This window comes from Mustela lutreola, chromosome 3 (assembly GCF_030435805.1).
Source record: "Mustela lutreola isolate mMusLut2 chromosome 3, mMusLut2.pri, whole genome shotgun sequence".
Classification (NCBI taxonomy): Eukaryota; Metazoa; Chordata; class Mammalia; order Carnivora; family Mustelidae; genus Mustela; species Mustela lutreola.
Genome location: NC_081292.1, coordinates 40,457,244 through 40,529,332, shown reverse-complemented (window position 1 = coordinate 40,529,332; position 72,089 = coordinate 40,457,244).

Genomic DNA, 72,089 nt, shown 5'->3' with positions numbered 1-72,089 from the left:
CTTTTGGTCTAGGTTGCAATTATGACGTGCATTTGGGAGATACTGGCTGAAGGCTAGGGTAGGCGTGGGGATAAAGGGACCCCCATCCTGTGGCTCTGGGATATTACATAGATGAATAGTCTTAATATACAGACTGAACATAGAGTTTGACACTGGCTTTATTAGCATTCCACCTAGGGTCATTACAGACAGGGAAGAACTGTCTTTGAGGCCTCCAACAACCTTCTCCTAAACCAAAATGAGGTCATATGTCCATTCTCCAAGCATTCAGTGACAAATGGATTCAATTCCTTTTTTTTTTTTAAGATTTTTTATTTATTTATTTGACAGAGAGAAATCACAAGTAGTCAGAGAGGCAGGCAGAGAGAGAGAGAGGGAAGCAGGCTTCCTGCTGAGCAGAGAGCCCGATGCGGGACTCGATCCCAGGACCCTGAGATCACGACCCGAGCCGAAGGCAGCGGCTTAACCCACTGAGCCACCCAGGTGCCCTGGATTCAATTCCTTTAATGGCCAAAATTAATTGGTTCTCACCTCTAAATCTGGAAATGGAGTAACTTCCCCCTAAATTATGTGAAAACTGGGATGTCACTGTGAAGAAAAGAGAGAATGGATGCTGAATAAGAAGTCAACAATGTCGACTAGAGATATTGGCTATTTTCCATATTAAGTTCTGTATCGATTCCCTTTATCTGCTTAGATGACACATTGATGTAACTAATGAATAAGAAATAATTAACTGCGAAGCTCCATTTTATTGCCTTTTTGGATCATGGAGGATTCAGACAGCTTTGTTTGATCTATGGGGACCACATCTGAAAGGTATTGCAGTCCTTTGGGTTAGTTCCCCTCCCACTGGAGCAGTTCGATAATGAAATAACAACCAGGCCTAAATGCTTGTCTGAACTTAAGCACCCTTCCTGAAGAAGTGGCCAACACTACATTCCCATGTCACAAAGTACTCAGGCTTCTGCATGCAAACTCCTCACTCCTAGGATTTCAAAGGGCAGGCCATTCCTTAAATGGGGATGCAACTGGGTGGGACACAGGCACATGGCTCACATTTTCCTTCTCACGATATTTTTTCCACTGGCTCAAGTAGCAGCTGCTTTTTGGAGGGCCATGTTCACTTACGATGACATAGACTGTTTCTGAGCTATGAAGTGGTCATCTTCAGATAGGCCAGTGTGATATCACCTCTTTGGAATCAGACTTCTGCTGCCCTGACTGCCCTTGTGAGTCTAAAACAGGACCTGGAATTGAAGATCTATTCATTTAAACATGTAGACTTAGCAGTTTCTTCCAACCAAAAGCAGAAAGGAACCAAGAGTGTTATCACTGATCCCTTGGCATTGGCTGGTCCAGAGTTGCCCTTATTCAGCTAATTCATTCCTTCTGTTCACACCATGTAAAGTTTCAGAGCCTTCCCTCCCTTACCTCAGCCACAGGCAAGGGTCCTATACAGGTTCAAGTCTGTCCTATGGAAGATTCCTGCTTTTTTCACAGCCCTAGTCTGACTGCCTTCGTCTACTACCTCAGTCAACTCCAACCGTCCTTTCTCTATTCTGGAGGGAAAAAAGAGAAGTATTTCAATGCTACTCTTCAGGATTGCTGACTTGCACATGAACAAGTCCTACCTCCAGCTCTGCTATTTCAATCTGAAATTCTGTTCAGAGTCCTTGGGTTAGTACAACTGAAAATACTACATAGAGCAGCTATAAATGTCACCTCCATCAATTATTAACTGTATGAACTTAAGCACATTTTTTTTTACCTCTCATTGTGTAGTCAGTGTGTATTTATCAAGGGCCAACTAGATGGCAGACATTGTGCTAAGCCCTAAGATAGTTCCTTCATCTATAAAAAGGAACTAATAGTAAAACACATCTTATAGACTTATTGTAAGGATTAAATGAGATACAATGTCAAGTGCTTAACACAATGTCAGATGCATAGGAGACTTTCATAAATAGTCACTATCATAGCTCTTATCATTAATGGGAAAACATCTGGTCTCATCTGATAGTATTGTATACTATCTTTCTGAGGAGCTTAGGAATTCCTCGACCTCTTCTGTATTAATTCCAATTTGTCATGATTCCTGGATATCCTACAGCTCCTGGGCTGCTACTTAAAATGGATTTTGGTGAAGTCCCAACTGTGTCCTCACATACAGGGCTTGGCTCAGGCTAGTGTGCAAGGTTCTGTTCCTGATCAGAGAGAGTCACAAGGTATAGGGCTCAGTCCCAGGCTCAAATCCCAAGTGTTGCATCCTTGGTCTGCCCTGTGTGTGAGTATGCTGAACCTGTGTAAGGGGCACACATTCCTTCAGCTGTAAATGTTGTATGCCTATTATAAACCATGAGGTCTGGTAACACCAGCAGCAGCTTATCAGATTTCAAATGCACCACATTCTTCTAGACTTCCAGATGCTCCTTCTCTCTCTCTCTCTCTCTCTCTCTCTCTCTCTCTCTCTCTTTCTCCTTCTCTCTCCCTCTCTGCCACCCATTCTACCTTCCCATTCTAAAGTGCCTTATATTTCTTACTGCAATCTAACAATTTGAAATTAAGCTGAATAAAACTTCAGGAGGGAAAAAACCAGCTGGGAGTTTATATTTAAGGGGAAAGGGGAATGGACACTTACCAAATGTCCTGCTGCATCATGTGGTTCCTACAGACCATTCATGGCACACCAGCAACCCGAATGAAGGTGGCTCGATCCTCTCCAACTTAGAGGAAAGAAGTGGATGAGAGGAGCTGTCTTAATGCCATCACAAATTTACAACTCAGTTGAAGTTCCTTGAAGAAAAAGTGCCAGTCCAGAAGATGTATGTTGTTAACCAAAAAAATAAATAAATAAAAATGTTTAAAAGGCCTGTTAGCTAGAAACCACATATGGTCTCTTGACTGCACATGGAAAATTCCTTCTCCTGAGAAAAATCTGGGCAAAAAATAGCACTGGCTGAAGCATCACTACTGGTCCTTTCTTCCTTATCTTTTCCTTTGTAGGATGGGAATGAAAACACCTTTTGTACCACAAAGGTACAAAACAAAACACTTTTTGTACCACAAAAGTCCTCCTAATACCATCTTCCCTACTAACCCATTATGGGGTTTGAAAGACTTCATTTGTGCTTCTTAGGGAAATTCTCAAGAGATTTGGGTTAAATCAGCATAACTGTCAGAAAAAGGAATATCACAGAGAAGTCACCCCACTAGGAAGTTATTTTGTCCCATTAAATGATTGCTACTCATTGTCATAGGCCAACGAGTGATTACATTGGACACAGGGCAAGAAGCTTTGGTGGGGGCAGCCAGTCAGGAGCCTGAGCATCCCCTGAGTGTGATATGACTAAGCAGTGTCAACAGCTAGGCGTTGGGAGGAGCATTGTAAGATTCTGGGAAAAGAAGAAAAGGAATGGGGAGTTGTGATAAACAGATGGAAGAATGTGATTCACAGAATTCCATTGGATTTTCTGATTCTTTTTTTTAAGATTTTATTTATTTATCAGAGAGAGAGAGAGAGAGAGAGAGAGCGAGCACAGGCAGACAGAATGTCAGGCAGAGGCAGAGGGAGAAGCAGGCTCCCTGCTGAGCAAGGAGCCCGATGCAGGACTCGATCCCAGGACGCTAGAATCATGACCTGAGCCGAAGGCAGCTGCTTAACCAACTGAGCCACCCAGGTGTCCCAGATTTTCTGATTCTTAAGACACACAGGGAAAACGTAAGCCACCCAGCTTGTGGTACTTCTGTTATAATAGCCCTAGCAAACTAATACAGATTTCAGTACCTGAGATGGGGTGGCTTACAGCAATAGAAATTTATTGTCTCACAGTTCTGGAGAATAAAAGTGTGAAATCAAGGTGTCAGTCATGCTCCCTCTGACACCTGCTGGGGATACGCTTTTCTCTTCTTAGTCTCTCCAGGGGACCATCAATTCTTGGTAATTCTTGCAGCTGCTTTACTCCAGGCTCTGCCTCTTTTGTCACATGGTGTTCTCTCTGTGTGCCTGTGTCCAGATGCCCTTCTTCTTAGGAGGACAACAGGCATCTTGGAATAGGGCCCACCCTAATCACCTCATTTTAACTTGATTATATCTTCAGAGACTCTAATTCCAAACAAGATCACATTCACAAGTACTATGGGGTAGGACCTCAACATATTTTTTGGTGTGTGTTGCACAGAGGTGGAGGTGGCAAAATTAAAGTCTCAATAACCCCCTCCTGCCCCCCGCAGTAGACTCTGTCCTAGGTCTTCTAGTTGGTTAGGGTTAGTATGTGGCCACTGAGAGTGAACTTGATCGAACTGTGAAAGACTAACTTGGGAGGGAAAATGGCACAGCAGGCAATGAAAGAGGATGCTGGGAGAGGAAGATCTCCAGCTCCTGGGCAAGTTCCCTTCTGCATTTACTCTACAGCTTTCCAAGCTCTCAAGAGAGCCTGGGGAGCTCTAAGAGAAGTCAGGGCCCTTCGGCTCTTAGTGAAACGGATGTGAAGTTGTGAAAAAGTGATGCAAGGTGCAAGTGGTTTCATAGGATGCTGAACGCTTCCTTCCCGGCAGGCAGTCTGATCTCTTGAACTCAAAACACTGAATTTCCCAAGACACTGGAGAGACATAATCACAACTTTCAGACGTACAAATCATTCTGGCAATGGAGTTTCCAAAAAGCAAAGGATCCAGGATTCTTTCTTGCTGAAGCAAACCCAAACGATGACACAGAGGAGCACCAGGATGTTGTGTGTCTGTCATGCTAGAGAGTTACGTTTGTACCTCTTCTGATCCAAGTGTTCTCAGGTGCAATCACAGTTCCGAGCTTGATTATTTCCTCTCCGCAAGCAGGGGGGCTATTCAGAGGCACTTTCAGCATCTGGCAACATGGATTTCATGACCACAAAGTAAAAATGAAATAATGCACATACCAAAACATAAACACATTGTAAAGTGCATTCAGCCTCAGATTCCAAACCCAGCGACCCTGTATGATTTAGCAAAGGGGAAGCCAGACTCCACTCCCTGGGGGGAGAAATAAGACCTCCAACCTGACAGCTGCTATCATTCCAAAACAAGTCATTGTTTATAAATGAATATTTTTTGTGATAAATTATTGAATTACATGAAAACTCTATGATTGCCTGCTGCTGCCAGATTTGGTTTTGGTTTCAAAAGCCAGCATGGAATGTACTACAGACAGAGAGACAGAGCAAAATTAAAAACTGCTGGCCTTTTCTCACAAAATTCTCCTCTGAACTCCATCTCCCACTAACTTACAATGCTGGTTCTGGCTTTGAAAACCCCGGAGTCCCTTCAGAACATTTAGAATGTAAATGGTTTTAGGTTAGAGACATTTTGACCTATTTTGAGGAAAATGTAGGTATGATGCTTGTGAGTTACTTTATGATAATTAGCATCTCAAAATCTAAAAGCAAAGTGGGGAGGCATGACTTTTGATGATCACCTAATCCCCAAAACAGCTCTGAGTGATCATTACTATACCCATTTTACAGATTGGGAAACTGATGCATGTGGAAGTTTCATGATTTGCCTAATGTCACACAGCAGTAAAGTGAGAATTCAGGCACCAGGTGTGTGATTCCAGAATTTATGCTCTTTCCTTAGGAGCATGCTGGTTTCCAGGACAGCATCCACAGCTTCTTAAAGGACTGTAATTAGTATAGGACTCAAAGAAAAGTATGATGCTATCTTGCAACCTGTCACATTGACTCTTTACGTATTACATCTCAAGTAGGCCTATATTAGAAAAAATAACATTGAAATGGAAAAAATTACTATCTTCCTTGATTCATCTTTTCCTTCAGAGATAGACCTTACCAATCTTCTTTGCTATCCTAAGTTCTTAAGGAAATGCAATTGGTTCCTGTGGAACTAGCAGGAATAAGAGACAACAGCACTGGCTTCTGATCCCACTTTCACTCCTCATTCAGCATGGACCTCTCAATCTCAGCCCCTTGCCCTGCCTATCTCATGGGTTGTTATATTGCTCAAATGATATAATGTCAGGGAAATCATTCTGTAGCTCTTAAAGCTATGGACTATAGAATTAACTATTATGCTCCAGACTCTTCTCTGATAGTTCAGTGAGAAAGAGGTAGATTTTTTTAGAACACTAGTCCAGTGTTAGCCAGTGGTCTGCTGAGCAGGATTTCTGGGGGGGGAAAAAACCTGATTTTTAGCGTTTGCTGGTTTCCATACCATAAATACTCCCACCAAGGCCAATTTCAAGCTGTCAGTATGACATACTGACCATAGAAGTGAGGAGAGATGCTCTCATAAGTTGGTACAAGTCAGATCCACCATACCACTAGTTCTGATTAAATTTCAAAAGAGCAGCATCTTTAATAAAAACACCATACCTGGAGTCAAATCAAAATTCCCAAAGTATACCCCCTCTCTCCATGTGTTCTCTTAATGATGGCAAGACTATGCCTCCAAGCTAGGACAGAAAGCCAGATCCCCATGAACCCTTGCACAGAGCCCTGTCAAATGAATCTTGCCACTTGCTGCTTTGACCCCAATCTGAGGAGTTAGTGTGTGCCTCATATAGAACTCATATATTGCCTAGGGGGGGAAATGTGCTCTAAGGAATTGTTATTGCTGCACGCAGACACTGGGTGCCAAGAATAAGAACTCATTCCACCCATTCTTTCCCTGCTCACAGTATAACAGTTAGCCTTAGGTCTGGTTACACATCACACACACAGTGGCTTATGCAACATTATTTCTCTCTCATGGAAAAGAAGACTGGAAATACATCAACCAGAGCTAATCCACACCAAGGGCCCAGGCTTTTTCCAGTTACCCTCTCCTCTGTCCTCATGGTCCAAGGTGTCTGCTAGAGCTCCAGCCATGACATATGAGTTCCAGTCAGCAGGATGCAAAAAGGATAGAAAAGAAAAGCCACTCTCTGACTTCTAAGGAGAGCTCCTAGAACTCCATGCAATATTGTGCTTATATCTTATTGGCTAGAAACTAATCATATGAGCACACTTATCTACAAAAAGGGGCTTGAAAATACCGCACTTCATCTTGGAGAAAATATGCCTAACTAAATATCACATTCTTTTATTAAGGAGGAGGACAATAGATGCAGGGATGCACAGCTACTAGTTTCTGGTACGTGTTTCCTCTTATCTGTAAAGTGACTAATCAGAGAGTAGAGAAAGAAAAGGAAATAAATATTCTTGTTTTTTCTAACTACAGCTCAATGGTCTCTTCTCCCCATTCATCCCCTATAAGTAAGATGAGAAGTTAGCATCTATAGGTAATTTAAATTGCTATATCCGGGGCGCCTGGGTGGCTCAGTGGGTTAAGCCGCTGCCTTCGGCTCAGGTCATGATCTCGGCGTCCTGGGATCGAGTCCCGCATCGGGCTCTCTGCTCAGCAGGGAGCCTGCTTCCCTTCCTCTCTCTCTGCCTGCCTCTCCATCTACTTGTGATTTCTCTCTGTCAAATAAAGAAATAAAATCTTTAAATTGCTATATCCATTGAGGACCAAACAAAAGGGAGCTCTATCTACTTCTGGGATGAGCACACCTCATTAATGTTCTGGTCATTGTTCAAAAGAGAGTGACAATCACTTATGGTCATTACATCTATTATGTTGGAAGTAGATGGAAGTTCTTGTCTCTCTAGATGCATTTGCCCAAATACAATAATATTAATTACCTACTTTGATAAAAGTGAGATATGAATCTAACTAATGCTGGAAAAATGGATGGGTGGGGAGATCCTCCTCTTTTTTTTTTATAATTTTTTATTTTTTATAAACCTATATTTTTATCGCCAGGGGTACAGGTCTGTGAATCACCAGGTTTACACACTTCACAGCACTCACCTCCTCTTTTTTAATATTCTTCAGCTAGACTCTGTGGCTATTGGAGATCTGTATATTATATGAGTTCCATTCAGAAAGCTTTGTTTGGGCATGCAAATGTCTGCCTGTAGCCCTATGCCTACATCCTCCACCTCTTGTTCCCACTGGAGATGGTAAGTAGCTAGTTGGATTATCAGGAAAATTTGCCCTGACTCCTCTAAAGAAGACGTCTCATGTAGCCAAACAAGGCTCTTCATCTCTAGTCTTTCAAAAATAGCAGGGGAGTAGAACCAGAGAGACACATTAATCTACGGAGAAGCTTTCTAGTGACAAATGCAAAAGCCACACAAACATGCAAAGGCATGCATGAGAACATAGGCAGCCATCCTGCTAAGGCTGAAAGAATTTGAAGATTGTCCAACCACATCCAGAGATGAGATGCAAACTACCAGCCTACTCCTATCCCATTTTGGACCAGAATAAAAATAAGTACTACTGGACATTTCATTTTCAATTTTACTGTAATCATATTTAATGCATTGGTCCATGACCAGGCAGACATAGCAACTCCTTCTACCTCCATTCATCCCTAAAAAGCTGAAATCTTTGACCTTCTTGGTTTTAGCTATCTTTTAACATACAGCTAATATATTGGATGAACCCAGGTCTGCAGTTGGTTTAGTCATTACATAATTCCTAGCTTTTGGCCCTAGAGGCATTCTTTCATTCCTTCATTTGTTCATTTACTCAGAAAATATTGAACACCTGCTCAGTGCAGTACCATGCCAACAGTGAGGACCTATCAATAAGCAACTTATTTCCAGTCTGCCCTCATGATGTTGCAGTCTGAGGGAAAAAGATGACCATTGAACAAAGTGTCCTGAGGAGGCTGGGGAAGGAGAGAGGAGTTATTATGGGCCACCTCAGAAGTCTGAGGTTTTTATCCTGAAGGCTGTGGGAAGCTATGGAAGAGTATTGTGGAAGGAAGTTAGATGGTCAAATTTACGATCTAGAAAGATTATCTGTCAACAGCCAGAGAAAGGATGTGGAGAGGTTCAAGAGTGGCTGCTAGGAGGCCTGGTGCGAGGATCATAGCTGTCCAGGTGAGAGGTGGAGAGGTCTTCAATAGGCACAGTGTCCAGAAATAGAAAGAAGTGGATCGATTTATGGTGGCATTGACTATCGAGTCAAGTGCAGAGGTCTGAATGCCCATGTATTCTAACTCTCAGAAACACTGGCAAAGCCTAGCCCAGCGCCAGTAAAACTTGCATAGAAGTACTGCACCTCTTCAATACACTCTTTGCAGCCAAACAGAATCCAGGAACTCAAGGAGCCCCATGGGAATTCATGATCGATTCTTCAACAAGGAATGTTTTCAGTGGAAGTTGGAAACACGAGAATATAGTGCCATTAGATGAGCCTATCATCAGTGCAAAACCCTGAGCTCTCAGATGCTACCCACAATGCATCCGCCCCTAGATACACAACTCCCAGTAAACCTATAAACTAAAGAGAGGGAGCTATTCTTAAAAAAAAAAAAAACAAAAAAACAAATGCTGTTTTGGGGAGCACCTGGCTGGCTCAGTCGGCTAAGCATCTCACTCTTGATTTCAGCTCAGGTTATGGTCTCAGGGTCACGAAATCAAGCCCCATATCAGACTCTATGCTGGGCGTGGAGCTTGCTTACGATTCTTTCCCTCTCCCTCTGCCCCTCCCTACCCCTGCATGAGCACGCGTACGCACACTTTCTCTCTCTCTCTAAAAAAATTTTTTTAATGTTAAAAAGATACTATTTTTGGTTGCATCCAGATCACTCTCTGCAGCCTGACAGGGTTACAGGTACTGAGGTGATGTCAAACTCGCAATATTTACCTTTCCTCAAGCCTAGCGTGGGCCACTTAAGTGACTGTAGCTCAGGGAAAGCCCACCTGGGATGACCTGCCTGTCAGACCCTCTGGGTGGAGCATTAGAATCCTTTTAATGTTTTTCCTGCAAATAATTTGGACATATCAACTCTTGGTAATGTTTGAAGTTTAAGAAAAACCTGCAAGGTTTCCCTGAGAGGGACAGTAGGCCTCACAGGAGCAAGCTGGATTCATGTTGGAGGCGTAAGGTGTGCATGAAATGGTGTTTTTACATGAATCTGCTAATATGGGGCAGCAGTTAACTTCTCAGTCATGCATGGAATTAAGCAGAGAAGTGGATTTTAGCTTTTAGCGTGGCCTGATCAATAGATAACCTCACCACCCTGGAAAAGGGTTTTCCCTTGCATTCTATACAGAGAGCATCTTTGGACCAGGAAGTACATACAGCTCAGGTTAATATTAAAGAAAGAAAATATTGATGACCTCCACCAGTCCAACCACACACACACACACACACAGAAAGAAAAAAAAAAAAAAGCAATACAAACTACATGACAAACACCAACTGAAGGCACAGGCTGTCCAAATATGTGCTCCCACTTCCAATTTTCCACATAGGCTGGCTAAAGCCAGGTCCTGGAATGTTAATTGGGACCTGATCGCAACTAATGGACCAGAAATTATGAAATGCCTCATGTTACCAGTCATTTAAACCAGATAGTTAAGAGTCCAGTTATGGTTAGGTTCAAACTGAGGTTTAAATCTAATATATTTATTGCAAGTAACACTGAACACTCGAGGACCCTTATTTTAAATCTAAACGACCCCATGGATCGTATCCATTTCCTGCATCTTTGAACCATGCAGCAGCTGAATCTGTCATCTTTCTTTCTCATTTGGGAGTATTCAAAGTGACATCCCCTAACTATGTCACTCTACCTGGGAGAAAATGGGGAGTTGGTTGCCATGCACTGTTTTGCATTAGAAGAATTTAGTCTGAGCCTCTAATGCAAAGCTGGTGACCCCGCTGCCTGGGTTATAACCAGGGTGGTATATCAGTGTCATAATTATTCTTTTTTTTTTTTAAAGTTTTGGCCTATTTGCTTCATAAAAAAATATTTTTTACTTTCCTTGGCTATCATTATGCTACTTCTTTTTTTAAGAAATATCTACGGGGAATGTGTACCATACATGGAAATACAAACATGAACCAGAACTAAAAAGGGCCAATGTCCCCTGATGTCAAGATTTCTGTAAAGAAAAATACACAAAGGTAGCCACGCCTCACTCTGGCTTTCTAGTAACCCCAGAAAAAAATTCCAGATATGCGTTTTAATTCTTTAGCCTGAGTGACAAAAAGGTTAAAATGTTTCCCAAAGTCCACTTAAGAATAATTTCGACCTTGGGAACATGTATTTTGTTGGCCCCAAAGCCTATTAAGATTAATGGCAAGAGGGGCTCGTTATTCTGCCAGAAAAATCTACTCTCAAATCTAAGAGAGGAGTTTTATTCTGTCCATTGCAAAGAGAGGGGACCCAGAGCGCCTGACAAATACCCACTAGGAATGGGACACATTTCAGACACGTGGCGGAGATCCAGAGCTGGGAGACTCACTTAGGGTGCATTGTGCAGCTCAAGTAAGGGGTCTTTTAAAGGATTTCTTACATCAATAGGTCCTTCTGCTCTCGATCATGAAGTTCACCACCCTGGCCACATTGCCAGGCTTTATGATGCCCAGAATGATATTCAGAAGCTAGAGGATATAAACAGGATATAAACAGTTCATGTGCCTACTTGATCTTGTCACTCCTCAGCAACAGGGGCTACTGTTTCCTCTTGAAGTACTCAGTCACTGCAGGGACCCTCTCTGCATCTGCTGCCTCTGCTTTGGCCACTGCTGACCAACTGACTCTTCCAATATGCCTTGAACTGAAACTGACTTAATACAGGATCCCTACAATTTGTCCACTCCCCATGCAGTACCAGGTAGCCCTGTGGGATGGCACCCTCTGGCTGGTTGCCTCACAGCCTGCTGGACAATCATGGTTGGCCAAAATTTGTCTAAGTCATCATCCCCGGCCATCCAGTACAGAAGTCTGTTGCTAGGAGACAGGAATTCCCAGACTCAGAGATGGCTAGACAAGAACTCTGGCTTTGATTACCAGCTTATGGAATTGATGGGAGGCAAATAGACAGGAAGCCTAAGGTTTTAAGCAATTCGGTTCAACCAAGAAACCCAAGCTTGCCTGACAACAGCCTGTAATTACTCAGCTCCTAAGGCAATTCCCAGGCCCCCCAAATTTGCACCAAAAAGTAATGGGCTCCAAAGAGGTACAGATCCAGAAAGGGCATACGCACCAGTATCCATCTTAGATGAACCAAGGAGGACAATGGACAAGGAGGATCCTCCCAGAAAACCTAGCCAGCATTTGCCAGATCAGCCGACCAAGTGACTCACTGCAGGGCCAAGCAGGTGGTAATCTAAGCAATAAACCAGCGACTCCTAGGTATTGCCTTCTCATTGTCTACTTCTTCCAATACAAGTTTTTCTTGTGGTTTTTAAAATTTTGTATTGGGGCGCCTGGGTGGCTCAGTGGGTTAAGCCGCTGCCTTCAGCTCAGGTCATGATCTCAGGGTCCTGGGATCGAGTCCCGCATCGGGCTCTCTGCTCGGCAGGGAGCCTGCTTCCCTCTCTCTCTCTCTCTCTGGCTACCTCTCCGTCTACTTGTGATTTCTCTCTGTCAAATTAATAAATAAAATCTTTAAAAAGAATAATAAAAATAAAATAAAATTTTGTATTTACTCCACCACCATTTTATATTTAACCTGTTGCATTAGAGAGGAGTTTAGGCTTAGCTGTTGCAAGAAAACCTAAAAATTCAGTGGCTCAAAGAAGACAGAAGTTCATTTCCCTTTCATACAGCAGTCTAGAGCAGCATCACCCCATAGAAACATAATGCAGGTCACATTTGTCATTTAAAATTCTCTAGCGGCCATGAAGAAGAAAAGAAACAGGTGAAGTTAATTTTAAAAATATACTTCATTTAACCTAATTTCGTTTAACCTAAGCTATCTAAATTTCAACACGTAGTCAACATAAGACATTATTGAGATATTTTACGTTCTTTTTCTTTTGTACTTATTTATATCCCATCTCAGTTCAGCCTCACTATAACTCAAGTGTTCAGTAGCCACATGTGGCTAGTGGCTACCATGCTGGGCAGTGCAGAGGTAGAGGTACAATGGCATCGAGAGCAAGTAGACAAACCTGCTCTACAAAGTTAGCCAGTGACCTAGAGTTCTTCTATTTCATTATTCCACCATCCCTAGGGTGGAGTTTCTGCACTTCAGCACTACTGCTATTTGAGACCGTGTAAGTCTTTGTTGTGGAGGGCTGTCACATGCACTGTATTCCTACCCACAACCACTGTGTTCCTGTCCCCTACCCACTGGGTGCTAGTAGCACCACCTCTCCTCCATCCATTTTATGACAATCAAAAATACCACCAAATGCTGAAGGTTAGGAGCACCAGTCACCCCAGCAGTGGTTCTCAAACTTAAGTATGTATCATTATACACATATACGTCACACACATATACACATATAAACACTCCTGTGTTTATATAGCAGCATTATTTCCAATAGCTAAATTATGGAAGCAGTCCAAGTGTCCATGGATAGATGAATATGGTATCTAGTTAGCTAGCTCTAATGGAATATTATTCAGCCATAAAAAAGAATGAAATCTTGCCATTTGCAACAACAAGGATGGAGCTAGAGACTATAATCCTAAGTGAAATAAGTCAGAGTAAGACAAATACCATATGATTTCACTCATGTGTGGAATTTAAGTAACAAAGCAAATGAGCAAAGGAAAAAAAAAAAAAAAGAAGAAGAAGAGCGACAAGCTAAGAAACAGACTCTTAACTACAGAGAACAAACTGATGGTTACCAGAGGGGAGGTGGGATGGGGTAGGGGGAAGGAAATGGGTGAAACTGGCATGGGGATTTAGGAGAGCTTGTTAAAACAGAGTTCTTGATCCCTGCCCTAGTAACTCCTTGATGCTTTCAGACAGGTGGTTGTTTGTTTGTTTGTTTTTAAATCTTATCTAACTTTTCAAGTTTTTCTTGGTAGCAATTTCATTCTGCTACAGGCTCTTTCATTATAGCAGACTAAGACAGAAGTTTCTGTTACCTTTCCTTACTAGAATGCAAAATTCTTGCTCTGCTGTAAGTGTGAATGAATTTGGCAATGTTAGGAGATAATTTTAGGAGCAGGGTCTTGTCTCCAGCCATATTCACTGCTTCCCCATCTCACAAATAATTCCAGGTTATTTAAAAACCACTTTATTCCTTCCCCAGCTAAATTAGCATCCTCAAATTATCTTTATAAAACTAGTAACTTTTTATAAACTAGGGATTTCTGTGCCTCAGTCCCATAGTTTCTGAATTTGTAGGTCTGAGTGGGACCCCAAAACATACATTTCTCATGCTCTTCCAGAAGACGCTGATGCTCTTTGAGAATGCTCTCTAGGTGGTGATGCTCCTGTGCATGACTCCTGCCCACCACATGGCATTCTTGCTATCAGGAAGGGAGACTGAGAGGAAATAGAGGGCAAATAATATATTTGAAGCATGTAGTGGGGAAGTTGCACCTGTGACTTTTGGCCACATTCCACTGTTGAGAATTGGGACACATGGCCACACAGAGTGCAAAGAAAGCTGTGAAAGATAGCATCTTGCTGGGGAGCCATGATCCCCATCAAAACTTGGGAGTAGAGAGAATACTAGGAGACTGGATGGTAGAGTCTATTTGCAGGCTCTTCCACAAGAGTGGACAATATTGTTTAGTCATAAATTACCAGACTAGGAAGAGTTCATCCAAAAACTGACCTAGAAGAAAGTACATCAGCAGATCCCAGATCTGGACCTCAAGATGAGACTTGAGGTCTTTCCTTTTGTGGAAGAGATGGGTGTGGCTCACATAGGCAGGAACTTTTGAAGGTGTAGGTATGGAAAGAAAGGGGGAACCAAAGGAGTGGATTTGCCAGTGTATCATCTCCTCAATATCTATTACTCTCTCTTATTCTTAAGAAGAAAATAAATTTCCCAACTTTGTGCTTTGAGAAGCTTTAACTCTACCCCCAGCTTCAGAAGTTAGCCCTGACTCATCTAAGCCAATAAGGAATCAGATTTCCCCAGTCGCAGTAATAGGTAGGTTCAGGGATGGGCCTATTAACCTAACCAGAGGGAGTTCATAACTATTGTTTGATGTTTGGGGCAGGAGAAGCTATTTTTCCCCCTGAATGTGAAGAAGGAAACAATAGCCCTGGGGCAGCAAGCAGTCAAGTGACACAAGAAAAGTTATCCTAAGGATGAAGCCAAATGTGATGGAGAGTCATGGGAAAATAGTGCTTGCAATCCTGATAACATTCTGAACTTCTGGATCAAACCATGCCTGGTGTCCCACATTTGGAATTTTCACATAAACGAGCCAATACATTTATTATACTGTTTAAATCATTTGGTGTAAGTTCTCTGTCAACTGTAACCAAAAGCACTTCCAGTAAGGTTTAACCTGAATGTGTTTCTTCCTTGGCACCTAAAAGCACCGAATAAAGGCAAAGGCAAGTTTATCTTCTAAGCATCTACGATAAGCCCTCACTATGTGAGTCCTTGGCATGCATTAGCTCACGTAAGTCTCACAGTAACCATGGAGGTAACCACAATTCAGGAAATTGAGAGTCAAAAAGATTAGCTAACCTTCCCAATGTCACTCTGAGAATAAGTGGCTGACCTGAGCACTGAGCTCAGCCGACTCCAAGTCCAATGCTCTTTCCACAACCTTGGCCTCATATATTATTTTTTGAACCATGTATATAAATAACAAAGGTTTATATGTTTACTCAAACTCCACGTGGAAAACCATTCTGACTTTTGAAAATCTGATTCAATGATCAAAAACATATGTCGAATATTAGTTAGAAGGTGGTGTAGACTGTAGTAGAGTTTTATAGGCATCTTGGGCAGGTCCATCAGAGTAATTGGGATGTGGAATGTGGAAGTCATTTTTATGGGAAAGTTGGGACATGGCCTCCTGTAGGCAGCCTCAGGCAAAAGAGCGAGTATATCAAGAAAAAAATCACATTGAGCCTGGTGATAAGGTTCATGAGAATGTTAATTAAAAGAAATCTCATATTTCAAGGCTGTATGGGTGATACACTTTCAAGCAACAATATATGACTAGTACACAACAGAAATATAAGGTTTTACCCCAAGATGTCAGTGTTCTTTTGAAAATGGTATGTATAGTTTACAAACCATCTGTGGAATTCCTCTCTTGCTCACCTCCCTTCTCACAGTGCCTGCTTATGCTTCTCTTCAAATTCTCCAGCTGGGCCACAAGAGAGAAGAAAGATGCCTGTCTTAACATTTTGTTTGAGGATGATAAGATTTGGCTAACTGTGCTATTTTAGTCAACTCTAAAGTCTCCTATTTGTATGTTATTCAAAATCCTCTCGTGGTAATTAGAAATAAGAGTTGTTCATTTTTATATCCACAGTAACCAATACTAGGTTTGTGCCTGAAAATTATCCATTGGATTGAATACCTGACCGATCCCCTAAAACGAAGAAACAAAGCACATCATGCTCTTACCCTCACTCCACACTTTCCCCTGCTTAGGTTCCATTTTCCTTCCAAAGGTTTTTGCTAAAGATGTCCTTAAAGCTCCCAAATTTGGCTTAAGGAACTATACCTTCCCCAATGTTAGGCCAGCGATAAAAGTGGTTTAGAACTTGACTTGGTCCAGAAGCCTATTTAGAAGAGACGGCTTTTACCACCTAAACAGGCACACAATTATGTCTATAAACAAATGCTAAAATCTTAATGAAAGAGGCTTGATGGGATCCCTTCGCATCAGGTGCTGAGCTATAAAGCAGATTTAATGCCCTAACCATCTCATTTGTGTTCTTTAATTTGTCTCTTATGAAGTAAGATGGACTCAAATTTTTGTTCTTGCATCCAGACCTCAACACACTCTCTGTTAGTTCCCTCCACTGTAGAATGATGTTATTTCCCCACTCTGGGCGTATGGCAGGGATTATTTTAAAAATTTGGATGCTTACTAGACCCAGGGCCTCTTCATGGATACTCAGCTAAAGCACATTTTCCAGCCTCCCTTGCATCGTGGGGACAACGTATCCCATACAGGCAACTAAGGTCAAGGAGTCCCTGACACACTCTTCCTCCATTGGGTGGCTAGACAGATGCAGAGGACTCTGAGGCCTGAAGGGACAGAGGAGCCACTGGAAAGAAAGGGCCTGGGTTTCTGAACAACAGTGTGTGGTAGAGCACCCTACCCTTCCAACTCCAACTGATCCACATTGACCTGGGAAATAACTAAGAACTGAATCATTAGATTAAGTCACTGACATATGGGGGCTGCTTGTTTTAGCATGACTTTCATTGAGGAATTCATCGCTTTTTTAAGAGAACAGGTCAGTGCTTGGAAGGCCAAAACAATACAATACTGACCAAGGAATTCCACAGCCCAAGTAGCCTGAGCCATGCCACTTCACCTTTGAGTTCATCCTGCCTTGCCTTAGTTTTGCCTCCCTACCCCAACTACAAGCACCTGGGAAACCAAGACCTTGTCTACCTTCTACTCTAGAGTACCTACTGCAACTGATGCCATTGTCAGTCGTTAATCATGGAGGCTACTGATAAAATGCCTGGAGAACCTGCTTAAATTTGGTTAGAAAGGAGCTGAGATGGAGGAAGGAAAATAACATTTATATAAGCTACCTTATGCCTGGTGCCTTATAAGTTGAAGCTCAGAAGTCCCTGGATATTGTCACCTAGGGAGGACCACTGTAAACCTCCCATTCCACACTCTGGAGAAGTCCAGAGCCTTCTCTGCAAAATGTCCTGCAATTTCCAGGGAAGCTAACACTGCCCCTGGTCATCCACAGCTCTGAATTCCTGCCCCTGCTGCTTGCTGATTGATGGATTATCTTTCTATCTCACACATCTTGTGTATGGTCCACTTCACATTAATAGATGCATGAAGTTCGACCCCGCCCTCAGTTTCTACCAAAAAAAAAAAAAAAAAAAAAAAAAATTACTCTTTTTTTTTAAAAAAAAATAAAAGGGGGGGTGTTATTTATTTATTTGACAGAGAGAGCACGAGCAGGCAGAAGGGTAAGTGGAGAGGGATGAGCAGACTCCCCACTGAGCAGAGACACCCCCCCCCCCGCAAAGCAGGACTTGATCCCAGAGCCCTAAGAGCATGACCTCAGTCAAACCAACTGAGCCACTCAGGTACCCTCCAAAATCACACTCTTAGAAGATGTCAGTCTGAGTGATAGATTTCATCAAAGATTTAGCCACAGGTGAGATGGTTTCATCCTCTCAATTCACTACTTAATTTGAACATGATCATTCCAGTTCTTCAGGGTTCTTTGGCCTTAATCATCAAGCATTTGTCGGTGCTCCACAACCCCAGCCTCAGATCGTCTCAGTAACCTTCTGCGCTCATTCTGACTTCATCCCTCCTCCTCATCTCCTTCCTTCCAAGCCACCCAGTCTAACCCCCAATACAGATCCTTTTTAGTCCTTTATGAAAAGGGTCCAGCTTACTTCAGATACTACCATCTGCGGCTCTAGGAATACCCCTCCTCATATTAATCTAAACTCTGCTGACCTAAAGAGATTTTCCTTCAGTGAAAGACATCTTTCCTAGAAGGTCACTATGGCTTTAATTATTTTCTTCCTCCATTATATATGTAAATGCATATAACAAAAACCTTAGCCTTCACACTCCTAAATCCAATGGTCAGTTCTCGGATCTCATTCTGCTTGACTTTTCAATAGCATTTAACACTAACAGATTACTCCTTCCTCCTTGAACACTTTCCTCATTTTTGACTTTCAGAATACCACACTCACTCGGTTTTTCCCCCTACCTCCCTAGCTTATCAGACTCCTTTGCTGGCATTCCCTACCATCTCAACCTCTAAATGTTTGTCCTTGGATCTAATGTCTCTATTTTTATATCTGTGATTATCAACATTAGACTGGATGTTGTTCTCATCCAGTCTCATGGCTTTAAATAGCATCTTTTTGCAGGCATTTCCCAAACTTATGTCTCCATTCCAGACCTCTTTTGAGTTTTGAGGAAAACTCTTTGGAGTTTTCCAAACTTATATATCCAACTGCCATTGGATATCTCTACTTGGCATCTTAAATTTATGATGTCCAAAAACAAAATCCTGATTCCCACTGCAGGTACCAAACTGACTTCTTTCGAAATCTTTCCCATCTTAGTAAACAGCAACCCCATTCTTCCTGTTATCCACAATTCACCTTTGAGTCCTCTCTTTCCTTACTACCCCACATCTAAGCCACTAGAAAGTCAGCTCTACCTTAAAAATATATACAGAATCCAACTACTATTTGCCACTTTCACTGCTACCTCTCTGATTCAAGCCACCAGTGTCTCTCATCTAACTTGTCTCCCTGGTCCTCCCCCAGCATCCCTCCAATCTATTCTGAACTCACTGGCCAGAGTAACCCTGTTAAAATGCATATCACTCCTTTATCCAAAACCCTCCCCATCTTAATCAGAATAAAGGTCCTCATAATGACACATAAAACCCTACATGATCTGGACCCTGTCACCTTTCAGACCTCACTGATTACTACTCCCATCACCCTCTGCCCCAGGGACAAGAACAATGCCCACCACAAAGAAGGTACTCTAAATATCTGAATGTACATCAATAATGTCCCTATAAAGGATGATTATCCCATTCTGTAGATGAGGAAACTGAGGGTCAGAGAAGTATCCAATTTGTTCAGTTAGTAGGCAAAGCTGGCATTCAAACTCAGTTTCAGTGCAAATATAAGTGCCATATAATTTCTAAAACAATATTGTCTTCCAAAGGGATCCAGAGTTTTGTAACCACAAGAGATTGCTGACACACTTCTAAGAGCTATGGAACCCACAGACGTTTATTGAGCATTTGTAACTGTCTGGTAATCTGCATATATTATATCATTTACTTACTTAGTTGACAAATATTTAGAATCTACTATGTGACAGGCAGTGTACCAGCCATTAAGAATTCAAAGATAACAAAAACAGACAAGGTCTTAACCTTCCTAGACAGGTGCTGCAAACCAAAAAAATCAATAAGAAAATTTACCTGTAATAACTGCAATTAGGGAAAGTATACAGAGGTCAACTTGGTCTAGAAACTAGAAAAGGCTTCTAGGGAGTTAGGGACGTTAAACTGAGATCCAAAAGGTGAATAGGTGTTAAGTTGGAAAAGGAGGGAGAGAAGGGCACATTTTAGACACAGGGAGCAGCATCTGCAAAGGCTGTATGGTAAGAAAGTACATGGCGAGGAGGGACAGAAAGAAGGCCAGTATGGCTGGAGCCAAGAGCATAAGAAATCCATGCTCAACGGGAAGCTGGAGAGAGAAGTAGAGACTGACCTCACAAGGCTTTTTAGCCCAGTTAAGATAAAGAAGTTCTTATCCCAGAGCAACGGAGAGCCAACAATGAGTTTTGATCTCAATCAAGACTCAATCAATTTCCTTGATCATCAGTTGTTTGCCAAACATTAATAATTCTTTCCTTGCTAGACCCATTTCCTGGGAAAGAAAAAGGAATCTTTTGAGAGTTAAATGACATGCCCAAAGTCACATAACTGGCAAGTGGCCACACCAGTATTTGAAACCAGATTAGCCCAACATTAAAGCCCATGCCCTCTCATCCAGTGAAGGAGAAATGAACAGAAATGCTGAAGACTCCTGGAGCAACATGAGGGCAAAATAATCCCAACCCCACTGGGATAACCTGCAAGAACTTCCGTGCTCCATCCTTCTCCCCACTCCTGCCTGGAAAAAACGGGCCTATTCCTCATCCCTGAGGCCCTGCAGGGTTGCTCTGCTGGGTCATCTGGGGGCCATGCCAAAGATCAGGTGTCAAGAGAAATTTCCAGTCATTGATAGGATTGAAGAGACTGATAAGTGGATCATCACAGTATCTCAACAGGTCATCTAGTCTCTAGGAACAAGGTAGCACAAATTTATATTTCACTTGGCTTTTTTTTTTTTTTTTTTAAACAACAACAACTGGAAGGAACAGTGGATTTGAAGCAGGAAGATGTGGTTTCAAGTCAGCTCTGCCATTTGAAACCTGAGCTTCAATTTACGATAACTAAGGAAGCCATTAGATGATTGCTAGAACATTAAAATAGATAATGTATGTGCAAGTACTGTAAATAACACTTAAGACACAAGACCATTCTTATGGATAGATATCCAGCTTTCATAGTATTACAGGACACATCTATCACTGTTATTTGTTTCAGGAACGCGATTATTTTCTTGGTTTCCCTTGCTGGTTCCTCCTCCAGCAAGCTGACCCTTGAATGTTAGGGTCTGCAGAGTTTCTATCTTGATCACCTCTTCTTCTGTTCTCTGTGGAGGATCTTATCTGGTCTCATGACTTAAGCACCAACTATCTCAATATTTCTCACAGGAGATCCAGAGCCATTTCCCAACTAGGTATCTCTCATGATATCCTGCAGGTGTCTCAAACTTGATTCAAAATGGAACTTGCTGTCTTTCCTCCATCCCTTCAACATCATGTATACCATCTTGATGAATAACACCATAAACCATTTTGTCTGTCTCTCTGCCTCTCCCTCTCTTTCTCTCTCTCTTATCCTTACTGTTTGAGTCATAATAATATAAGGAGCATTTATGGAGAACGTACTAGCTGTTGGCCACTGTGTTAAGCATTTCATATGCATTTTATGATTTAAGCATTAAAACAGCTCTATGAGGTTGTAATGCATTAGAGTCTGATTTCATAGAGGGGGGAAATGAAGTTTAGAGTGATCTTAAGTCACCTACTCACAGGGCCCAGGGTTGTGTTACTCTACAGGGTAGCTGTGCACCACTATGTTGTAAAGGCTTCCTGTTTCCTCAGCTCCCACATCCAACTGGTCACCAAAACTATCTAAATTGTACCTCAAAAATAAATATTTCTCATTATTCCAGCCCTTCCTTTCTATTCTTATTGCCAATTAGTCTTGACATTCAGTGCCTCTTACTGAGATTTATTAATTTTTTCTCAACACTTATTTGTAATACACCATATACCAAGCATCATTTTAAAACTTTCCAACCTCCATGTGCACTTGCATATTTTGTTCTCCCATGTGAAATGCTCATCCACCAAGAAGTAAGTCCACTCATCCTTCCAGACTCAAATGGCACCTCCTCTTAAGGAAATTCATTCCTTTTGTTTTTAGTACTTGATCTTATTACAGTATGATAACAAACAATCTTCTCTTCTGCACAACTTCCTACCCTGCCATCCACCATGCCTCAGATGGGGATGCTACCCCCTCCAGTGCCGACCCTACCTTGTGCCTCATTTCATCCTTTTTGCAACTGTAATGGGTTCACGATCCATATTTTCTGGGTGAGGCTGTAAGGTTTATATGATTTGTCCAGAGCCTCAAAGGAGGTTGTTGGGATTCACAGTGTTCTGAAATTACAATTTGAGCAGTGGCTCAGTAGTTTAAGTAAAGTAAGGAAAAGGTTAAACATTTGCCTTGCTTTCCATGGACAAAATCAGAATTAAGTCTCGTATACGTAATTTGAGAAAATAGTTAGAGCCATTGTTCAGGGGAGTTTTCTTTTAACCTTCCCTACATAATCGCAGCATGCTGCCTGGTAGCCAGAACACATACAGGATGGGACTCCCCCACCTTCCTGGGGCTTCTGTTCCTTAGGAGAGTGGGAGACATCGATATGGAATTCGTGCTCACAAATATTCCACAAACATTAAGTGATGTCATTTCATAGTTGGTCAACTTTTCTGGCTTGCTTTTCTCCCCTTTGGTTGTTGTTTTTTGTTTTGTTTTGTTTTTACTCTTGTTTTATCTCTAGTTTTTCAATAATAATAGCAGTACTTAGTGTTCAACTGCCTCTGTTCTGAGGTTTCTAAAATCAATTTGTGGACATCTCCTTTGTGAACATCAGGAATAAAATTACTAGATCTGAAGACTGAACAGGAGGTAAACATCTTTGAACATAGGTTCTTACATAATGATGCCCTTATGATGCCAGCTAGAATTTTAAATGTGGGATTGCAGTATTGAGGATAAGAGGCCTTGCTTTTGAAAGACACGACTGGGTCACAATACATATTCCCACCAACAAGATACAAGATTTGCCTTATCTTTGCCACCAATTGGTGTTGACAGACTTTTTGTTGTTGTTGTTGTTAACCTACTGAGTAAAAAACATAGTGAATGGTTTGCATTTGCGTGTCTATGGCTCTAGAAAGTTGAGCTTCTTTTCCTATATGTTTGGACATTTTCAGTTTGTGAATCTATTTCCCGTTTTTAAGATTTTTTGGACTTTATTCTTCTTACCAATTTGAGGATGTTCTTTATACTTAGAGCTTATAATCTACACCCCCATTCCGCCCCATGGAAATAATAAAATGTACATCAACAGGGCAGTGGTCAGATGAATTATGACACTACCATACTATGGAATATAATATTACTAAAAAGGAAGGGCTTGATCTGTTTGTGCTGACCCACAGGACTATCTGGGATTTGTTATTAGTGAAGAGGTGAAAACTGTAGGGAATATATTTAGTATGATAACATTTTACAAAAATTAGCAAATAAATTCTACTATATGCATTAATGTACATGTATATATATGCATATACATATCTATACATCATGTATATATACATTATATTTATTACAAATTATTATATACAGATGCATTTATTATATACATTTATTTTATAGATACATTTGTAAGAACACATAGAAAGTCGTGGAAGGGTACACACCAAACTAATGTCTTCAGGAAAGAGGCAAAGAGAGTAGACACATTTTCCTTATAAGCCACTGAATTCCATGATGTGCTTTAATGAGCACGTATTTGTGATTTTTTTAATCTAATAAAGAGAATGAAGAAAGAACACTGACAATCCTTACCCAAACCCCTTTAAATAAAGGTGTACAGTCCCAGATAGTTTTTTTAAGTGCTAGAAATTAGGAAATGTTTAGGTCGTTTTACCTTACCTTACCTTCCAAATATAGTTCAATTCCCTTAAATTATAGTTTAGAGGACCCTCTAGTTTTCTTGTTCTGGGTTATCAATGACTGCTAACCAAATTCCTCTCCTCCATACAAAACCTGAGGGCATATTAATTAACCTGAAAATCAGGAGATGAGCAAGCCAAAGGAGGAGGAAAAGAGCAGTCTTCAGTAGGTGTGTCCTGTCACAGCCAAGCTGTCCTCTCTCTTCTAAGAGCAGCCAACTCAGAGGCTGTAGGACATTCTCCAGAGCCACAGGAAAGTTCCCCAGGTGAAAATCTCAATTGCCCAACGGTCCACTGATTATAAAAGTTCTACCCTGAGAACTTTTCATTCCCCCCACTCTTAAAAACAGAAAATTCCTGTAGGAAAGGCTGTTTACTACTGATTAGTAATTTGCACCTCACTGAGAATCAGTTTATCTGTTCCTTTCTCTGGAATGAAGTAGGCTGTTATAAGAGGGGACGGCGCGGGAGGCATCTACAAATGAGGGAGGGCATAAGGACAGACTGGGGGAAGAAGGTAGAAGCCAGGGATGCAGAAACTTCACCCAAATTCCTCCTTTGCCTGAGGTTAAGCAGTTCTCTTTGGCACTAGCCTATTATGGCCTCGGTGGTAAAGCAGGATACTATAGAATAGAACATCTCAAGGGACTCAACTATGCTGATAACTAATAGGCTTTGGTCCTGAGTGAATGAGTCACCAAAGACCATACTGACCTTCCATGCACTTTTTTATCCACCTGTTAGTTAACACTATCCTACATGCTTCATGGAAAGAAAAAAGGGATTTAAAAATAAATAAATAAATATAATCCAGGCTAAGCCAAATGACTAAATATGTCTCAGGGAGATGAGAATGATAATTCTTACCTCTCAGAACTCCTCTGAGGAGGACTAAGTGAGATAATGCATGCCCAGCATGGTGCCTGGTCCTCAGTAGAAGTTACCATCATTCTCACTGACGGGGGTTGGAGGTGGGGGGTGGTGTCCAGGCAGTCGCAGGAAAGGTCAATGCTCAGGACAACCGCCCTCCTTCTAGATTAAGGCCAAAGTATTTTTGGATGCACAATCCATGTCAATTTGCGTAATCTCTTGCCTATTCTGTGCTTATTCTGGGGATAAATAGATGACTTCAGCCGTCAGCACTGTCACTCCAATCCTCCCCGAGAGTGCCAAGAACATGTATCAAAGAAAGAAAGAACAAAAGAAAGAATTAAAGAAGGAGAGAAAGGAGAGGAGAAGGGAGGAAAAGAAGAGTAAAACTAGTTTGTCGGATACGCTACTACACAAGCTAATTCTCCTAGTAGCTTGACTGGTATTTTCATAACACATCCTACAGAGAAGCAAGGACCCTGGGAACCAGGAATACTGGGGATCTCCAGGACACTATCGCAGGTTCTCTCTCCCTTCTTGTTGCCTTTTACCTTCAGGCAACAGGCTGGCATCAAACCAAGAAAATTCTATTTCTTTTCCATTCAGGTGGTTCCTTTGCTTTACCACATGGAACATCACAAGACCTTTATGTTGTATAGAAGATATTATTCCGCACCCAGCTGGGGTTATTTTTTAAGATCCTCCATCCAGGCATGAGTCAGACTCAGGATGAGTAACTCAGCCTTCTGGGCAAAAAAAAAAAAAAAAAAAAAAAAAAAAGAAAAAGAAAAAGAAAAAAAAATTACTCAAAAGACTGAAAGAAGAAAGTACCACCACATCCTAAATGGATCTGGCAAAAATCAACTTTTAAAATCCTTTTTAGTCAAGGAGGGTAGGAGCAGAGAGAAGGAACGAATTTAAAAGTTTAAACTAACTTTTTCTTTGTTTATTTTGCTTCGTGTTTTATCTCGATGTTATCCTCTTTCATTCTGTCTCTCTTACTCTCCCACTCTTGCTCTCTTTCATGCATCAAAAGTCTCTCTCTCTCTTCTTTTCAGTGGAAAGCATCCTGAAACACACACACACACACATACCCTCATTCTCACATTGTCCTTCAGCATCCACCGTATACCCTTTTCCCTTTGCAGCAAAAGTTCTGGAAGAGTTGCTGCTTATCCAGTCTTTTCTTCCCCATTTCCCACCTACTCTTTTGTCCACTACGATTTCACCTATTAATTCCCAAAACCCCCGTTTGGCAAAGTCACCAACCATCTCCTTGTCAACAAATCCAAAGAACTCTCCTGTGTTTCAAGAGCTTAGGACACATTGAACACTCTCTCCTCTTCTTTATCCTGGGGGTCAACCTCATCTTTTTTCCTGCTCAGTTCACAGATATGCCTTTCCACTCTCTCAACTGGCTCCTCCTTTGACAGATCTTTCTTTCCTTTTCTTCCTTTCCCTTCCTTTCCTCTGGGTCTTTCATTCCTTCTTTCTTTAATCCATATTCTTGGCACTCACAGGAGAGCCTGGAGTAACAGTGGTGATGGCTGGAGTCATCTATTTATCCCCAGGATGAAGTTAGGTTTCTCTGGGCTCTTTGCTTCTCCATCGACACCCTCTTTAGAGGGTGTCGTTTATTCTGTGGCTTTAAAAACATCTCTGTTAGTGGTTCCCAAATTCGTAGATCTGTTTTCAAAGCCCCAGGGTCATATGTGCCACTGCCTTCTTGTTTATTGTATTTCATAGCCATTTCTAAGACATTACAGACAAAGGTGCTCTTGACCCTCTCCCAACGTCCATCCACTAACTCCCAACCTAACCAATCCCTTCCAACCCACTGTTCTCTGTTTGAGAATTTGGCACCAACAGAAACTTGGGATTCATTCTTGATCCTGTCCTTACCTCCCACCCCTTCCACACACACATAAAGAGTAATTTTCACCCATCAGCACATCCTGAAAGCTCCTGTTCCAAACGGTAGCCCTCACTGCCCAGCACTCCTCACTTTCATTGTCACTAGCTTGCACCTGGCACCACCCCCTCTTACCTTGTCTGTGAACCATTAAAATAACTTCAAAACTAGTCTCCCCACTTCCACTCGTGCTCTCCTCTGTCCAGTCTCCAGAAAGGGTCAGAAAGATGTTTTTGTTTTATTTTTAAATGCAGGTCATGCCTAGGTCTCCCCTAATGCCTTTGAGTAACTTCCTATTGCTCTTTGAAAAAAAATGCAAACTCTTACTCTGCCAACATGGCCTATGTGATCTGGCCCCTGCCTGACCCTCCAGTGGTACCTCAAGCCACACTCTCTCCCCTCACCATAACTCATTCACACTATGGTCCTAACAATTCCCAGGAAACACCTCTTTCACCTCCCTGCTGTTGCCTGCTGTGCGTCTTCCCTGGACCTTCCTGTAACTGGCTCCTTGTCTGCTGGGAGATCCCACTTTAGGAGTCACCTCCTTAGAAAGGCTATCTAAATCAGACCCTCTGCCGTTCTTTATCACAGCACTTTACTACTTTTGCAGCACTTTTTACTGCACGTATTACGATATTGTGATAACCAGCATCTAAGATGGCCCCCAGAGATTCTAAGGTCTTGATATTCCCAACCTCAGTAGTTCCGCCCCACTGTGGATAGCAGGGTTGATCTGAAGTGATGATGTGTCACTTCTCTGAGACAAGGTTATAAAAGACCCTGCAGCTTCCATCCTTTCTCTTTCTCTCCTCTCTTGGGTAACTTGCTTTGGGGGAAGCCAGGTGCCATGTAGAGAGAGTCCCATGTACTATAGTATCAAAGCCTGCTGCCAACAGTCACACAGAGGAGCTTGAGAGTTGGTCTTCAGGCCAGTGAAGCCTTGAGATGACCAAAGCTGGAGGTGACACCTTGACCACAATCTCCTGAGAGACCCTGAGCCAAAATCGCCAGTTAAGTCATTCCTGGATTCCTGACCCTCAGATGTTGTCTTTCCTACTAGAAAGACTCACTCACTCACTCATTGTATCATCAATGCCTAGAACTTCGCCTAGCACACAGTAATTCCCTCAACAGATACTTGCAGGACAGATAGTTTGTTACTACTTTTACCATCAATAAAATATTAATTTATCACTTAATAGCTTGAAAATATTTGCATGGTAAGCTAGATATTCCTGCCATTTCTTAATAAAAAACCCAACACCTCAGGCCATTTTTTCACAGCCCCTTCCACTATCTTAGAGAACTAGTGCTCCAATCCTGAGCTTCTGGCTTCAGCCCTGGTGTTCATTTTCCTATACACCTTGACCTCTTATCAGTCACCCACAGAGCATGAGCTCTGTCATTCTGACATTCACGCTTCAGTACAGAGCATCCAGCAAGCTGGCATCCTATGGCAGCCACTTCCTGCCCATTCAACCTGTAGCTTGATTCATCAGATCTGCTTGACCCAGTCATCAAGACTGTGCAGAAAAAAATGCCTAAATTACAAACACGGAATTGTTCATTCCTCTCTGAAAAGGTAAGGAAAATGTATTACGTGCCTTTTCTTCTCCCTTCCAAAACCATAAACAGAAGCAAAAACACACTTTAAAGTTCCCAGGACTCAATTTTAAATATACTACCAAGATTCAAACTCTCCGAGGATTTCTAAAAATGGATATTTTCTTCAATCCCTTGATAAATATTACGTGGAATAAACCAAGTTCTTGAGTATCTGGGGGTGATTTATTACTGAAAAGATTACCTGAGGGTCCTTCTCCTGCTTAAGTCCCAGGTTGGTACAGAAAAAGCATGTGTTTGGTCGACCCCAAGACAAAGTGATCCAGAAAGGGACTCACAACTTAATTAGAATGTGTTTCTTTGTGCCATTCATAAGTCAAATACAACTCTATGTCAAGAATTGAAAAAAAATCTCAAATGCATATATTAATATGCCTAAAAAGTAAGCTTTAAACAAATTCTATGTTAGGGAATTTTCCTGATAATTCTCATTATCATTTCTCACGTACCTGTAAGAAAATCTGGACTGGCCCTGAGATAGAATTATTTTAATCAAGTTAGGATCCCAAATTTGCTCAAGAACACCCTTAGTACATTACCTCTGATTTATTATATGTCAATTGGAGATAATAATATCCCTACCTTATAACATTTTGATTGTGGGGATTAAATAAGTGGTTGGAAGAATATGTGGCCCACAGTACTTGCTATGTAACTCTCCTCTATTAGTATCCTTCTAGTTGTTGTTACTATTTGTTGTTGTTATAATAACAGTACTATATATCTCTAAAAATTTTAATAGTTACTTTCTGCATGCAGACCTACTCAGGACATACAAACACATACAACTCCTCCAGACTCTTTTCTCTTTCAAGGCTATTTAAAGTAAATCATTTCTATATCTTCAACCATCCTAAACAAAAACATAATCGAAGAAGGATCTCAGAGCAAGTCTTGCATACTGTTCCAGGTTGCACACTGTCTTCCTGTGTCATTTCAATCAAGTAATGTCTCCAGTCTTCCTTCTTCCACCAGAAAATTTCATGATCCCTGGCTGTGGTGGGAGAGTTGGATGGTGATTAGAGACTGAAGAACCGTCCAAAGATTTAGGTCTTTGTTTGAGAGATGCTGGGCAGAAGACTTAGTATCATTCTTATTTTTTGTGCCTTCAGGGTAAAAAGGAGTAGGGGGAGATAAGCATTCTTTGGCCATATGTCTCCAATCAGGATTAGCTTTCCTGAGTCATTTCCAAGATAAAATCTAGATTTCCTTATCTCACACACCTTGAGATAAGAGGGAATATTTATAGAACAATAGATGTTTTGGAGCTAGTTCCATAAAGTATTCATTTACATGACAGATTTTTTTCCTCACCCCCAGAATCTTATCTCCATCATCCCCATTTAGGAAAATAACACATTCAGTTGTTCCAGATAGATAGATAGATGGAACCTCATTAAAGAAGCATTAATGTTATATAATGGAATAAATCCATTTTCAGCCATTTTAACAGAAATCAAGTAATTTCCCTTCCCCAATGAAAGGAAAATGTGAGTTTGTCATCTTGACACATTTGTCAAGTTGACATATGACGTGACATCTATATACCGCCAAACAAAAATGATTTACATAAACTACATTTAATAGAAATCAAAAAGAGAAGCAAAAAACTCTTTTTAGTATCTTACCAGAACAGGATTTTTCTCCAGAGCCTTTCATCTTTAAACTCTATGCTACACTGTGGACCATGCTGGTAGACTCCAACAAGGACCTCTTTATAAATGACAAAATTCTCTAGCTCTAGCTCCAGCCTCTTTCTTGAGCCCTGTGTCCATATTCTTAACTGCCTACAAGGCGTTTGTGCTTGAATATCTGACAAAACACCTCAAATTCAACATGTAATCAATCATTCTTGCCTTAAAGTTTCCATTACCCTTTGGATAGGCCACCATTATGCTCCTTATCATAGGACAATTTAATGATCTACCAAGGTTTCAGTCTCGATTTCTAGAATGTGAGTTTCCAGAATGCAGAGACCTTTTGAAAATCTCTATGATCCTAGTTTTAGTACATGACAAGTATTTGATAAATCTGTTTTGAACAAATATCTGACTTAGTAACTACAGTTATGACTCAGGTTAATAAGAATGTACCACACTCAAGCAGACAAGAGTAGGGACGGGCTGGATGACTGGGTGGGGGTAGGGGAGGAAGAAAAGTGGGTACAAAAGGTCACGGTGCAAAGCAGCCATCATTACAGGCCTCTAAACTACCTTTACCACATACCTGATACTCGGGAGCTGAAATCATCTGAAGCTCTAAATTGTCATCATTGCCTTTGTCACTTGTATGTCAGTTCTAGTGGCAATGGGTTTTGCCTGAGTGTGGGAGAATTCCACGTTCAAAGCTTCGGAGAAACCTGATACTTCTTCCTTTTCAAATGGGTCAAATGTCAAGCAGTGAGCAGGAGTGGCTCAGATTCATAAAAGCTGCACCAAAAGATTTTGGCCCCTTGGAGTCTTGCTCAGGCCAAAGCTGTCCTAGCATGTTGAGGCAACCAAAGATGTCATCTCCCAAAGCTGTACAAATTCGACTCTCCCATGGTTCCAAGATATTTCTGTAGAAGTGCACAGGAAAAGAGTTCACCTTGGTCCAAAAAAAAAGTCCTATTCTAATATAACAGAATCTCCAATATTTGAAGGTCATTAAGGTTCAGGAACATAGGGTTGTAAAAATACTCTAAATAGAATGACCGTATAACTTTTTTTCCAAATGAGACATTTTTGAAATGAGACACTAATAATAATTACACTGAGACAAAAGCATAAACTGGCACTGTCCCAGGCACACCAAGACTTAAGCTTACCCAGGCTGGACAGAAAGGATTAAGGGAGGACTTGGGAGTGTTTCTACATACAACTCTGTTCTCATGCAGTCCTGTGCTGATGCGTAACACAGAACGTTCTCAACCCAGACCCTACTGTCTCCGAGTTTGTGCCAAACACAGACACTTTACATAACTTTCATACCTAATTTGATCACTTCATCCACCAACATCTTGGAATATTTGGAGACAGAGGCATGATGGATTTCGACCAGTCTATATAAATCCTCTCTATTTAATTATTCATTCAGTCTTTCAGCGAACTTTGGTTGAGCATCAATTACAATTTAGGAACTTAGCGGCGCTCTAGGCAAGGCAGCCACAAAAGGAATAACGCACACCTCCCTTCAAAGTCTATGTGCTAATAGGTGAGATCCATGAGACAAACTAATTACAATGCAATATATTCAAATGCCAGAAGCACATATTCCCCAAGAGGGCATCTAAGACTAGTTAACATTCTTGAGGGAGGCTGCTGCATCTCTACTTACACCATCTCATTTTGTGATGTGAAACCCAGGTAAATTGTCATTCTTCCCTGCCCCACTTTTCTTACTGAGGTCTATTTGTATCTTACTTCACAACATGTACTTAAGGTTTATAAAATTACATGTATTTAAATATCTTCCATAATTCAGGTTGTTAACTAAAAAAGAACTCTCCTCTTTCTTCCCTTTCTTCTAGCTTTAAATTACATGGTTCTGTGATTCCCCTTTGCCTTTTATTCTGCATGAGTCAAGGTTTGCTTTGCAGGAGTACTTATTAAGAAAAGTATGGCCATTTGAGCCACACTGCAAAATACACCACACAGGTCTAAGTGGAAAGCCTGATGAATGAACAATCTGAAATTCCCCTTCACTTCAGTACTACTAAAGAACCTGAGCTTACAAGGCGACATTCTTATGAGCTTCTCTTTTTAAGAATTTAGAATTCTATTCTGTAGACCTGATCAACTCCCTTCTGAGAGTTGCTACATGTGCTTCCATTTTCCCTAATGATTTTAGAAGTAATTAACACCTCGGGTTTTGTATTTACCCAGTCATCTAAGGATTGCAAGACGTGTACCTGGCTTCATTCCCTTTGAAATCGAGAAAGCTTTTTAAATGGGAATGTTTATTAGAGAAAAGTGAACAGTGAAGTTAATTCATGCATTCCTGTATCTGATGTCTTACATTATTTTCCTCACTTTACATTATGGTAGAGTAAAATTTGGTGAGCATCTGTGACACTGTCTGGGCAGCAGCCCCCTCTGTGTGCTCCTGAGATCTAATCCCTTGCTCCCTTTGCCCAAAACCCTAGCCCCTATGGCTACTCTGGATGTCACATAGCCTTACCTAATCTTACTCCAGCCATAATCAATGTCCAGAGTGGGCATCTAATCTACCGAAACTAAGCCAGTCATAGCAGTCTGATAATTTATTCAAAATGGAATTCAAGACAAAGTAAAAATAAACAGGCAAAAAATATTATTTTGGCTTTTTTTCTTAAGATTTTATTTATTTATTTGACAGAGAGAGATCACAAGTAAACAGAGAGGCAGGCAGAGAGAGAGAGAGGGAAGCAGGCTCCCCGCTGAGCAGAGAGCCCGATGCGGGCCTTGATCCCAGGACCCTGAGATCATGACCTGAGCCGAAGGCAGTGGCTTAACCCACTGAGCCACCCAGGCACCCTATTTTGGCTTTTAATAAAAGTAATACTCCACAGAGAAAATGTAGAGATCAAGAATAGTAGGTCTTCATCATGTCAATGACCATACACGTAACAGCATAGTTTTGATACATAAAGAATAGAAATGATGGGAAATGCAAATCACAGTGCTGCAAGGAGATCCTAAAACTCTTGGCTCTGAAATCAGTAAACCATTCAGAGGTTCTCAATAACAAGCTATCATGCAGTTCCTAAGTGATAACCACAAAACCTTGTACACAACAAAGGAAGAAAATATATATTCTTAAATACCCATGACATACTTGGAAAAAATTTATCATCAAGCCATAAGGCTAAATTCCACTAAATGTTTTACATACAAAAGCATGCAGGGTGCTGATTCTGAGCATAGTAAAATAAAAATAAACATAACCAGGGCACCTGAGTAGCTCAGTGGATTAAAGCCTCTGCCTTTGACTTGCGTCATGATCCCAGGTCCTGGGATCCAGCCCCAGGGAGCCTGCTTCCTCCCCACCAACTCTCTCTCTGTCTGCCTCTCTGCTTACTTGTGATCTCTCTCTGTCAAATAAATAAATAAAATCTTTTTTTAATAAATAAATAAACATAACAAAAAGATAAAAAATAATATCTATCCATGTGATTTGGAAATTTTAAAATACTCTTCTGGATAATTATTGAGTGAAAAAAGTTAATCAAAATGGAGACTATAGATTATGCAGAAATGTATGACAATGAGAACAAGCCATCAGAATCTTATGATGCAGCTCAATGCTTTCTATATGCTTAAATATACTCATTTTAAAAATAAGAAAGAAAAAATAAAAATAAAGGTATACACATTCAACACTAGAGTATAGACAAATTAAGCTGAAAGAAAAGATTAATAAAAAGAGAGAAAATAAGTAAATAAAATAAAGCCAGAGTTTCTATAAGGTCCATGTAATAAATAAGCTTTTGTAGGCAAAAAAAAAGAGAAAAAAGAAAAAACTCAAATATCATTAGAAATAAAAAGACAGCAAGACAGCAATTATATATATAAATTTTAAAATGTAATTCGATGAAGGGGCACCTGGGTGGCTCAGTTTGCTGAGGTCATGATCCTAGGGTCCTGGGATGGAGCCCCAACATAGTCCCTGCTCAGTGGGAAGCCTGCTTCTCCCTCTCCCTCTGTGACTTCCCCTGCTTATGCTGCCTTTCTCTCTCTCTCTCTCTCTCTCAAATAAATAAACAAAATCTTTTTAAAAATGTAATTGGATGGAAGATTTTATCAAAATTAAATCAAGAGTTTGAAAATTTAAATAAATCAGCCTCCATAGAAAGACTCTAAGTTTCATAATAGGTCCAGCTGGTTTTTATACACAAATTTTACAAAACATCTAATGAAAAGATTATTATATATATGGTTATAGGCATAGAATAAATGTAGAAAAAAAGCTCCTCCCCAATTTATTTGATGAGACAAGTATAATCTTGATATAAAAACCGAATAATTATAAACCAAACAGAAAACTATCAAGTGCTCTCCCTTAAGAGAAAAAAAGGGAAAAACATAAATCAAGCAGTATCAACTCAAAATCAGCAGAATATAGAAAATATTCAAGACCAATAAGAGTTTGGTCCAGGATCACAATTATGGCTAAACATCCATTTGAATCTGAATTAATATTAGCAGAATTAAGGAGAGATATCATATATACACTGAGCCATTAGTATGCACCGAGGACTCTTCTAGGCAATGTCGTGGTAATGTAGTCGACAAAGAAAAAAAAGAAAAACGTCATGGAGCTTACATTTTAGTGGGGGAAGAGGGACAACAAACAAATAAATAAAATAGAGATTGTGTCAGATGGCAACAAGAGCTGTCGGAAAAAACTAAGCAGAGAAGCAGGATAGGGAGGAATAGGGTGTTGTGAATATTTTAATGAAGTCGCCGGAGAAGGGTTTACTGAAAAGCTGACATTTAAGCATTTAAGGGATGAAGGAGGGACATTTAAGGGATGAGGGAAGGAGGGAGAATAAAAATGAGAAACTTGAGTCAAAGAGATGATGAAGTCTGACCATATGGGACCTTATAGGACATCGTATGGACTTTGGCTTTTGCTCTGAATGAGCCGCGAAATGTTTAGAAGGATCTGAGCAAGGTCATGATTTAAATTGTAAACTCAAGGAATTTTCCTGCATGCTGTGTTAAGACAAAGGCAGAACTAAGGAGACCAAACAGGAGGCTAAGGCGACAATCCAGGCAAGAGATGACAATGGCTTGAATCAATGCACATATTCTGAAGGTAGAGCCAGCGGGATTTTTATATGGATATGGGTGTAAGATTTGAGAGAAAGACTAGAGTCAAGAATGATACCCAAGGCTTTTAGCCAGAATTAAAAATTTATAGGTGCCATTTACTGAAGCAGGGAGATAAGCAAGCTACCCATATAATAATTAAACATTTAAAGTCGTTCCAAAAAGAAAAACAGAAAATAATATTCTCAGTTGTTGGTACTTTAAGAACATTGTTCTCAATCTCCTAGCCAGTGCAATAAGATAAATAGAGAGAGAGAGGAAGTATAAATTTGGAAATTAAGAAATAACATGGGCATTATTTGAAGACAGTATAATGGTTATCTAGAAACTTAAGGATAATAAAGATTAAAACTAAGACAGTCCGGCAAAGTAGTCAGTATGATATCAATGTGCAAAAATCTAGCTTGTTTATACTCCAAATTTAATTCAAAAAAGAGACTCCTTGCACCAGCAACAAAAACTATAAAATAGCTAGGAATGATCTAACAAAAATATAAACATAGGAGTAGAATTATAGGCTAAAAATAGAATAGCTAGAGGGAAAGCTTAATATCATTTATATGTCAGTTATTTTCCAAATGGATCTGTAAATTCATTGAAATCCACATCAAAATTCTAAGAGACTATTTTACAGAAGTTGGCAAGCCAATTCTAAACTTTACCTGGAAAAGAAATAAGCAAGAGGTGCTAATAAATTTTGAAAAAGAAGAAAAATGATACAAGATCTGCTTTACTAGCTAGATAAAGAGTACTTTTAAACATGATATATTGGGTTGAGGATGGTCAAGTAGATAAATGAAACAAATTAGAGTCCAGAAATAGATCTATATATGCACGGGAATTTGACATCTGATATAACTGACTTTCCAGATCAATATGCATTGACTGATTGATTTGAAGTAAGAGTGATTCCACAAATAGTGTCAGAATAATTGGACATTCATAATGAAAAACTCCCTACCCCGTGGTGCACATGAAAACAAATTTCAGATAACTGTTCAATATATAGCCTGAACCTTACATGTGGGTATTTAAAGTTAAATTCTCATTAATTAAAACTAAATAAAAATAAAACTTTAGTTTTTCATTCCCCCGTAACCACATGTCAAGCGTTCCATAGTGAAATGTTGCTAGTTATCACCATATTAGACAGGGAAATATCGAGCATTTCTTTTTTTTTTTTTTTTAATATTTTGTTTGTTTAGGGGCGCCTGGGTGGCTCAGTGGGTTAAAGCCTCTGCCTTCGGCTCAGGTCATGATCCCAGGTCCTGGGATCGAGTTCCGCATCAGGATCTCTGCTCAGCAGGGAGCCTGCTTCCTCCTCTCTCTCTCTGCCTGCCTCTCTGCCTGCTTGTGATCTCTGTCAAATAAATAAATAAAAATCTTTAAAAATATATATATATATTTGTTTGTTTATTTGTCAGAGAGAGGGGGAGAGAGCACAAGCAGGGGGGAGCAGCAGACAGAGGGAGAAGCAGGCTCTCCACTAAGCAGGGACCCCCATGCAAGACTAGATCCTGGGACCCTGGAATCATGACCTGAGATCAAGGCAGACGCTTAACCGACTGAGCCACCCAGATGTCCCAAATATTGAGCATTTCTATCACTGAAGAAATCTCTGTGGGCACTGAAGTATTTTAAATACTGTATTATATCATTGTTAGAGGAAAATATAGAAAAATATCTTTATAATCTTGGGGAGGGGCCAGGCTTTTTGAAAGTGAAAACCCAGCAGTCACAAGAAGGAAGACTGTCAGTTTAACTACTCAAAAATAAAAACTTGTATTTCAAAAAAAAAAAAAACACTAAAGTTAAAGGACAAATGACAGAATGAAAATTTTTGCAACATGTGTCATAGAAAGGAATGAACTGCTTAAAAAAAAAGGCAGTGAGAAGACCAACGATACGATAGAGATTATAGGTAAGGAGGATGAACAGGCAATATACAGAAAAACACTGCAAGATGAAAAGATGTCCCACAACTTTACAAATAAAACACCAGAGAAATGGCAAAGTTGGCTCATCAGACATGCCGCTTTTGATGTGTCAACAGTAAATTAAAATATCTGAGAAATCATGCAGAACATAAAATACTTTCCATCCATCGAACTTGATGTGTCCCAAATTTATTTATCAAATTCTCCCCCACCCCAGGTGCTTTAGCTGTAGTGGGAAAAGAAGGACTAAGCAGAGGTCCACAGCAGTTCTATTTTAATGGAACAGCGTTTTTCCTAGGTAAATAATATTTCCAATGTGCTTATAAACGAGTGAGGCTCTTCAGTAGGTTAAATAAAAATACATTCTCTAAAACGTTTCCTGTAGTTACTTAATAGAACCTTTTTCTTCACAGATAATGCAGAGGTGATTCTTCACTTCCCACTGAATAATTACATATCTTGACTGTGATTTAAATTAAAAGAAAAAATAAACAAACAAATAAATAGAAATGTTTCAAAAATAAAAAATAAAACTCTTATCCTACTCCTTTAAACTTTAAGAAAAAAGGAATCACACTGCTGTAAATATCAAAAAACATTAAAAGTTATTTCTGTAAAAAAGGAAAAGAAAGAAGATAAACATTGATTATCCTCCTTTGTCTAGTCTCCAATGGAGAGGAGGCTGTTTCTCACCATGGACCAGGAAGACACATGAAGGGTGTGCAGGGGGCTTATAATGTGAAACAGCCTCAGTGAAATTGTAGTTTTCTCTTTGGGAACAAGCCTCCTCCTCTAGCTGAGAGTCACTAGTTAAGAAGATCTACTTTCAGACAAAACCATTTTTTATCTTCTGTTTTCTAATAAATTTTATCTTCTGTGTGGTACTAACTTACCCAGAAGTCTCATCAGCTCATTTGTGTAGCCTGTTTTCCTCATAGAGCATTCTGACAATTTAAAGTTGAAATTTCCCTGTTATTCATACATCTACTCCAAAATAATGAAAAGCAGTCTTTGAAATTCAGCCTATTTACAAAAAAAATGTTTTTCCACAACTTTATTTTTATCTATCAAAAACTATGTTCTCTAGTTTCTAGGACAATTTAAAAATTTTCCATTCAAATGTTCTCCAAACATCATCTCCGTAAAGAAATTTGAAAAGAGGGTGTTTTAAACTCCATCTGCCTTTCCTCAGCATTAAATCATCAAATGCATTAACTTTAACTGTAAAATTGGTTAATAATTTTACAGAAGAATAGAAATGTATTCTTTGTTTGTAGATTGCTTTGGAGAAATACAAAGGAGCATTCTGGTAGGTTAACACTGCAATCATTTAATATTTGTTAGGTATAACTGGATATATTTATGAATGAAACATGCAGCATGGCTATCCTACACCAATCCCCATCAGTCTTTTTAAAAAATGATTACTTCACGTGCTGGAAATCTCTGAATTGTATACTTTAAAATGGTAAATTTTGTGGTATGTGAATTGCATCTCAATATTTTAAAAATGATCACTTTATTATCAGTCAAATCTTTTAAAATTAGCTTTAGATGCTGGGACAAATCATCCCCCTCCCCCCACCCCGCCAATAACTGGCTTTTGAAAAACAGATGATCCCTTTGAAGCACAGAGCTCTGCCTCTTAAGCCTCCTTCACGCAGTTCTGTAAATTACAGGCTTATTTATTTTGCATTGAACTCTTCCTCCAAACTCCCTATTTTGGATCCACGGTACAGTAAAACAAGCATTGCTCGCTGCCGATGGTAAAGCCACTGTCCTAATCTGCCGTTCAGTTTAAAATCTGATAATAATGGTTACTTTACCTCAGGAGAAATCCTACAGGCAAACATGTCAGAGTGGCCCAGTTTGACTGAGAACAGATCCAAGCCACTGGTCATAAAGGGTAAACACTTGAGACATTTAACCCAGCCCAACAGTACTAAATGGAAGGGGATGGTCATCTGGATTATGAATCACCTAATTGACATGTCAGAAAATAAGCATTTTATTGACAGAAGGTGATTGTAGGCGAGAGTCATTTTTCACATAAATAGCCAGATACCTTCCTTCTCTCTCTCAGTATTCATACTTCCGGGGGCGGGGGTGGGCAGGGTAGGGGGGTGCGCAGGGTGCTGTGAGGAAACAAGTAATCCTCTGCGGCAATTTACTATCGCTTGATACGTAATAGTGGATGTCTGTCTTGCTCTGGCCTTTGTTTCAACAGCTCTTCAGATATCTGTAACTGTTTATGGTTTCTAAACAAATCTCAATTTTTTTTTTACCAGAGATCTTTAACCTTCTCTGTCCCTCCTATTAATAGTTTAAAGGAAGAATTTACAAGGAAACGTTGGTATTACTCTTTTGTCCATCTCTTCCTCAGCTGGACTCATTTCACTGGTGAGTATGACAATGACACTGTAAACACACACACACACACACCCATACCCCACCAGACACACCAACACACACCTGCCACATACAATAACACATACCAACATACACATCCTAAAACACACAGACACCACACATATATGCACACATATCCTACCACACACACACACCTGCATGCCTGTACACACACATATACCAACATGAACCAACATACATACACAGACACCACGAACATATATACATACACACTACACACATATACCCCACCCCACACACAGATACACCACATATATCAACATGCACCAACATCCACACAGATACACACCACATGCACACCCCAACACATACCAACACACACACATATCACCACGCATATATACACACATATCCTACCACACACACACGCCACACACACATATACCAACATACACCAACATACACACACACACCACACACATATACACACACAAAACACACACACAAAGTATACACGTACATAGCATGTGTGCATGCACACACACACACACACACACACACACACTAGTTTACAATAATGGGACTGAATTAACTCCAAAATGACCTAATTTGTAAAATACTTGAGGTTAAGAGCCTGTTGCTACCCATCTTTATTTCTCCTCCTAACCCCACTCTACCTCAGTTGTGATTACAGCAGTTGCTTATGCATAGTAGCTATTTAACTTGATTTTAGTTTGTTAGTTACATGTTTGTTAATTTAATTTTAATTTATTGATGTATTGATACCAGGAAATGTTATCAGGCACCCTCATGACAGAGTTATTAAATTTAAACTGAATTTTTTAATGGAGCCAAATCATTGCACTGATTTCTTGGATTAAATTGTATTTTATTTTAATTCTATATGTGTAATAGGCACTCAATAAATATTTGAGGAAGTCATCTTAACTGAATTATCTTACGTGATCAGGTTTTCAAACTAACTTTCCAATCTTCAAATGTCTCATTCCTTACTGCATATGGATATATTTTATACCCTTATTTTTTTCTTTGTTGAATTCTCTATTTTATATTTTGTTATTACACAGAAGGCCCAACTGCGGAAAAAGATAAGTGGTATTTGTTTATATTTTAGAGGGGAAAGTTACATAAAAAAGTATATTAGATCTATGAAAATCATATAAGCATTGATTATTTTCCACTTTTGGGGCACCTGGGTGGCTCAGGGGGTTAAAGCGTCTGCCTTTGGCTCAGGTCATGATCCCAGGGTCCTGGGATCGAGCCCTGCATCAGGCTCCCTGCTCAGTGGGAACCTTGCTTCTCCCTCTCCCATGCCCCCTACTTGTGTTCCTGTTCTCTTTCTGTCAAATAAATAAATAAAATCTTTTTTAAAAAGAAATTAAAAGATTATTTTCCACATTTAAAAGTCTTTTCTGGGAAAAGAGTGCCTTTAGTCTAATTTTCTTTTTTATTCATGAGATCTTGGCTGAATAAGGTCTTTAATATACTACAATTTACCTTGTAGAAATAATAGCTTTTGGCATTCTTGTTAGTAAATTAGTCAGAATCAAAGTTTAAATTTCAAACTTTACACAGGGCCAGTAACACAAAGTGGGGAATTCCACTGCATAAACATAAATAAATAAATAGTAAAGCAAAATAATGAATATGTAGAAATCGGAGATAAGTAATATATTTGTAGAAAACCCACAGATAGTTCTAAAATACTAACATGTCACTTAGTATATTAATTTTATGCTTAATTATATTTTCTTCTTATGTCTTTCATAATTTATACAAATTGTGGGATTATAGATTTGTCTTTGCCCTCCCACTCCACTCCCCGTGTGAGGGTGCCCAGCATTTTCTGCTCTTATGTGTATATGTGAGGAGGGGTAATAATAGAAATACATACTGAAAAATCTAGGTCTGTTCATAATTGGCAAATAATGTCCCCAGGAATGTTTGACCTCCTCCAACCCTGCCTTTCTCCTTTAAAGAAAATAAGATTCAGAAATAACACTCTTAAAGCGGATCTTCCATAAGAAATAAGTCAATCCTCAGCCTCTCGAGGGAGAAAACAATGAATAAGATGTAGTTGAGAGATGAAAATGATCCCACTAAGAAATGAACACAGAACACAATCTAAGAATTGGGCACAACTAATACCACTATTTTTAGATCCCATGATTGGTTAGATTAAGAGGACTACAAATGTCTTAATGTCCAAGGTATTTGTTATAAACCTGGAGAATGACTTTCTGAGTCTAGGAATAACCCAGGAGAAGATAGAAGTCTGCCTGATCACCGCAGGAGATAATGCCCATTGTCCCAAATCCTCAAGTTCCTTATAAAAGGACTTTTGTGAAGACAGTGACAGCTCAGAATTCCCAACTGAGTCTTTAATCATTTCTGGGAAGGGACATCTCAAATTTCTTTGTCTCCACAGTGCATAATTTAGTTTATAGGACTAGCTTAAGCTCAATAAATATTTGGTATTAATGACTTGGAGAAGGGAGGAAACGGGAGGCTTCTCTGGTTTGGGAATAGGAGAAGCATGTTCCCTAAGACTGGAGCAAGGAAATGTTACTTGTGTCAGTAGCAGTAAAAACCCAGAATGTCCAACAGGAGCATTGGAAGGAAAATCTGGAGGTTGGCAACAACCGGACCACATGGCACCAACTCTGTTGCCATGAGGCTCATCTTTATTTTTCGGCAGGGTTTCTCGATCTTGACACTGTGGACACTTGGGGCTGTATAATTCTTTGCAATAGAAATTGTTCTGTGCATTGCTGGATGTTTAACAGATCAAATAACTAGATGCCGGTAGAACCCCACCACCACCAGCACCAACAGCACCCCATGGGATGATCAAAAACATCTCCAGATTGAGAAATGTCACCAGGGAAGCAAAATTGACCCCAGATGGAACCACTACATCAGGGTCTCTCCTTGATTATCTCTGGCCCCAGAAGAAAGCCATTCACTCATTTAAAACTGGCCAAGTGTGCCCCATCTACCTCGCTTCTGGGGTATAACAAAAAGAAAATAAATTCAGAGAGCAGCATGAATCTAAATAATCTGGTTTACAAGCTGCAGCTGACCGAAGCATAGGAAGACACCGTATTTGAGGTTTCTTCCTACCTTCTGATTGCTTTTTCATGATGGACACTACCTTTGGCCTTTGCCAAAGGGAAATCTTCCCAGACACAAGGCGTCCTCAGAGACTAACCCAAGAGTTCTTTCTCCAGCCTACATTCCCTGGACATGGAGTCTTCCATCTCAATTTCTGTTACTGGCCTAAGGATATCCCTTTCTCCAGGTAACTGAAACAGGAATGATCTCATCAGAATAACCATATCTGAGTAGAATAAAATAACCACAGCCTTCCCACAATAAAAGGAACAATCTACAGTTTTGAGGGAGTTACTTCCTATTAAGAGTCGTACGTTACATCCTATTCTAATTATCTTACAAGGCACACAAGCGCCCACATTATTTTCCTGAGCACAACCACTGCCTCCTTATGATCCCTGGGAATCACTGTGGAGAACCTAGTGAAGAAGGAAATGGCGGGACTTCGTATTCTAGATGCTCAGTTGGCTGTTGACCGTACAACGCGTCTGCCCTGGCACACAGCAATGGATGTGTGAGGGGACTGGAGACTGACATTTCTGCTGTAAAGGCTTTCATTTGTTTCTCATCACAGTGACACACAATTTCCTGCGTTCTCTGCCCCAGGGGTGTTTCTTGCAAAGAGAAAACATTAGTTTCAACTTTTAGCATATCTGCCCTAAACTAACCTCATAAGTTCTCTGTGTTCTCTAAGACCAAGAGAGGAAGAGTAGCAGAACAAAACCCAAAATTAAGTAGAACCAACAGAGGCTGTGTTTCCTGGAGAAAATTCTACAGAACAGTGTGGGCGGGTGCAATCCTTGAAGCGGAAAGTAGTAAGGCCAATTCTAACAGGTGTTTGAAAATGAATTTGTGGAGAGTTTAGGAACCATGTCAAAGTCTCAAGTAAAATTTGGAAATACACGTAGGGTCAAAGAGGTGGTCAAAACAAACAAACAAACAAACAAACAACATGGAACAAAAGGTATATTTGCTCCTAAAGCCCTTGGGACAGCGCTGGCTTGAACATCCTATGGTACTGGGTCCTTACAAGGCCACTCTTTTGCTTTTTGGTGTTGTGCGAGTCACTGAATCTCTACAGGTCTGTTTTCTCATCTGTAATATGAGATCTAGATCAATTTTTTTAATTCCAGGATGTTATGTGAACATTGAAGATTGGAAGTTCTCATAAGTGTTTTTTAATAGGAATGTATAGGGTGAGGATTTTGTCATGAAAACTCCTTCTCAAAATATTCTCTGATTTTAATCCTCTTACCTTCCATTAGATATGACATCCATCAATTTGACACTGTCTACTAAACAAATAAATAAATAATAAGTAAGTAAGTAAAGTCAATAAATAGCCAGACCAAATACATAATCGATACACATGGACTTACCCAAATTATCCAGACACTTCCTAATGGTTCCTATATCTGGCCAAAACCTGAACTCAGGGCTTGAGTATCAAACCGCCTACCTGATGTCTCCACCCGGATGGGAACTAGGCATATCAGGCTTAGCCAGTCTAAAACCAATTACTTGATCTTTTCCCGTAAACTTCCTCCTCCTCTGGTCTTCCCCAGCTCGGTACACAAATAGTGCCAGCACCATCCATCCAATTGCTCAAGTCAAAAACAGGCAGCCATTTGAGGTAGAGATAATGTTACAAACCTCTTTCCTATTCTTCCTGAACAGGCAGCCAGATTATATTAACCAGCAGCCCCAAACCCCTGCAGTTAAGAGTGGTTCTGCTATTGAGCTCTGGCCAATGGAATGTGGATAGAAGTGATGCAGCCCCTATCTGGAGGGGCCCCTGAAATATTCCACAGGGTCTTCCATGCTCTCTCTGTTCCTGGTGATTTGGGAGGCCACCTGTGGACAATGGAGGCTCCATAAGACATAAGAACCTCAATGTGGGAAGCAGACCTCCCTCACTCTCCTGCTGACCCACACCGGACTGTGATAGGAGTAAGACAATAGCTTTTAGCGGTTTAGTCACTGAGACTTGGGAGGGGCTGTCTGTCACAGCAATTACCATCTGACAAATACAACATTGTGTTCTCTCCTTTTCATTCCCACATCCAGTCCCTTACCCAAATTCCAAGAATTCTTTCATTGCAATACATCTTCATCTCTTTCTCTCCTCCCCATCTTCATTACCAACACCTTCATCCAAAGGTCCACCATCTCTTGCTTGGACATCTGCAGTAAGCACTTCATTTTCATTCTTGTTGCTCTCATGTTTACTCTCCAAGTAGTAATCTTCACTCATTTCCCATTGTACTTGTAATTAAATCCACTACTCTCTCATGACCCAAACCTCAGCCCTCACCTGCTTTTTCCCCTCTTTAGTAACTACACTCTAGCCTCTTCAGACTTTACTCTGTCACCTCAGGATCCTTATGAGGTTCTTTTGTTCCCAACACCTGAAGTGTCCTCACAGTGACTTCTAGTATGGCTGGTCCTTTCTCATCTTTGAATCATATCTTAAGCCTTGTCTTTTCAGGGACCTTCTGTGAGTGTTCAGTCTTAAGTAGATCCCCAGGTTATTCTCTCATGACTCTCTGCTTTTTTCTTCATGGCACTCAACAGTTAGTAATTATGGGCTTATATTTAATTGTTTAAAATCTGTTTCCACTATTAATTATATGGTAAAATCTACCAGTATTGGGACATTATCCATGGTGATCACCACCGAATACCCAGAACCTAACACAGTGCCTGGCACATGGTGTGTACTCAATAAATACTTGTTGAGTAGATGAATGGATTGATATAGACTGATCTCTGACTGTGTCTGGAATCCATCCTTTCCTTTTTCTCCCAATACAACCTGTTCCTCCAAGTGTCATCTCATTCATAACTGTGGGAGGTTTTTGTTTTTTTACTTGTAGCTCATACCCAGTTATTTGTGTTTGCTATAGGTATTAATCAAACATAACCCATTTGATCCATCAAAGTGTGTTTTTTTATCTTATTTTTATATATATATATATATTTTTTTTATTATGTTATGTTAGTCACCATACAGTGCTTCATTAGTTTTGGATGTAGTGTTCCATGATTCATTGCTTGTGTATAACATTTTATCTTATTTTTATTTTTGTCTTCTAATTTTTTATTATTGAAGTATAATTGACAATGTAATCTTAGTTTCAGGTGTATAAAATATTGATTTGACAAATCTATATATTACTCAGTGCTCACCATCAAGGCAGGTTTTTTTAAGGAAATAAATCTCTATGTCACAATCATTCTTAAGACTGAGTTCAAGACATTTTGTTCTTATTTCTAATAGGAGAAAATGATCAACATAATCTCACCAGCATACCACAAGAACTATTCCCATTATTGTGGTTTGTGGGATGGGGGGCTATACAAGGGCAGAGACTGGGGAGTATGTGGTGAGTATCAGCTATGCAGGAGTGAACTGGTATGTGACCCAAGTAGTCAAAGAAAGATAGAGACCATGCACCAGCAAGTGATTTCCCTAAGAACCTTTCCAGAAGACTGCAAAAAGTCAAAATCTGAGGACAAACCCGAGTTTGGGAAATGGAAATGAACCAGGAACAGAGTTTTAGTATCAATGCACAAATTCTACTACATACTCCAAGACAAATTCTACTATATACATACTACAAATTCTACTATGGCTTTTCTTACTATATTTTGACTCTGTGATTTTTTTTTTTTTTTTTTTTTTTTAAATTTTGACCATCTGGATTCCTTGGCTTCTGATTATCTTTACCTACACTGCATATATTTTATTTAGCTTAAACCCAAGGTCATGAAATTTGTATTTCATCTTTATGTTATCACACAGACTTTATGCCATTTTAAAGGCTGAGTAATAATCCATCACCAAATGGCTATACTATTCAATTACATGTAGGACGGATAGCAGAGACATTAAAGGCCTATACTTTGTAGCCATACTGCCTGGATTCCAATACCAATTCTGCTGCTTACTAGGGCCTTAAAAAACGACTCATCTGTAAAGGCGACTAATAAGAATACCTATTTCATAGAGTCACAATGAGGATTCAGTGAGGCATCTGATATAAAATGTGTAGGTCAGTGCTATACCAATGTTGCTATCTATGTTTATTGTTGGATATTTATGCCTCTGATACCTGTTGAGATTTAGGCATAAAACTATAATACCATCTTAATGCAAAAGGCTCTTTTCTTCATTGTTAACTACTCCTCCAAAAAGGTCTTTCCCATGTTTTAGCTGAAAGCTAAAGCATATCTTTCCCCTAGTAACTGCATTTCCTGCCTACAGTTGACAACTGCTTTTGCAGACTGTGAGCAAGCTTCCACTGGGCCAGAGTGAAGTAGCCAAAAAGCACCCGTTCATGCTGGGCCTTGAATTCTGTGGTTGGACTCAAAGTAAACAGACAGGTGAAGAGGTGGGGATGATGAAAGACAATAGACCATTACCCAAGACTAATGGCCTTGTAAAGGAGATAAATGTCTTTGAAGTACCACCCTTAAAACCCATGACCTTTAGGTTGACCTTCCCTTTCAGATTATGGTATGCAGGTTTTTTGGAGTCTGTGCAAAGTCAGCAATTAAAAAGATGGACCTTGAGAGAAACAGGTCTTTGAGAAAGGTGCCTATCCAGAAGCATGAACTCCGTTTCTTCTACCAGCTACCCACTAGCTTCCAAGTTCCCAATTACTTGCCAAACCTTGAAGCTCGCGCTCTCAGGGGCGCACTGTCTCCCAGCAAAAAACATTAGTCCTTTCCCTCCTTTTACAGTTTAAGCTATGAACACAGGAAAAAAAAAAAACCAACTGGGAGATTTGGACAAATTCCCCCTCTCTCGTGAAGAGTAAGGGAAATGGAACAGATGGTTAATAATAAAATACCAAAGAAAATGGTATCCCTAAGAATTACTCATTTTGCTAAGAGCATTGATTGAAGAAAACAGGGGATTGATGACTTTGCTAGAAGTCAATATATCTTTGATTAGAGTTAATGATTTAACACATAATAAAGTATGATGGAGATTATTGAAGCAACTGACATTTATACAGTGTGTTTTCAGGAACCTTTCCCTCATGCCAACAGCTCATCTTCATACAGAATTTTAGGATAAGAAAGCAAACGTGATTATTGTTCTTCCAGTACCTAGAACACTTATCTGTTAAATGGTACCATGCTGAGCCATACTGGAGGCTAACACACCGAAAAAAATAAGTACTATAGTTTTGTCTTTTCATGAAAACTTTTGATATTTTTCCCATTGTACATTTTGCACATTAATCTTGATTTTTTTTAAAATATTACATTAAAATGTTATTTTGGGGGTGCCTGGGTGGCTCAGTTGTTAAGTGTTTGCCCTCGGCTCAGGTCATAATCCCAGGGTTCTGGGATCGAGCCCCGTATTGGGCTTCTTGCTCTGCGGAAAGCCTGCTTCTTCTTCTCCCACTTCCCCTGCTTGTATTACCGCTCTCCCTGTGTGTGTGTGTCTATCTCTCAGATAAATAAATAAAATCTTTAAAAATAAATAAATAAAATAAAATAAAAGTTATTTTGATTACTGAGGGTTTTTTTGGGTACACCCTCCCCAATCCATTGATTATTCGTTGCAATATCATTACTTTTTTTTAATATTTTATTAATTTATTTGACAAATAGAAAGATCACAAGTAGGCAGAGAGACAGGCAGAGACAGAGGGGGAAGCAGGCTCCCTGCTGAGCAGAGAGCCCGATGCGGTGCTCAATCCCAGGACCCTGAGATCATGACCTGAGCAAAGGCAGAGGCTTAACCCACTATCAGCCAGGTGCCCCAATATCATTACTTTTTAAATGTCATTACCCATACAACTCAATATTACTAACAAGTACACTTAGTTAAATACTATGTCTACATTTTACACTTTGGTCATATTCTGCTTTATCTTCTACAGCTCAGATGCCAATGAGGATTCTAAGAAATTTTCCTTATTCTGCCCTCAAACTAGAAAGTCATTGGAGATATGGCTATTTCCTGCTTAATAGTTTTAACTTTTCATATCAAATATTTTGTCAAAAAATACCTCTATAGAATTTTGTCTTAACCGAAGAATGAGGAGAGCATCTAGTGGAGATTAGTAATCACCTGATCCACTCTTTCCCATTCTGCTTTCCTAGTTTAACATCCAGAGGCAACAATTTTAATTTTTAAAAACTCTTTATTCTGATATTAACCTCCATTGTTTTAAATAAGACAGTGCGGTGCTACCTCTTGATGTATCAAGTAGATGCATTATTTACTGATGTTATGATAGATAATAAATTCTCCTACACCAACAGACTTTTAGCTTCCCAATGCAGCTATCACATAGTTGTTGTTGTTGTTGTTTAAAAAAAAAAAAAAACAGTAACCATCATTTCCATTATTAAAACAACACAAATATTGTTCTCTGCACAGCCAAATAGTATGATATAATTATGCTTCTCACACAGCTTTTAATTTTTACTGGTATTACCTTATTACCTCTTTTTATCTCATAATTATCTATAAACATATCCTTAGATATCCCAAATCTCTTCCTGTGTCATGTGCCTGTGTTTAAACATACCAGATGATGTTCCACTCTTATTTTTTTTTCCTTGAGAAATTCTTCTTCTTCTTTCCTAATTTCGACATGGGGTCTATGGATAACTCTCATTCTGAACTTTCTTGTGGCAAGATCTTATGTGGGATTTCCTATATTCCAAAGCACAGGTTTTTCTCTTCCTTGTTTTATTCTCTAATTTCTTTGGAGCACATCTTTTAAGCCTTCTCCAAAAAGGTGAATGGAAAGTAAATATTTTAGTATGTCGTGTAATTCCACTTATTCGTGAATTTCTCAGATTTCCCTGTGTTGTTGATTTCTAATTTAGTTCCACTGTGGTCAGAAAACACACTTGGTATGACTTGAATTCCTTCAAATTTATCGAGACCTATTTTATGGTCTATCTTGGTAGACTGTGTGTTGACTTGTTCCATGTGTACTTGGTACTTGACAGACTTTTTCTCTGTGTACATAAAGAGAGTATACTCTGCTGTTGTTGAGGGAGCGTTCTATAATTGTCAGTTAGGTCAAGTTGGTCGACTGTATTGTTCGAGTTGTCTTTACACATTTTGTTCTGATTTTCTGTCTCTTTGTTCCAGAGGTTGAAAGAGGGAAATTGAAATCTAGGACTAAAATCACGGATATTTCTGTTTCTCATTGCAGTTATATCAGTTTTTGCCTCACGCATTTTGAAGCTGTGTTATTAGGTACAGGAACACTTAGGATTGCTCTGATTTCTTGATTTATTGACTCCTTTATCATTAAGACCTTCTTTATTTCTAATAATGCTTTTTGCTCTGAAGTTTATTTTTTCTGATATGAAGATAGCTTCTGCAGATTCCCTTTGATTAGTTTTAGAATAGTAGATCTTCTCCCTTCCTTTGGCTTTTAACCTAATTATGTCTTTATATTTACAATGGGTTTCTTGTGGACAACATATTAATTGGGGTCTTGCTTGTTTCTCCAACCTGCTTATATCTGCCTTTTAAAAATTTTATTTACTTATTTGACAGACAGAGATCACAAGTAGGCAGAGAGGCAGGCAGAGAGAAAGAGGGGGAAACAGATTCCCTGCTGAGCAGAGAGTCCGATGCTGTGCTCGATCCCAGGACCCTTAACCCACTAAGCCACCCAGGCACCCCAATAACTATCTTTTAATTAAGATGTTTATACCATTTACATTTACATATTTATTGATACAGTTGAGTTTAAATTTGCTATCATGCTATTTGTTTTCTATTTGTCCTAACAAACAAATTGTTTCCTATGTGTTCATTTTTTTTCCTCATTTTTCTACCTTTTTGGGAGGTAGAGGGGAGCTGAATATTTTTTATGATTCCATTTTATCTTTTTTTTAGCTACAACTTTTTTTGTTTTGCTATCTCAGGGGCTACTTTTGGTTTATAGTATACATCTTTATTACTTTATTAACTTTATTAATAAACTTTATTACTTTATTAATTATTTTTATTTTTACTTTATTAACAGTATTACTACTGTTTCTCACTCCTCTGCCTTTATTCTGTTGTAGTCATACATGTTACTTTCTACATACATTATAGACTCCACACTGCATAGTTGTCATTTTGTTTAAGTAGTAAATTATCTTTTAAAGAGATGTAAATAATTTTTAGGTCATATATTTACCCACATAGATGCCGTTTCAGATGCTCATCACTACCATAGTTAGATCCATATTTCCATCCCCATAATTTTCCTTCTGCTTCAAGAGCTTCCTTTAACATTTCCGATAATGTGGGTCTATGGGTGATAGATTTTTTTTTCAGCTTTTATATGTCTGAAAAGTTCTGTAATTCAACTTCAGTTTCCACTTAGATATTGTTGTATTTTATTCTGTTCGAGCCACTGTAATAGAATACAACAGACTGGGTGGTTTATAAAGAACAGAAGTTCATTTCTCATCATTCTGGAGCCTGGAAAGTCCAAGATCAAGGCACCTGCAGACGCAGTGTCTAGTGAGGACCCACCTGCTAGTTCGTAGTCCACTTCTGGAAGAGAAGTGTCCTCATGTGACAGAAGGGGCAAGGAAACTCTCTGGGGTCTCTTTTTATAATCCCATTAATCCCTTCATGAAGGCTCTGTCCTCATGACTACATTACCCTCCAAAGCCCCCACATTCTAATACTATCACATTGGGGTGAAGCTTTCAACATAGAAATGTGGAGGGGGCACATTTAGTTTGTAGCACTTTGGGTCTTAAAGTCTGGGTTGAAACTTGCAGTATTTTAAAAAATATTACTCCACCACTAGGTATTTTTGCATCCATATAAATACTCTTTTTTTTTTTTTTTAAAGATTTTATTTATTTATTTGACAGAGAGAAATCACAAGTAGATAGAGAGGCAGGCAGAGAGAGAGAGAGGGAAGCAGGCTCCCTGCTGAGAGCCTGATACGGGACTCGATCCCAGGACTCTGAGATCATGACCTGAGCCGAAAGCAGCGGCTTAACCCACTGAGCCACCCAGGCGCCCCATATAAATACTCTTGAGTGTCATTCTAGAAGTGACTTAGAAATAGTTTGATCCGTTTGGATGTTGTTTTTAATATTTACTACGCAAAAACAGAGTAGCATTTCATTTACAACTAATTCTTTTCTTCTAACCAGAGAGATCCTTCTGACTATGCTAACTAACGAGGTTTTCCAGTCTGGATTGTGGATACAGGAACTATTCCCAGACCTGTGTGAGCTCAAGGTACTGTTCCCACCAGTTCTTTTCTAGGCTGATTCTTTGCTCAGCTTCAGTGAGGTCACTGATCGCTGCTTTGCCGAATACTTGAAGGAACTCATCCACAGGTGTCTGGATATCTCTCTGCATGGCTCTGTTCTCTCCCAGGCTCTGCCTGTGAACTCCAGCCGCCACACTGTTTGTTTAATCTCCTTAACCCTTAACTTAATCTCCCTGAGTTCAGTTCTGTGGCCTAAAAATTCTCAAGGCAGCAAGCTGAGGCAACCTTGTTTGTCTCCCATTCCTAAGGGATCACCGTACTTTGTTGCCTAGTGTCTAATGTCTGGAAAACATTGTTTTGCATATTGTGCCTGGTTTTTTAATTGTTTCAGGCAGGAGGATGAACCCAGGCCCCATTATGCTATTTTAGATGAAAGCAAAAGTCTCTCCACTGTATTTTAGTGTGTTTACTGTTGAAAGGTTGAAAGCTTTACTCATTTTTGTTTCTTTGTATGTAATTAGTTTTAGAGGATCTCTTTATTTCTGGTGTTCTGAAACTTCAAGAAATTTCATGATGGTGCATTTAATATGGGTCAATATTCGTTCATTGTCTTCGGTTCTTAGCGGACCCTCTCAGTCTCAAGATTCATAGTTTTAGCCTTGGGAGAGTTTAAAGAAGGAGAACAGAGTTGGTTTTGTTTTGTGTTTATTTGGTTTGGGCTTGGGATTTTGAGTTTTGGGGTTTTTTTCCCCAGTAAGTCTCTTTCTTTGATTTTTCTCTATTCTTTTCTTCTGGTCTTAGAACTAGTTGAACATTGGACCTCAAGCTGATCATTTTTATTTATTTCTTCTTTTATTCTTTTTCCCCTGAGGAATTACCTTGGCTATCGCCCTCGACCCGCAAGGACAACAATCAGCCTCCTTGTGCTCTTTTTCCTCTCTTTATTTTTCCAGCGACATGCTTATATATCCTCACACAGCCAATGAGCGCATAGGGTACAGAAGGGGGCGAATCACAGGGGGAGCATAAGCAAGATGATTGCGCCAGCAACCAATGCTATACGCTTCCTCTTAGGGCGTTCTGCTTAGTCTTATGAGGCAACTTTTCTTGGCTGCTCACCAGGCGCCATCTTTTAATGGCGGAGGCCGCCCTGGCCAGGGGCCTGCCTCCGACACTTGGCTTTACCTTCCATTCTAGCAACTTCTGAGTTATTTTTGAAGATTTCTACGGTCTTCTGCACTGTCTTTGCTTCCTTCGGGTTTCTCTTTTGACATCTTGTTTTCATGTTACATACACTTTTCTCTAATGACTGTGATTTAAAGAAAAAAATGTCAAAGTAGGTCTGGATCATCATGTCATTCCTTTCTATTGATAGCACAGAAGTTATTGATGATACAAATGTTCTATCACAATTCAGTAGCCAAACTCACTAGCCAAAAATGGGACAAATTAAGCTTCATGGAATAATATTATCAATAGTTTGGAACACATTAAATGTGTTTAAATCCACAAATTCATAAGTACAATGAGGCAAAACAAAATTCAATTGGTCATCATTGAAGGTATCAGTGAGTCAAGTCATTATTTAGAAAACTGCAAATAAAGATAAAGAATCAAGCACTTATTATATCTTCACTGTATATAAGCAAATATCAAACGAGGGGAAGTTTCATTTTGTGGAAACATTCCAACTCATAAGTGAAGGACTGGTAGAATTAGAATATCAACACTTTGCATCCCTTAATAATAATGGATGATCATTAATAACGGCTAACATCCAGAAAGAGAAAGACAGTCAGATATTATGTACCTCCAAAGGAAAGAATATAATAGCACCTGGGAATTTTTCTTTACAAAAAAATTAAGCCTATATTTAATCTAGCCGTTAGATCCAATTTATAGGAAATAAAGACAACAAAAGAACTTATTAAACTACCCCACATAGATGAAACCAGCAAATCCTACCACATAGAAACTCCAGAAAGGAAACTCCGGTTTCTTTAACAACTAAATTGCAAACAAAAAGAGAAAGATAGTTAAGAAGCCCATGGACGTAAAGAGATTAAAAGACATATCAACTAATAGCAAGGAGTGAAACTAATTTGGAGACTGTTCCAAACAAACTGTACAATAAAACTATGACATTTATAAGACAACTGAAAATTTGAACACTGACCTGATTTTGGATGATATTAAGAAATTACTGTCCATTTATGTCAGTGTTGATGATAGGATAACAGTTTCCTTGGAAGAGTCAGTATCTTTTAGAAACACATGAGATACAACCTAAAATATCAAAGGGTTAAATGATATAATATCTGGGACTTGTTTCAAAATAAGACAAGAGAGTGAAAGTGAGTAACAGTATGGATAATACAAGATTGGCCATAGATTGCTAATTGTTGACATTGAGCAACAGGTGTGTGAGAGTTTATTTTACTACTCTCTCTTCTTTTGTAAGTTTGACATTTTCTATAGTACAAGATTTTAATTAAGCTATTTGGAAATTCCATCAGTGATCAGGACTTATAAACCGGTACACTCCACTATGGCAAAAGGGTCAGCAGACAGCTCTTTGTCAGGGAACTCCCAATTATCAGTATGTGAAAGTATTTTCTTTGCACTAGTTCAGTGTCTCCAAAGATCAGTTTTCCAGTGTCCTGCTGAGGAGTTTCTCCCTGGCTATTTACATTTTTAGAGGAGAAAGGAAGGAAGCAGCCTAAGGGTGACACATTTCACAATGGAGGTTTTTATTTAATTCACGCCTTCAGTTCAGCACTCTCCCTGCCCTCCCTATATCTGGTAGCCCTGAATAATTCCAAAAAATGAACTTCCAGTGTCGTTCTTAGGGTTAACACCCCCTGCTTAAACAGCATCAGGGAGTGTTTCTGCTTTTTGTTTCTTCATTTATTTAGTTTTTTTAGATACCACCTAGGAGTGAAGTCATGTGGTATTTGTCTTTCTCTGACTTATTTACTTAGCATAATACCCTCTATGTCCATCCATGTTGATGCAAATGGCAAGATCTCATTCTTTTTATGGCTAAATAATATTCCATATATATGTCACATCTTCTTTATCCATCTGTTGATGGACACTTGGGTTTCTTCCATTTTTGGCTATTGTAAATAACGGTACAATACTAGAGCATAAGGTATAGACTCGTCTAATCATTATGTTGTATACCTGGTACCATTGTGTTGTATACCTGGTTGTATACCTGCTATACCTGGTAATGTAACATTGTATGTTAACTCTACTTCGATTACAGCAAAAAGAAAAAAAAAAAAAAAAAAGCATCAGGGGTTTGTTTCCTTTACAGAATTTCAATTCCACAAGTCTCCTGGTTTTAGTTCAACACCTCATGCTCGCCTTTGGGGTTTTCCTGGCACCCTTATATTCTTAAACATTACAGGAGGAAGGCTACAGGGAGCAAGTGATTGGCCAGCCATCAATATCCTTCTCTGTCCTTCATCAGCATCCCTCTCAAGAGTACTTGAGGTTATGATCTCCTCTTTGCTACTATGTCAGGTACAAGTCCTTGTTTTACTTTCAATCTTTCAGAATTGGTTTAAATTTCTCATCCTTGAATATTTCCTCCTTCCTTTTTGGGGTCTCAGGAGGTAGAGGTAGAAGAGGAAAACACATGAAATCAATGTATCAATTTAACTAGGAGACTCGTTAAGACTTTTGTTTAAGGGGCACCTGGGTGGCTCAGTGGGTTAAAGCCTCTGCCTTCAGCTCAGGTAATGATCCCAGGGTCCTGGGATTGAGCCCCACATCAAGCTGTCTGCTCAAGCGGGGATCCTTCTTCCCCCACACACTCTGCCTGCCTCTCTACCTACTTGTGATCTCTGTCTGTCAAATAAATAAATAATCTTTTTTTACAAAAAGTTTCATTTAAAATAAAAGCTGCTTCATGGGAGATAACGGTTCTTCTTGTTTACCATCACACCTAACGCATTGTGGTACAGTGTGCAGGAGTAATTCACATCCACATTTTTTTTGTTAAGATTGTGATGTGTGGCAGGAGGTCAAAGGCACAAGGGCAGATGAAAACTCTTCTGCTCTACAAAGAAAACAGGAAAATGTCCAGAGCTCTGAAACTGATCAGCAATGTATGTGCCATCATTCTTTCTAAAGCTACATTTGAAATATTTTTGACTTTAACTTTCCTTCCCTTATACCAATCATCTTAGTTGTTAAGTTTGTTTAGAAAGTAATTTTTAAAAGATTACACTGATAACCCCAAGCCAGTTTGAGACAGGGTAAGTCTGCTGATGCGGGACTCTTAAAATGTCCATTAGTACACTTCTCTTGTCACTTATCACCCAGAGGGTCAAGCCTTTGGTATGAAAGTTGTTTATAAACTGGTAGCTTTATTTTTAAAACAGAGAGGAAGGGTTGAGGTGCAGCTGGGCAGAAGATTGTACACTTAAAGTTTTTAGAGATTCACACACATTATGAACCAGCCCGGGGTTTGTGAGTATTTTACAACTCAACCATTAATCACTAACCTTCTGTTGGAACTTGATGCATGAGGGCGCAATCTCTTTTAAAAACCATGAGGTATGGTTGGGAAGCCAAGTTTTTCTTTTTTTCTATATAATCCCACAACCAAAGAATATAATAATAACTTTTATTGAAGGGACACAATCTCCTGAAGCTTGTGATTCTCTATCTCACAGTTATTTGGGCATTAATGAAACTTTCTGTGATTTTTTTTTCCCCATGTTCTGGGGATATGGTTAAAGAGATAGAAGTGGCCTAATTCAACTAGTCATCCAAAATCATACCTTCTTTCAAACAATAACAACTTCCCTCATGGCTATAGTGGCTCTTTATTGTGATAATAAATATCCATTCATCCCTCTAAGATTTTCATTCCTGTCATTTCCTCTCCCCTACCCAGGTGTCCATGCTAGAAGCTGACCTTTCCTCCTTCCTCCTACCAACTCCAGTCTGATGGGCTGATGCAACCCGCACATTCTATTTCCCCGGCCATCCTCATTGACTCATGCAGTGTATGTGACATTCACTGAACCAGAGTGAATCTTGGGACGCATCCTTGCCAATACTGAAGTCCCAAAGCACTGCCGTCACTTCTGTCACCATGAGGTCAGTCAGCCTGCGAGTCACAACAGGAAATGAGAGGCAGCAGAAACAGCAAAATCACAGGGCAACAGAGGTGGGGCCATGATTAGGCATCCACTTGTGAAATCCAACCTACTCTGGACCTTTGCTGAGATAAAAATTCCCCTTTATTGTGTAAGCCATTTGGGGGTAGGTTTTCTGTCACACTGAACAAAAAGCGTCTGGACACCTGTGACGGTCTCCTCAGAACCTACACTTGGGGAAGCACCATTCAAATTAAACTTATTTTGTGTGTGCGGCAAAAGTGAGGAAAGGCACGTTGAGGTTCAGAGATGGACGTGGAGACGTTGGACAATTGCCCAAGCACGTAGAGTGAGTCAGAAAAACGAACCTGATTTCTAGAAGACCATTTGGCACAGCATCACCCAGGACCATTTGCAACACCTTCAAGAGAGGCACAGGTCTTATGGGAGGAAGAAAGTAAATACATTTGACCTAACTCTACTGTGTTGCACAGCCTTTGTGGGTCACGTGAGGGGTCTCTAAAATGAGCATAAAGTTCATCTCTATTCTAGGAAGAGAGAATCTCTGAGCCCCAATCACGGGCAACCACCTGTCAGTGAGAGTCACTGTGTCATCCCAGTGAGTGACTTTGAGAGTGCAGCTGACGACACATTGCCCCAACAAGCCACATCCTCTCTCTCACTGGTTGCCAAGCTACAGTCTGAACCATGGCTTTCTCCCCAGCGAGTCCACTGTGCTTTCACTCACAAGAACGAGGCCCACCTGCCACTGAGCTCCTTTCATTTGCAGGTTCTGGAAGAGGCACTTTACTTGTATGTTCTTGGTCCCCACAGAAATCCCGCAAAGAAATATTGTTGTCCGCACTTTGCAGACGATGTAGCTGAGGCTCAGAAAAATTAACTCTCATTAATTCAGTCCACAAATATGTGTTGAGAGCTTTGCACTCTGCAGGACATTTTGCTAGGCCCTGAGACACAAAGATGAAATGTCACTGTCAAGGTACTCAAGGTTTGGTGGGAGTTACAGACATAGAAACTGATAGTTATAATATGTTACAGGAAATCAAATAATAGTGCTACAAACAGAGCAGGGGGAGGGGTGGGGTATAGGAGACAAAAGTTCTGGGAAGGCTTCCTGGAGGAGGTGACACATGAGCTGAGTCTTCACATTTGCATAGAAATCATCTAGGTGAGAGGCTGAGGGAAGAAAAAGAGAGTCCTGGGAGAGAGGAAGATACGTTGAGGCAAACAGCAGGAAACAACTTGTGTGTGGAAATCTGACGGAGTTCAGTGAAGTTGGAGCAAAAAGGGAGGGGAAAGCAAAGATGAGAAATGAGGCTGGAGATGCAGACAGAGCCCAATTTTGGTGGACCTTGTATACTTTGTTAGGGACTCTGTGATTTTTCTCTGGGAATTTCAAAGCACTTTAAGCTAGGTGTTGATAAGAATACAATATGTCACATGAAGAACAACTAACTCCTCTTCTAGATGGTAAAATTTTATGTAAAAATGTAGATGCATAAAAACCTAAATGACCACTGCCAAAGAAATGGGACCTATTGCATACAGCGGGGTATCACTCAGACCTAAAAGAGGAAGTCCTGCCAAGTGCAATAACATGGATGGGCCTTGAGGACATTATGCTAAGTGGAACAAGCCAGTCACAAGAGGACAAATACTGCATAAGTCCACGTGGATGAAGTATCTAAAACAGTCAAACTCATAAAAGCAGAGAGGAGAATGGCAGTTGTCAGGGGCGGGTGAGGGAGAAGTGGGAAGTTGCTATTAAACAGGTATAAAGCTTTGGTTATACAAGATGGGTAAGTTCTAGAAATCTGCTGTAACACTCCTGTAGTTCACGATACCGTGTTGTGCACTTACAGATTAAGAGGATAAATCTTGTGTTAAGTGTGGTGTGTGTGTTTGTGTATGTGTATGTACACCCACATACACATAGAAATCTTCAGAAAAAAAAACTTTTTTTTAACTTCCTGACTCCTTCAGATTTGCAGGGAACCTAAGGGAAAACTTGACTTGATGTCTATTAGCAGGTAGACATGCTCCTTCGTGAAATACTGTTGAAATGCTCTTCATGCATTCATGTCTTTGCTGCTGTCCAAAGGCTTCTTGGAGGGTTGTTCTGGGTATTGGTAGGGCTTCTTCCAGTCTTGCTAATGTTTGCCACAACCTCTGCCTCTTCACACAACCCACAAAAAGACTGCAACAGGCACCCTGACAACAGATGAGTCCTGGGAACTCTACCCAGTGTGACGCCTCTATTCTTCAAAGAGAAGATAGCCAGAAATAAAGCAAGCTGGAAAAGCAGGACCCCATCAACCCACTTGTCTGAATCCCCTTAGCAGGAAAGTGACAAAAAGATGCCAGTGGGGGGAAATACGTTTGGCGTAAGAAAGCCGATGTTAAATCTATTGGGGGCTGTGAAGCAAGGCACATGAATGCAACCAGATGTATGGTTGTGTTTTATGACACCCGGGCTCCATGTATTAGGTATCTTCTGTGCAGAATAGGCTCTGAAAGGGTAAGATACATATCTTCAGTTTTTTCCCTCTTCCAGAAGCCAGCACATATCTTCAAAGTGGAATGAAACAAGTAGTTGCTAGTGAACGAATGTTACAAAGAGTAAGGAGGCAAAAACAAACAACCCTATAGAATTCAAGGGAATGGAGAAAGAGATCTGTCCCTTCCCCCTTAGGAAATAGAGCTCAGTAGAGGGTTTTCTTATTCTTATCTGTAAAAATCATCTCGAGGCCCATAGAAGTTAGTCAATGTAGAGAAAATATCCTTGCCAAGCCTCAAAAGAAAAGAGCCCTGTGAGCAAAGTGAGTCATAACAACTCCTTCTAATTGTGGGGAACAAACAGTGGCAGGTTGTAAAAGGAAATGCATAACTGGATACCAAGTGCATAACCCATGAACCAAGGGTAAGTCCTGGAGATGGTGTGTCACATGTTTGTGAGTATTCTCTCTCTTATGGACCGTGGTACCTATCCTTGGGGAGGCTATAATCTAGTTAATAAAACAAAACATACAGTCTTTGCAATGGTTTTAAATCACGCAGAGAGCTGCTGTGCATCGAAAGCAAATTAATAGACTATAGGCTATGAAGAAGGAGGCATCCTAGAATCAAGCAATGTCGGGCCCCCCCCTTTGGATGCATGAACAAGCTGGACCCCTCTGACTGCTCACCTCTTAAAGACTCATTTTGGCTTATTTTCCCATCAAGGATAATGGGCCCTACCAAACCATCCCCACTCCCTTACCTCTGTCCTGTGAGCATTGGCTTATATCTTGACCGGTGTTAGAGGTGCAGCCCAGAGCCAGCCACATTTGTCTTTCTGCAAATCTATCAGAACTTTTTTTTTTAATTTTTATTGTGTAATATTAGTCACCATAAAATACATCATTAGTTTTTGATGCAGTGTTCCAAGATTCATTGTTTATGCACCACACCCAGTTGCTCCATGCAATACGTGCCCTCCATAATACCCACCACCAGGCTCACCTAACCCCCCACCCCCCTCCCTTCCAAGACCCTCAGTTTGTTTCTCAGAGTCCACAATCTCTCATGCTTTGTCTCCCCCTCCGATTTCTCCCAGTTCACTTTTCCTTTCCTTCTCTTAATTCCTCCGTGTTATTCCTTATGGTTCCTTAAACCATGTGATAATTGACTCTCTCTGCTTGAGTATTTTACCAGCATAATCTCCTCTAGTCCCATCCATGTTGATGCAGAAGTTGGGTATTCATCCTTTCTGATGGAGGCATAATACTCCATAGGGTATATGGACCACATCTTCTTTATCCATTGGTCTATTAAAGGGCATCTCCTCTTTCCACAGTTTCGCTATGGTGGACATTGCTGCTATGAACATTGGGATACAGATGGCCCTTCTTTTCACTCCATCTGTATCTTTGGGGTAGATGTCTCAATAGTGCAATTCCTGGGTCATAGGGTAGCTCTATTTTTAATTTTTTGAGGAACACTGTTTTCCAAAGTGGCTGCACCAACTTGTATTCCCACTGACAGTGTAAGAGGGTTCCCCTTTCTCCACAGCCTCTCCAACACGCGTTGTTTACTGTCTTGTTAATTTTGGCCATTCTAACTGGTATAAAGTGGTATTTCAATGTGGTTTTGATTTGAATCTCCCTGATGTGTAATGATGATGAACATTTTTTCATGTGTCTGCTAGCCATTTGTATGTCTATCCGAACTTTTTAAAAGATCAAGCTTAGTCACGGCCAAAATACCACACTCCCCCCAGCTAGCTTCCCAGAGTAGATTAGAAGATAAACATAAAAGCTACACCAACAACCAAAAACTTTGACTCAATTCCTTGGCCAAAACTGTCCCAGAAAGAATCATCAGTGTTCTCATAATTATCAGAGGTACAGTTCCAAAGAATCATTTCTCACCTCATTTGTTTATGCACAGGATTGACTTCAATTTGTCAGAAATAACTGCACTCCTTCGCACACATGGCTTGGTGCTAGGCTCTTTGTCATACCCCAGCATGAGCAAGAAAGTCTTGGTTGCAAGATTTGCTGGGCTTGCTTTCTAGAATGATCCATCATAGGGTGTGGGCTAGGGAGACTCAGCAGAAGAAGCATCCTGGGGTCCCCACTTCTCTCTGCCCATGGGATTAGGTTCTTAAAAGAGAAATGCCACAGGCCTGGGATGCTATAATTATCATGGCCATTTAAGGATTATGCTCATGGGAGACTATAATTATCCAAATATTGTTGCATTCAGGAATATTTTACTTACAAGGGAGTGCCTTCATTTTTACAGGATCTTTCAAGGGGGTCCAAAGGGTGTGTCCTCTCTAATGTGGTTCCTAAAAGAAGCCAGAAATAAACAGCTGGGTCTGTCACAAGGGGGAGGCCCCGCTGAATCCAGCCCAATCGAGGACTTCCACTATGGGCAGAGAGGAACCAGCTTCCTTTCTTCGCCTTTCAGAGTGGTTATCCGTCACTCTAGGCCCAAACCTGAGAACTCGACTCTTCCTTAATCCTATCCTCTTCTTCTTCCCCATCCATCCATGAATACCTTTTCAGCCTGAAGTCCATCTATTTTGAAAAATACAGGGGCTCTGTTGTTTAAGGACCTGACTTTGGCTCAAGTCATGATCTCAGGGTCCTGGGATCAGGCCCTCCATTGGTCTCTCCCTTCAGTGGGGAGTCTGCTTCTCCCTCTCCCTCTCTTCCAGCTAATGTTCTCTCTAATAAATAAATAAATTTTTTTTAATTGTTAAAGCGGGGGGGGGGGGCGCCTGGGCGGCTCAGTGGGTTAAAGCCTCTGCCTTCAGTTCAGGTCATGATCTTAGGGTCCTGGGATCGAGCCCTGCATGGGGCTCTCTGCTCAGCAGGGAGCATAGCTTCCCCTTCTCTCTCTGCCTGCCTCTCTGTCTACTTGTGATCTCCATCTGTTAAATAAATAAATAAAATCTTCAAAAAAAAAATTGTTAACGAGAGTTCTAGGCATTTAAGATACCAGTCTTTCCAGAAGTTTGTGTAGCATATGATTCACATCATAAGAGCCTCCTGCCCTGAGGGTTGACCCTTTCTCACTCCCTCTAAATCCAATAAGATTCTACTTCCTGTAGAAAATTATACAACCTCAAACAAGTTGAGGGGTTGAAAAAAAAAGAAGGGTGTACAGTGTGGAAAAGAAATGCTTAATTCAATTCAGTGAACTTCCTTGATTAAAACCTTTTTTTTTTTTTTTTTCTGTGCAGCAAGCCTTATTGCAAGCCAAGCGTCTCATTAACTTTGACAGCATCCTTATAAGGCAGATACTGTTACCATCCTCATTTTACAGGTGATGAAATCAAGGAACAGAGAGGCTGGGATCCTGCTCGGTAGCACAAAGCTGATGGGAGCAGGCGCGGGACGGACACTTGGCAATCTGACTCCAAGCCCACACTTAGCCACTGGAAGAGCCACACATCTTCCTTGTCTTGGGTACCTAGCCCGTGCCAGGCATTGTAAGCAGAGTGGTGAGAGGAACAGAATGATGAGAGGCCACGGTTCGTACTCTCCATTTTCTGATGAGCTACGAGCGAAGTCTCTGCAGCACACACAGAACATGACATATGTGACAGGAGAAATATAGACAAACCAATGCAGGAGTGTAGAGAAAGACCAGCAGACTGGCTCCAGAGAGCGCAGCACTGATGTGCGGCAGACCCAGAGAAGGTGTTGGGTGGCCAGCGTGCAGAGGAGAAGAGAACCATCAGATGCCCTGGGAAGTCCAGGATGGGCAAGGATGTGGCCTGCAGGGAGGCAGCTGTGGGAATAGAGCTTGCAAAAGCCTGCTGAGGTCAGGATGTGAAGAGCAAAGAGATGGTTGGGAAGAGGGCGGGAAAGCTTCTTAAGGCTTGTCTCAGAAGTTCAGGAACATCACCTCTCTCACATTCTCTTGGTCAAAGCAGTTGGAGAGCCAACCCAGATTCAAGGGCAGCTACAAAAGCAATAATCTACCATTATACCTATTACTGGTCAGGTTCAAGACTGGAGATTAAAAGTATTATGGTATGGTCCTTGTTTCAAAAAGCTAGTGACCCATATCATGGAGATTTGTGTTAGATTAAAAGAGAATGAAGAGATACAACAGCTGAAAGTAATGCCTAGACTTTAACTGGATCCTGATTTTTTTTTTAAATAACGCAGCCAAAAAAAATTTTAGAGACAATGGGGATTTAAATACAAATTTGACATTTAATGAAATCAGAAATTGATGTCAATTTTCTTAAGTATAATAGTGGTATTGTGATTATGTGGGAAATTGTCCATATTTTTGAGAGATGAATTATGAATTATTTTCAGGATGAGATATGATATCAACAACTTTCAGTTTCTTCAATTTCTTCCGAAAAAAATTTTCAACTGATAGATAAAGCAAATATTGGGCAAATGCTAACAGTTTTTGAGTCCCGGTGGTAATAATATGCTTGATAATTATACTGCTCTTTCAAGTTTTCTGAAATTTTTTTTGCAGTAGAATGTTGGAGATAAAAAAAAAAAAAAAAATAGCGGCCTAGTTCTGACGTCTTCTTGTGAGATCTTCCCGTAAAAGAAACCAAAAAGAAATACAGACAGAAAGAAATCATAGTGAAATGAGTGAGCCCCATTACTGAATACCCTGACTTAGGGGGTCCCTATCAGTACATACTGCCTTCCTACTTAAAACATTGTTCAGAACCCTCAGGGTTAAAGTCTGATAGAAGACCCTCCTGGAGAGGAAGGGAAGCTGCATCACGTAATGCTACCACCGCGCTGGCACCCTGTGCTTCATCTTCTGAATCAAGAGAACAAAATGCTTTTCCTTCTTCCTTTCTGCAGCTGAGAGACTACAGCTGTCAAAAGAGACTTTCATTTATGACAAGAGAAAAACACACAGAACTCAGATAAACCATCGGGGAATGGGGCAGGGTACGGATCCTACCACAACTTCCCACCAACCCAGATGCCTTAGCTATATGAAGGCATCATCTTGATGTCAGGCATCATCTTGAGGCCATCCTAAGCTCCCTTGGGATGGCTTGAGTTCAGGAACATCAAGGGATGCTGAATGCCCTCCCATACCTACCTAGGGTCTTGCTTTCGGGTTCTAGTTTGGAGTCAGAGGCCATACCTCTTTTCCAGACCATGGTACACCTGTCCACTGGGACTCCGTGTCCGAGGCCAGAAGTACAATTTCGTATGATGCAAGAGGCATTGTGTCCCTATAAAATAATACTCACCCTGCTTTCCACAGAGCCTCCTTGCCGCCACTCCTCTGCCCTCTTCTCTCCCAACAGACACCACACCGATGCTGCTCTTTCCTTCCTCCACAACATCTCCCTACTAATGTTAATTTTATGTTCACTTTATGTTCACCCATCCCCTACACACACACACACACACACACACACACATGCCCACGCATGCGCGCTTGCGTGCTCAGAGTATTCCTCTGGTTTCCATAATGTTATCCTTTTTTAAACCACTTTCTATTTCGCTGACTCCCTTCTACTCCTTCTCCAGCTCTTCTTCCTTCTTAAATGAGCTGTTCACCAAGGGTGTATTTTTTATTCCCTTGGTGGCTTTCAACTCTTTCTGAACGTAAGAATTAACTGTGGAGCTTTGAAAAGAAATATGTTTCAAGTCCAGCCCTTGGAGTTTCTGATTCAGTATGTGTGAAATGGAGAGCAGCCATTTTTTTTAAAGCTCCCAGTTGATTTTAATATACAGATCTTCCTCAACTTATGATAAGGTTAAGTCCTGATAAACCCATCATAGAGGGAAAATATCATAAGTTAAAAATGCATTTAATAGACCTAAGCTACCAAACATCATAGCTTAGCCTAGCCTATCTTAAAGGCACTCAGAACATTTATATTAGCCTATAGTTGGGCAAAACCATCTGACATGGGACACCCAGGTGGCTCAGTGGGTTAAGCCTCTGCCTTTGGCTCAGGTCATGATCTCAGTGTCCTGGGATTGAGTCCCGCATCAGGGTCTCTGCTCAGCGGGGAGCCTGCTTCCCCCACCACTCTGTCTGCCTCTGCCTACTTGAGATTTCTCTCTCTGCTAAATAAATAAATAAAACTTTAAAAAGAAAGAATCACCTGACATAAATCTTATCTTATAATAAAGTGTTGACTCTCATGTAATTTTTTAAATACTGAAAGTGAAAAATAGAATGGGTGTGAGTGTATCAGTTGTTTACCCTCACGATCGCCTGCTGTACCAGGAACTGTGGCTGCCTCTGCCCAGCATCATGAGAGAAGGTGGTACCATATATTACTGGCCTGGAAAAGATCCAAATTCAAAATTCAAAGCACAGTTTCTACTGAACGTGTATCATGTTTGCACATCATAAGGTCAAAAAACCACAAGTCAAACCATTGTAAGTTTGGGACCATCTGTACGTCTAAGATGAAAACCACTATTCTGCTCTCTCTCTATCTAAGAACTCAAGTAAATGAATAAATAAATGAGTAAGTGAAGGAATGATAGCTTCAAATGTTAATATTTAGTATTGGTTTTTAAGTTAACTCCTTAATTTAAATTAATTGATATTAATATGCTGATGATACCCATGTCAAATAAAATATAACTTCCTCCCCACCTGGATAAAAATTTAGTCTCCTAATATGGCATTTGTTCATTCTCTGGTGCCACAAAGCTGAGTCTTAGCTCCAGCTTTAAACACATTATTGGTTTCCAGTAAATAATTATTAAAGGACTTGTGGAGTCATGTTATTTCTAGCCCTCACATCTCTTATAAGCTCTAGCTTGATGTGTCCAACTGTCTGCTAGACTATCTGCAGGCAACTCAAACTGAATTGGCCTAAAACTGAACTCATTATCTTTCTTGCAAAAGCTGTTTCTAGCCTCACCATCATCTCTGTCTCTCAGACTGGAAACTTCAGCATCATCTTTGTCTCCATGTCAATACACATAGTAGATCTGACCAGTTGCCAAATCCTTGCAATGTTTTCAGCAGTATTGTTTGCATCATGGGAGTAGAATTCTTAAGTGTGAAATACATTATGTTCAAGTGCCAGATGCAGTAAGTTGTCTTCTGTTTTGAAGAGGATGTCTTGACCTGTTCTAGACCATTGGACCTCTAGAGGTTTCACCGATAGGGCAGCCCCTTGAATTTTCTAGGGTTTAACTCTCACCCTCTGGGGCCACATATCTTAACAATAATATACTTTCCACTTCTTAGTCATCTGGTCTAATTAGCCTGTCGTCTTCAGTGGAGTATATCAGGGTTAGGCTCCGAATGTTCTGATGGCCTAGATTTCTTTCAACTATATTGTGGAAGAGGACAGAATAGGTACCATAGCCCTGAGAAAGACCATGAATGTGCCCCACTGTCCATTCCAAGCGAATACCAACTGTTTTCAATCCTCCTTTCTGACATAAGTGGGGGAAAAAATATTTTCCAGATCACTAGATCAGTTGCCTCATACCTGAGTCCAGGTCAATCCACTTTAGCAAAGACACCACATCTGGAAGAACAACCTCAGTAGGGGCTTCTAATTGGTTTAGGTGTGTGGGGACCTGTCATCTTCCGTGATCATCTGGTTTTTGTAAGGGTCAGACTGATGAAATTAAATGCAGACATAATAGGACCACCACCTTTTCATGTGTCAGACCTTGAGAGGTGGAAGTACTCTCTCTCATTCCCCTGAGAGGCAATATAATTTTTGATTTACTATCTTGGCTGGAGGGAGTGAACAGTTTCATGGGCTTCCACTTGGTTTTCTCCACTACAAGAGCTCTTATCCCAGAAGCCAAGGAACCAATGTGTAGGTTGTGCCAACTACTAAGTTTATCCAGGTGTGTTCACGGTCCCAGTGGACCCACTGTGAACAAAATCTGGGATAGGACCCCACTTATTACTGAGCCCCTCTGTGTCCTTACTCTAAAAGCAGGCTATCATGGTGCTTTGGGCCCCCAGGTACAAAGTCAATCAGGACTTGAAATGTTTCACTATTTCCCTTTTCCTGGTATATAGGTACAGCATCCATGACAGAAGGGAAGTTCTTTATGGAAGATGTCCAGCTAATAAAGCTCCATTTTGAAGCCTCTTAATGAAAGAATGAATGCAGGCAACAACTTAAGACAATTAATTAAATGGGTGATAGTGAATGTCATAATGAATGGATGCAGCTGACACAAACCCATCGCTCAATCTTGGTTCCACTAAAAGAAAAACAACTGCACACTATGTGCCTCCTGACAGAGTAGAATAGGAAGTAGACCACCTTTCAGTCTTGCCTAAATAAAATGAACAATGAATCTAGTTAATCCTAGACCTCTCTACCAGTTTATAGGAAAATAAAGAAATAAAATAATAAATTAAAGAATACCAAAAGTAAGCAATCAGCCAAATTTAGAATGTGAGACATTCTGCAGACCAAAAGTGCCCAGTTCCTTCAACAAATAAACAACATGGGGGATGTAGGTTCAAGAAAAGAGGGGGTGGGGGAGACTGGTGTAGAAGAAGACGTAAGACATAACTAAATGCAATGTGTGGACCTTGTGTGGATCTTCATTGAATGAATCAACTGTAAAATGACATTTCGGAGACAAATAAGGAAATTTTAAAAGAAAGTGTGTACCCATGATATTTAGAGGACATTGTTTATTATGGTGGGTGTGACGATGATCTTGTGATTATGTTAAAACAAAAACAGCATTTTGATTAAATAATATGGAACTCATTTTAAAATATACAAGCAAACTCACGCTAATGTATGTTTTTTATTCATCTATGTTGTCCTACATCCTGTTTCCGTCCTTTATGAAGTATCAGCTAATGCTGAAAAATGTAACACAATGTGACAAAACATAACAGGAAAAAGTTCCATAGTCTATGATAGGAAACACCAGGGAACACTTCGGGAGGAATTATGTTACTTTGGGATGAGATACAGTTGGTCCAGTACAAATTCATGGTCCAATTCAGCAAGCTGAGAGCACTCAGAAAGGAGATCACGTCCACGGCAGTTATCAGTGAACCAGCCATGAACTCAAACGTCTCCAGAGCTTTGAATGGTGCTCACGTGAGCAGCTATTTCTGCCTGTCATTTCAGATTTTTTTAAAAAAACTAGTGTTTGTGAGCCAGTTTTATGCAGTACAGCAGGTCTGTCCTGAAGAGAGCTTCCTGCACATATCTTGCAAACCGACACAGGATATAGAAACCAAAATTCCCAGAAATGGAGAATGTCTTTGGATATCACTCCATCTCAAAATATCTGAATTTCCTCCAAATGATAATGTGAAACTTTCATATGATATGATCTATTAAAAACCAAGACCTCAAGAGTCAAACCAATGTGCAAGTATTTAAAACAGCCGCTAACAAAATGTCTCCCTGCATACCTATATAATTAATCTAAACTTTGTGACCCACAAAGCATCCACAGATTGGAGGCCAACCCATGTTAAGCCACTGTACCTTTTAAAGAACCAAACAAACACAGATGACATACAACCACAGGTCAGAATCACCCATTTTACATAAATATATTTCTGTTCGCACATTCATTTTATCCCAGTCATAGTGCTGTGCCTTATATACTTGTCTATCAATAAGTATTTTTGGAATGAATGTTTAGGGTATGGTATTAGTTCAAACTTTCTCAGTATCTGATGATTTATAAAGAAAAACTCAAACTGGCTAATGAGTTAGGTCCAAAAGATAGAGGCAGGGATTTATTTCCTTGTGTAACTAAAAAACTTCAGGGCTAGTCTGGTTTCAGGCCCAGATGAATCAAGTAACACAAACAATGCCCTCAGGATGTGGTTTCTTTCCATCTCTCATGGTGGCTTTCCTCTGAAAGTCTCTATTTTCAGGCCTGCTCTGTCCCTGGCTACCAGCAGTCCAGAAACACACGCTCTTCCCGGCAACCCCGCAGAAGAAAACATTACACTCAAGTGTGGGAGTTCACTCTGACTACAGAGACGCAACCCATTCTCTTGCTTCCGCCAACCACCTGACCCAGAGAATCTGGAGTTCTGGTTCACCACCGGCAGCCAACTATGGAGACTGACTGAGGGCGGTTGGTCCTCTGATTGGCCAGCCCGAGTCTGGGGCCTATTCCTGGATTGGAGAAGGGACACCCCCCCAACCAGAATCATGTAGCAGAGGAGAGGCGGTATGTCCCCAGAAGAAAACTGGAGTTTTGTTGCTTAAAGCCAAGAGGAGTAAATGCAAGGCAACTACTTTGCTTTTTGCTGCATACATCGTTTCATGGTTTGGCTAAAGAGGAAGAAGCTGCTGTCAATATTGTTCTTCGGCTTACCCGACGGCTGAGGTGATTCCTTATCACTGAAAAGTTTGGACACAAGGCAGTGACAGTATTCTTCAGATAGTTGGTCCCTGAAAGCACACTGTAAGTCATTATCAATTCCTGAGGGTAATAGAGGTTTTCTCTGGGTCGTGGGGCACCGGGGTGGTTCAGGTAAGCGGCTGCCTTCCGCTGGGTCATGATCTCAGGGGCCTGGGACGGAGCCCCTCCTCGGGCTCCCTGCTCAGTGGGGAGCCTGCTTCTCCCTCTGTCTCTGCTGTGCTGTCTCACTTGCGCTCTCTCTCTCTCAAATAAATGAATAAAATCTTTAAAAAGAAAGAGAGAGAAAGGGAGGAAGAAAGGAAGGAAGGAAAGAAGGAGAAAGGAACAAAGAGAAAGAACGAAATTTGCTCTGGGTCTTAGGTGTAAACCTAGGCCTGCTGCGTCCTCCTACAACTTGGATGCACAAATCTAAAACAACTTAATACAGAGAAGAGAGCAAAGCAAGGCACAGGCGGAGTCTAACTAAAACTAACAAACTTATCTGTCATCAGGAACCCCTGTTGAAATTGCATTCAGAATCCGTTTTCAAGCCCTGTGGGCAGTAGGGACCTTATCTATCTCCTTAGCTGTGGAAACCTAGAAATTGGCACAGTGCATGGTTTTATACTAGGTGCTCAATAAATACTTTGGAATGAATAAATAAGAAACCTCCTATCTCTTTGGACTGACTTTTGTGACACAACTCCCACTGCAAAACGGCATAAAGCTTTTGTCTTTTTGCATCGCAGTAAAGTGGATAAAAGTCCTGAATTTTGAAAGGGTACTTCCCACAGTATATTCTAGACTGTTTCTAGCATGCTACCACACAGATTCTCATTCAAGAATGACTCTCGGCAGTGGATAAGCCATTAATCTAATGACGTGGAAACAACAGAAGCTCCTGGAAGTTAGGCGCCAAGATCAAGATCTCATTCCTGCTCTATCACACACTCTCTCACCCTCACATTACCATAATCTATCTCTGGGACCTGCAACAGATCTCTAAAAAGTGGGTCCATCTCTAAAATAGTTGAATCAGTTACAGTGAGTTTCAACTATTTTATAGCTGCAAAGCCCATTTTTCCAACAAAATATTAACCAAAGCCCCGTTTAAAATGAGCAAACACATACAAAAAGACATAACTAAGGGTGAGTCCTGTGGTGGAGGGAGGGGGAAGGTGAGAGTGTCTGGAGTTCCTCAGGCTTCTCTGCTCAGTCCTGCAACTACTGAGCAAGACTTGATGATCCTTAAGTTTCTTTCCAGCTCCCAGAGAAAACAAAGAGAAGGAAGAGAAAAGAGTTTTATTGAGACGGAAAATATTAATGACCGTTAGTAGCCAGTACTAATGATCCTCTAAACTGGATTTTACTTTTTTTTAATAATTTCTTTTTTTTTTTAAGATTTTATTTATTTGTTTGACAGGCAGAGATCACAAGTAGGCAGAGAGGCAGAGAGAGAGAGGAAGGGAAGCAGGCTCCCTGCTGAGCGGAGAGCCCGATGCAGGGCTTGATCCCAGGACCCTGGGATCATGACCGGAACCAAAGGCAGAGGCTTTAACCTACTGAGCCACTCAGGCGCCCCTGAACCAGGTTTTAGATAATGTCTCATGCATTCCAAAAACTGCAAGCTAATGAGTTGTACTTGTCTTTACAACAGAATCACTGAGGGAACTTTTATAAAAAGTGAGGCCCGGGTCCCAGCCTGGGCCCATTAGAACGTGTGTGTGCGTGTGTGTGTGTGTGTGTGTGTGTGTAAGGGTCCCAAGTGATTCTATTCTGCTTCAGGGATTGAGAATGCTTGTGTTAAGCCTAACCTGAGAATCCCTCCTCATCTCTAACTCCTTCTTCTCAGCTTGATTTCTCAACCCTCTCTAGGCCATCTGGCTGAGCCAACCTGTTTGTTGACCCTTCAGGGGACTTGTTCAATATGGTGATGGGTGACTCCCCCACTGTGTGTCTAAGAAAATCTGGTGATGCCTCCTGGATCTATGGAGCTATGAAGGAGAGAAGTGAGCATGATTTGGGTGGATTTTTCTCACATAGAGTTCAGCAAGAGTGAAGGTTGAGAATGCCTAGCTAAAGCAAATCAGCACCAAATTGCCGGTGGGGGGGGGGGGGGGGGGAGGAGACAGCCCAGCCCTGAAAGAACAATGGAGGCAGAATGTTCTCCAAAGTGCTGGAGAACATGACACAATGAGCACTGAAAATCAATGAAGTTTTAAAAAAAAAAAAAAAAAAAAAAAAAGACTACCACAGAAAATGAATCAGGTGAAAATAAACCAGTCTCTAAACTATATTCCTTCCTGTATTTGCACCTGTTTCTAATAGTAAGCAAGTCCCTGTTTCATCCCCATAACTGCCCACACTAAACCAAAAATGTGAACTCCCCCAGTTCTCTGACCCTCAGCCAAATCCCAACC